At 49.8% G+C, this 60,948-nt stretch overlaps 2 protein-coding genes across 13 annotated transcripts; one reads left to right on the top strand and one right to left on the bottom strand.

The window, feature by feature from the left end:
- Positions 1–1,813: 1,813 nt before the first annotated feature.
- Positions 1,814–38,451, bottom strand: SLC25A25 (solute carrier family 25 member 25). Of its 11 annotated transcripts, none has more exons than XM_036854612.1 (12): positions 38,098–38,451; positions 12,156–12,282; positions 11,977–12,064; positions 11,257–11,292; positions 10,883–10,994; positions 9,510–9,668; positions 7,718–7,870; positions 7,270–7,377; positions 7,003–7,170; positions 6,282–6,432; positions 6,061–6,170; positions 1,814–3,122 (listed from the first exon to the last, which is right to left on the bottom strand). In XM_036854612.1, the coding sequence occupies exons 1-12, from the start codon at positions 38,350–38,352 to the stop codon at positions 2,658–2,660; spliced, it is 1,932 nt and encodes a 643-aa protein (XP_036710507.1). In that variant the 5' UTR covers positions 38,353–38,451; the 3' UTR covers positions 1,814–2,657. The 11 variants fall into 11 exon arrangements, with proteins under 11 accessions (XP_036710507.1, XP_036710509.1, XP_036710508.1 ...); XM_036854614.1 differs by lacking the exon at positions 38,098–38,451 and adding an exon at positions 21,167–21,825 and having other exon boundaries at positions 1,816–3,122; XM_036854615.1 differs by lacking the exon at positions 38,098–38,451 and adding an exon at positions 14,921–15,239 and having other exon boundaries at positions 1,820–3,122.
- Positions 38,452–39,303: 852 nt separating this feature from the next.
- Positions 39,304–44,033, top strand: NAIF1 (nuclear apoptosis inducing factor 1). 2 transcript variants are annotated; one of them, XR_005020175.1, is made up of 3 exons: positions 39,356–40,057; positions 41,709–42,234; positions 43,454–44,033. XR_005020175.1 is itself a non-coding variant. In XM_036854122.1 (2 exons), the coding sequence occupies exons 1-2, from the start codon at positions 39,547–39,549 to the stop codon at positions 42,179–42,181; spliced, it is 984 nt and encodes a 327-aa protein (XP_036710017.1). In that variant the 5' UTR covers positions 39,304–39,546; the 3' UTR covers positions 42,182–44,033. The 2 variants fall into 2 exon arrangements, 1 of the variants encoding a protein (XP_036710017.1); XM_036854122.1 differs by having other exon boundaries at positions 39,304–40,057; positions 41,709–44,033.
- The last annotated feature ends 16,915 nt before the right edge of the window (positions 44,034–60,948 follow it).

Raw genomic sequence — 60,948 nt, 5'->3', positions numbered from 1 at the left:
GGCCTCTAGAACTGTAAGGGAATAAATTTGTGTGTGTGTGTGTGTGTGTGTGTGTGTGTGTGTGTTTGGCTGTGCCACGCAGCATGCGGGATCTTAGTTCCCTGACCAGGGATCGAACCCGTGTCCCCTGCAATGGAAGCACAGAGTCTTAACCACTGGACCACCAGGGAAGTCCTGCTTTTCTGTTGCTTTAAGATGCCACGTTTGTGATGCTTTGTAGCAGCAGCCATAGGTCACTAATACAAATGGTACAGACCAGTGTAGTCAGGGAAGAGAAGCGGCTACAGGGAGCCAGGTGACCCGGGACAAGTCCCTTGCCCTGTGTCAGTTTCCTCCTCCCTAAAATGAGGGGCAGGGGTTGGGCTCTTTGGTGTAGCAGGGGGCCCCCACCCTGGCAGGCGTGGGTGGAGCCAGCTCATGGGGCTTTCACAACTGCCGTGGGGAGATAATGTTTGGTCCTCGGCCACAGGGACCGTGCTGAGCAGCGATAGCAAATGGCCCGAAAAGACTGTTCCTTTGTGCCGCTCCCCCGCCAGCCTCTGTGTTATGGGACGCTGACAGCAGGAGAGGCCTAGGCTTGCCTGGCCCCTGGGGGCTGGGGTGGGCCTCTGGCCTTCTTGTTTCCTTCCTGCACTCCTGCATCACTCCCCTCCTGCTGGCCTTCCCACCCAGCGCTGGCCAGCCTCTCCAGCCACTATAGCTGGGACTCGCTGGTCTGCTTCTGCTTCTTGGCCCTGGAGGGCAGGGACCAAGGTCCACGCCTGGGCAGAGGGGCCCGGCAGGCAGGCTGTGCCTCTTCTCACCCTTCCCCTACATTCCAACCCGCCCAGACCAGCGAGATGGGGACTGGGGGCAGCCTGGCCAGAGCTGAGGTTGAGAACAGGGCTTCAGAGTCAGCAAAACTGGTTTGAATCCCGGCTCAACATGTGCCCTCTTTTGGGGGGTGGGGGAACGCTGTGGCTTGTGGGATCTTAGTTCCCTGAACAGGGATCGAACCCGGGCCCTCAGCATTGAGAGTGGGAAGTCCTAACCACTGGACCGCCAGGGAATTCCCAACATTTGCCCTTTGTATGAACCCGGAGGAGTCCCTTCCAGCTCTGAGCTGTAAGGCAAATATTGTGCCCATCTTGCTCGTGAGGAAACTGAGGCTCAGAGAGGCATGAGATTTGCCCAAGATCACGCCGCCAGGTGCCAGGATTCAAGCACAGGCCTGCCCCACTTTTCCCCGGTTCTCTGTGGCCTCCTGGCCAGGAGAGCAGCCAGACGCCAGGTGTCACCCACCTGAGGTGAGGCAGGGAGCACCTGCCCCTCAGTGAGGGTCCCTGCGGGTGGGTCGTGGCGTGGTTCCAGGCTGCCGGGCATGCTCTGGGGGCAGCGGCCCCAGCAGAGCCCGCGGCATCTTCACCCCCAAGCATGCAGCGCGAGTGGGGTCCTCTGACCTGCCTTCGAGGCCGCGTCACCTGCTCACGGTGAGGCCCTGGGCAAGTCCCTTCCCCTCCTGGAGTCTTAGTTTCTGCCTCTGTAAAATGGGGACATGGTGGCAGCAGTACTTGTGCCCTGTGTGTGCAGAGCCCCAGCTGGCGCTCAGCGATGGTGCTCCCATGACTTAAGAGATGAGATGAGATGAGAAGGTCTGACTTCAGAAAGGAAGCACGAAGAGGATGGGCTAGATCCCACAGTGGGAGCTGCCCCCACCCCCATCCCATGCCAGAGATCCCAGGCCTCCTCACCAGGGGAAGGAGGGAGGGGGGACTGGAATGAAAAGCATTTAGGGGAAATCACTCTGTGAGTTTGGAATCCGGGATGGGGCAGGGGAGCTGCGAGATAAAACTCTTTATTAAGGACCGGCCATTTCCGTTTCCTGTCTCATTTCAACTTTCCAGCAGCCCTCCCAGGCTCGTCTGGAGGTAGGACGGAGGTCTGAAATGCGTCTCGCTGGGCTAAAATCAGGGTTGTCAGCAGGGGAGAGTTCCTTCCGGAGGCTCTCCGGGACTCGGTCCTTGCCTTTTCCAGTTTCTAGAGGCCGCAGCATTCCTTGACTCAGGCCTCCTTCCTCCATCTTCAAAGCCAGTGACCTCGGGCTGAGTCCTCGCCCGTCTCCCCGCCTCTCTCCCTGCCTCTGTCTCCCACGTGGAAGGATCTTGTGACTACATTGGGTCCCCCTGGATACTCCAGGCTACTCTCCCTATTTTAAGGTCAGCTGATTAGCAACCTTAATTCCATCTGTGACCTTAATTAGCCTTTGCCATGCCACCTAATTCACAGGTGGTGGGGATTAGGACGCGGCTGTCTTTGGGAGGGGGTATAATTCTGCTTCCCACACCATAGAATATTTGGATGGGTTTTATCCGATTAGTAACTATCCTTTAAGCATGTAGTGGGTGCCGGGCACCTTCTGGGAGCAGCAGTGAGAAAGCCAGCAAGCACCCACGCCCTCTAGTTAGCGGGGAGAAGTGCAAGGGAGAAAACCAAACGGGGTGGGAATGAGCTGGGCCGCGGGGTGCAACAGGACTGCCATTGGAAGTAGGGTGGCCAGGGACAGGCTCTGTAAGAAAGTGACATTCGATTAAAGACTGGAAGGAGGGATGAAGGAACAAAGGAAGGAGGTTGGCTTGGTGACACATCAAGAGTCACCCACCTCAGAGCACCTCCCAAAATTAACTTCTGTGCTGGAGAAGCCCCACTCCCAGCTGGAAGGAACTGAGGACCTGGGAACCTGGGACCCGGCCACCGTCCCAAGGAGAAGCCTGGATGGGGTTGGGGGGGGGGGGGAGGGGGACACGACCAACTTGACAAGACCCAATGGTTAGGAAATGGTTTATGCCTGTTACCCTGGTAACAAGCTGATGCAAGTGGCATATTAGTTTCCTACGGCTGCTGTAACAAATCACCATGAACTTGGATGGCCAAAAACAATAGAAATGAATTCTCTCACAGTTCAGGAGGCCAGAAGCCAGAAATCCAGGTGCCAGCAGGGTTGGTTCCTTCTGGAGGGTCTGAGGGAGAAATCGTTCCTGCCTCTCCCCTCGCTTCAGGTGGGTGCCTGCAATCCTTTTTCTTTTTGGCCGCACCCGAGGCTTGCGGGATCTTAGTTCCCCGACCAGGGCTTGAACCTGCGCCCCCTGCAGTGGAAGCATGGAGTCTTAACCACTGGACCACCAGGGAAGTCCCAATCCTTGGCATTTTTTGACATGTCGATGCATCACTCCAACCTCTGCCTCTGTCCTCATGTGGCCTTCTCCCTGCGTAGTGCTCTCTTGCCTATCCAGATTTCCCTCTTTTATAAAGACACCAGTCATTGGACTTAGGGCCCACCCTCACCCAGGATGACCCCATCTTGACTTGATTACATCTGCAAAAACCCTACTTCCAAATCAAGCAACATCTGAGCTTCCCAGTGAACAAGAATTTTGGGGAGACACTGTTCAACCCAGCACAAGTGGTATACGCGTTTCATGCAAGGGCACACTTCTGTGTCTCCCTACAGCCTCTGAATGCCAGAGCCCCCTGGCACGTTCCCCATACAGTCCCCCACCAGCCAGTGGCACTGAGGGCTGTCAGTGGGGGGATGGGGACTGGGGTGTCGAGTTATTTAATGAACATTTCACTGAGCACTCTGTGCACTGGGCACTGCCTTAGGTGCTAGAGGTACAACTGCAGACACATTCCCGGTTCCCAGAAAGCGAATAAAGGATGTCCAGGGGGGCCCTCCAGCATCTCTAAGTCAGAAGGATGGGCAGGAGCCAAATCTGAGGCTGGGGAGGGGCAGCCAGTGAAGTGAAGAGAGGCACAGTGGTGTCTGGAGGTGCTTCAAGCAGGAGACAGGGATCAACTCTGCTCGACATGGGCTGAATCAGGGGAGGGCTGAGGAAGGACCAGACTCACTATCTCCTGGGGCACTGGAGACCTGTCAGAGCACCCCAAATCCAATGAACATCCATTCTAAAGAGGGGGTGCCTCCAGAAGCCCAGAGTGGGTAGCTACTCTGAGGGGTAGCTTTCTCATGTTCTCTCATGAGAAAAAGGGATTTGTAGTCTAACATGTAAACAGCCCCATGCCACCCAAGCCCAGGTCAGGAAAACCATGGCTCCATCATCAGCTCTGAAACAACTTTATTAGAAGGCTGTTTTAAATGACAACTTCCAATTCTTTCTTAATTTGCTTTGTCACCAATTCCAGTTATAACTCTATTCATATATAACAATAAAGCTTGCATTGATCTTTGCATCCTATTTAAATTGTCCTCATCAGGCCGTTCCGGTGAATGGAAGTGTGGCTGTGCAGTTGCACGCTGACCAGCATTACTGAGCAGGGGTAGCGGGGGGCCCGGGACAGAGGGAGCCCGCTTCACGGGTACGGGTGGGGAGCCGGCCGCCCTCTCCTCTGGCCCCCACCCCAAACTCACAGTGATAGGCACCTCACTGCCTTGTCTTTCAAAAAGGGTGAATAAAGAAATCCCTCCCAGTCCAAGAAATGATTTGGATTTCCATCTTCAACAGGGTTGAGATTTCCCCCACTCTTCCTGCCCCCTGATCAAACCCTCAGATCCTAAGGCTTCCTATTCCTAGGTGCTGGCCCCGCCCTGACCTGCCAAAGGACTGTCTCTCCGTGATCAGGGCCCTTCTGCCTTCTTGCCTTTCTTCTGTCACCAGTTCCGAAAGGAATTTCTTTGGACAGACATGGTGCAGCAGCGAGAAGGGTCACTCCCACGGCCCCCTTCTTCCTCTTCCCACCCCACCTCACAGGTGTTGGGAAGGTGCAGTCAACCAGGAACATAAATATGAATAAAAAATGAACTTGAAAATGACAGGCTATTAATTAAACAAATCTATAAAAATAGTTAGGACATAACTCTGTTCAAATAAATACAAAATAAATAGGCTCCAAGCAGTGTGATACGTTGCATCAGTGGAATGTGAGGCTGGTCCCACTTTGCCCCAGTTGGGATTGGACACGAATCCCCGGGGCGTCAGAAACAGACTTTAACGCGGTCAGCCAAGCCATTGGCTCTCTTTGTCTTCCCCCTGGAAGAACAGAACTTGTACATTTGTCCAGCTTGTCTTTCTGAACAAAACCCTTTTTCCAACAATACATAATTAAGGCCTTGAACACCTTTTCCTCCTCTCACCAGGGCGTGCAGACTCAGGGCAGAAACTGCCCTTCCTGCTTCAACACAATGCCCACTGCCCTCATGCCAGCGGGGAGGGAGAGGGAGTTGGTTCTGAGCTGGTGCCAGTCCTGACAGAGGCCGGGGCCAGCTCAGAGCCCCATGAGCCCCCCAGCAGCAGGGAGCAGAGGCCCTCTGGGTTCCAGGACCCCTGAAGCCATGCGCCAGGGCGCCAGGCAGCCTTGCCCTCGTCATGCACACGGGCATCCAGGTGCCCGTCTGCGGGGCAGCTCAGAAGCCAGACTCCTCCCTCTTCCCTGCCAGTGGCTGCGCTGCCGGCTGGGAAGTCGGGCCGAGGTCAGGTAGAACTACCCTTCCCCACGGACTGGGCGGAGAGGAGCAGCGTGGCGGGGGGAGTGGGCTGTGGGCCCTCCTCCTACCGTTTAAAACAGCAGCAAGGAAGGAAGCAAGGTGGGCCCGGGGAGGACGCTCAGCAGGCCCGCAGGCGCCCCGCGCCAATGGTCCGGCTGCGAGGACGCGATGGAAGAACTAAGCCAGCCTCCCAGCCCAGCTATTCGGCAGGCAGCACGGGAAATGTCCTGTCCCCACGCACGCGAGCCTGTGTCCTGCTGAGCCCTGGACCCTGAGGAACACCCACAGGTCTTCCCTGGAATGGGCACGAGGGTCAGCCAGGGCCAGCAGGACAGACCCAGTGGGCCTGCCGGCTCTGCCCCCACCCCTGCAGATGCATCCCAGGGTTTTCACAGCTTGGCTTAAGTCAGCTTAGTGTTGGCACATTCACAGAATGAGATGGCTACACATCCCAGGGCTGCAGGCCCAGGATCAGCGAGTCCGCGGGCGGGCTGGCCTCCCTCCCGTCACCGCGACTGCACGCCCAGGGTGATCTTCAGGTTCTCGTACACCACATAGCTGATGCTCACGGCCGGAATCACCTTCATGAAGTTGGGGGCCAGCCCCCGGTACAGGCCGAAGGCCCCCTCGGTCCGCAGGATCTGTTTGAAGAGGCTGCTCATGGTCACCTCCGGAGCGCCCTCAATGGAGGCTGCAGGGAGAGAGGTCGCCCGTCAGGGGCCTTTCGCCGGCTCCTTCCTACATCCCAACCTGCCCCGGGAGATGGGCCCCTGGGGACTGACTGGCCTAAGACCAGCCTTACCTTGGGCCTGCATCCGGGTCCTGACCAGGGCCAGTGGGTAGCTGGCCAGCTGGCCACAGGTGCTGGACATGGTGCCACAGGCCAGGAGCACAAACACGCCGGGGTCTGCGCTGTTCACTGCATAGCGCTGCAGCCAGGCATTCTTGAGTGTCTGAAAGGGCAGAGGGGGGCGGGGATGAGCCAAAGGGCCTGCAGGCCCCAGGAAGGGAGGGCTTGTGAGGCAGTGAGAGACTGGGGGGCTGAGGGGACAGTTATCGGATCCACACAGGAGGCGTTGCCCCATCACATGGGATCCGTGAGGCCACTGTAACCTGATTCACTTGGCCTGGGCCGGCCTGGGCTGGCCTGGGGCTGGCTGGGCTCCCGGCCTGCCTGCCCTTTGTTTCTGCTGTCACTGGGGATTTCTGGATAGGATGGGGAGCAGGGATGACGCAGGGGCAGCTCCTCCCTTCCCTCCCCCGAGAGCCGGACTCCTGTGCTCCAGAGTCTGCTGGGGGCCCAGGGAGCCCCCAGGGCATCGTGCTCTGTAGATCTGCCTGCCAAGCCCCTGGGGGTACAGAACCTGGGGGCTGCCAGGGGCAGGCAGTGTGATGGGAGACCCCTGCAATGGACAGATGAGTCTGGAAGGAGACAAAGGGGGACGGAGGGGTGACACATGGCCAGGAGGGGGTTTCTGAATCTCTCCTGCTGCTCAAGGGGCCTGAGTCCTCTAGGGCCTCACCTCGTAGACGGCCAGGTCTATCCCAGCGTAGGGGATGATCCCCAGCATGTTGGGAACGTAGCCTTTGTAGAAGGCGGCCATGCCCTCTCTGGCCAGGATCTTCCTGGCGCAGTCCAGCATGCCCGAGTACTGGCCTGTTTTGCGCAGGGCCATCCGGGTCTTCAGGACCTGCAGAGCCCAACGGAAGCGACGGAAGTGTGAGCCCAGCCCACTCCGCACCCTCACCTCCACACGCACTGCCCGCCCCAGGACCAACGTGGCCCTCACCTCCATCGGGTAGATGCTGCTCTGGGCAATGGCCCCTGCCAAGGACCCTGCCACAAGCCTCTCGTGAATCCTCAGAGTCTCTTGGTCACTCCCAACGAGACGCTTGATCTGGAACAGGGAGCAAACAGACTGATACCCCCCAGAGACCAGCACACCTGCTCCTGCCCTGCCCTTCCTCCCGGAGCCTGTCAGGTTTAGCCGAGACCTGGTGTCCCTGGCACTTTTGATGCTGCCCAGAAATGGAAGGAACTGGCCCCCAGTGGAACTGGTTGGTGGCAGAGCTGGGGTCAGGCTCAGGCCTTCCCATCCCCCGCCTGGCCCTGCTGTCCCTCAGGTACAAGGACTGGTTCCAGGTTCCAGGGAATCAACAGGGCAGGGACCTCATTCCAGGGGAAGCTCAGGAAGCAGCTGCTGATGGGCGACTCTCCCTGGGGAGCTGGGTCCTCACCTGTTCATAGGCCATGAACTTGATGGCCGACTCGGGGGCAATTTTGAGGACGTTGATGCCATTGCCGCGCCAGAGTGATTTGGCCCCTCCTTCTCGAATCATCTGGGTGAAGCCACCCACGATGCACATGTTGTTGCTGCGGGAGGCGTGCACCTGGGGGGGAAGGACAAGCGGTCAGAAGGAGCTCAGCGGCCACAGGGCCACTGTTGCCTGACAAAGAGCCGAGATCGAGGTTGGCAGGCAGGCTCCGCCCTCGTGGTACTCTGAGGCCAGCTCGGTACCCTGAGAGTCTAACGTGGCTGCTCTAGGTCCCACTAGATTCTGCTGTGCACCTGCTGGTGCCAACCCCATGCTAAACACCTCCACAAGGACTACTTTAAAAAAAGTTGAGCTTTTTGGACTTCCTTGGTGGCGCAGTGGTTAAGAATCTGCCTGCCAATGCAGGGGACATGGGTTCGAGCCCTGGTCCGGGAAGATCCCACATGCCGCGGAGCAACTAAGCCCGTGAGCCACAACTACTGAGCCTGCGCTCTAGAGCCCGTGAGCCACAACTACTGAGCCCGCGTGCCACAACTACTGAAGCCCGCGCGCCTAGAGCACGGGCTCCGCAACAAGAGAAGCCGCTGCAATGAGAAGCCCGCACACCGCAACGAAGAGTAGTCCCCGCTCGTCACAACTAGAGAAAGCCTGCGCACAGCAACGAAGACCCAACGCAGCCAAAAGATAAATTAAAAAAAGAAAAAAAAATTGAGCTTTTTATTATGGAAAATTTTCAAACATATATAAAAGTATAGAGGATTACATAATGAGCTTCCATGAACCCATAACGAGCTTCAACCATCATCAAACCAGCCAACTGATGCCCCACCCCCCATTAATTTAAAGCACATCCCTGGCATTTTGTCATTTCACCCAAGGACAGCTTTTAATCTCTACAGCATTCCTGGGGATTCGGTTAAGAAAAACAAACTGATGAGGCAATTTGTTCGAACCCCTTAGTTTCCAGAGGAATAGAAGTCCTGGGGGTGAAGTCTGGGTCACCCAGCTGGGACGGTGGGACCCCGGGTCGGGTCCCAGGCCCAGAGCTCCTCTCCCCGAAACACTCGCCTCCCTGATTCAGCACCAGAAGGGAGTTCTCATTCTTCCATACATAGGCCTCAAACCGAGGCAGGCCCAGGGGGTGCTGAGGGGGTAAGGAAAGGATGACGCCTTTTCTGAGCAGGGTTCCTGGCACAAAAAGTGCCAGAACGCAAGTCAGGGGACAAGGGGGTGACTGGCCACTGTTCAAAAGACACTGGAGTCCACTGATGTGTCCTCAGGCAGCTCGATTTCACAACCTTGCTCCCGACTTGGGTTCAGCATAAGCTGAACCTGCCCTGTGGACGTGGAGTCGGGTGCCCAGCCAAGGGAATGGTGTCCAGGCCAGATGAGGATCCGCTTGCACTGCCCCCCACGTGGTGGCCTATGTAAGGTGCACCTAAGGAAACAGGTTCCTGCCACACCCCAGTCCTCACTGGGGTCATCTGCCCCCAGTATGGCCCTGTAATGTGACTCCTGGCTTAAGGGCCTCAGATAAAATTAGATCAGGCCACCTAGGCCAGGATCTAATGTGCAAAAGGCCACCTAGGCCAAGATCTAATGTCACCCTTGTCTGAGCAATAATTCCAATCTGATTTACTGGGTTAGAAAAGTATGGGCCCAAAGCAGGGCCCCAGATAAGGGAGGGGAAACCAACCCACCAAAGAAACCCAAGGTGGAAACCAGGTGGCTTGGGGCCTGTTTTCCTGCGTACCTGCATGAGCACCTTGAGTCTGTCCAGGGGGGCCGTGCAGGTTCTCGATACGGCCCCCGCCCCACCGCCAGCCACCAGGTGTCTCCACCACATCCCCGTCTGCCTCTCCTCCACCGTGAACTCGTCGGGGACCGTCAGATTCTCACCCACGTCAAAGATCTGTGAGGAAGACCAACAACGATAAATCTAGCAGGCTCCCGAAGCTTGTGGCAGAACTGCCGGCAGACAGCTAGGTCCACAGCCTTCTGCCGCCTAGAATGGACCCCCTACCCCTTCGCTATGTGGAGGCAGCAAAGCTCTGAGCTGTCTGTGGCCTTGGAGAGGCCCAGGTTAGAACTGAGAGCACAGCTGGAAGAACGCAGGTAGAAAACCACGCGGACAGCCCTTCTGGGCACTGCCAGGGGCTCCTGCAAGAACAGCTTACAAAGGCATTTCAGCTGAGGATCACCAGGCTAGCTGTACTGGAAGGTTCAAGTCAGGGATAAAAATTCTTCTGAAACCCGATGTGTAACCAGATCACGTTGGCAGAACATTATGCAAGGCTTCTGCAAACACGAGAGGGTTGTGCTGCCTGTGTAATGCCCTCTCTCCCAGGTGGCCTCCTGGCTCGGCAGGCAGAGCCAGTTCTGCTCCAACCCTGGGGCTGCAGGCCAGACCCACGGGGCAGCGGCTCCTACCCACAGAGCGTCCACCTAATTTCACCCAATGAAGATGCCAGGCGTCCCCTGAGGGCACCTCGGGAGACAGAGGAGGAGGAGCACCTGTGGCCTCCTCTTCTGGAGTCGACGGTCCAGGATGGATAAGACTGCCACCAGGGGATACTCAGCAAGGACCAGCAGAAAGGGATGCTTGTGCATGAAGGGGGCTCATGGGCAGGGGGTCAACGGGGCCACTACCGGTGAGGGTGCAGAGCTCTGTGTGTTTCTGACCGGGGGTGAAAGAGCAGTGGGGAGGTATTCGTTTGCCATAGAGAGAAATGACACAAAAAATGGGGTGGCCGGGGGGAGAAACTGAAGAGCTCTGCTACTGGATCTCTACAGAGCAGCCCTCGGGAGGCTTTGGGAGAACAAGGAGGCTTGGGGAGAGGGTGCTTACAGTGGACCTTGAAGAACAGGCAGCACATGGGGACAGGAGGGCATTGTTTCTAGGAGAGGGAGCCCCGTGTTTGGGGCATGGGCGGGCCGTTCAGGTTGGCCGGCATGAGGGAGATGGAGGGAGCATGTGGAGGGCTGGCAGAGAAGTAGACAGCCCTGCCATTGAAGGGGAGGTGGGCTGGGAACCCCCACCAGGATGGGGGCTAATGCTGGGCGAAGGGGACCCCATGAACGGACGAGGCAGAAACCGCCTTCCGGCCCCGGGAGCACGGGGCTCACCGTGGAATGCTTCCAGTACAGGATGATCTCAGGGATGTTTTCCACGGGATGCAGGAGGTGATAGTCTCGCCACTCGTTCCAGTCGATGGTCATCGTGCCATTCTTGTCCATGCTGCAAGACAAATGCGTGGGTCGCCCAACTGTAAACAGGCCCCATCTGTCAGCCGCACTTCCCACCTCCAGGGGAGCCGAGGGCAGGCGCGTGGCCACCAGGAAACCACAGAAGGCGCCTCTGCCCTGGAGGAGAAAAGGCCAGGTGGCTCCACATCCCACCTGGCACAAAAACGGGATTTAAGGGCCCACGAGAACCCCGTTCTGATCAGGCACAGAGGTCAAGGAGGGAGGTGGTCCCGAGAGTGACAACGGATACTTACTAGGTGACAGGGCCCCAGAAGTGGCCCGTTCGTATTCTGACAGACAGACAAAGGCGGATGCAGAGGAGAGAGGAGAAACAACACAAATAAGTGCTCTGAGCGGAGGTTAGTGATGCAAGCACATGCCACGGCACAGCACGAGGACGCACCCTCCACGCGGAGGGGAGCGAGGGCCAGAGGCTGCCGTCCCTGACCAGCCGGCTTCGGGCCCCTGGGACTTGGGGAGGCTCGGGAGGACAGGAAGTGGCTCTGGGGCTGTTCTGTGCGAGTTCCCAGCACAGCAACGATGCCAGTCCCCAGGACCACCCCTGGCCTGCGGGATGCCTTTCGGGGCAGCACATCTGAGCGTTGTGTTAAGAGGAAGTTCCCCACAGTGGAGGGCGGCCACGTGAGCCCTGCCCCTGCACGACCGGGCAGAGAAGGGTGTTCCTTGCTGGCCTTTCACCTACTGAAATCCCCCACTAGTCTTCTCTCTTAGCGGGTGGCTGGCGCTCAGGTACTCTGCCAGGTGATCTGTGATTCTACCACCGGGAGCTTACCAGGAACCCGGGGAGCGGCTGGTCTCTGGGAGGGGTTACTTATTCATCCCTTCCAACCACCAGAAGCCAAAGTTCGCGGAAACAGGGTCAATACAGTGAACGGCACGAGGGAGTGAGTCCAAGAAACTTTCTTTCGTCACACTTTTGTTAAACCAGACGCAGGGGCTGGCTACGCACTCACCTCTTGAGGATTTTTTCTGCCTGCTGTTCAGATATCTTGACTCCCAGGTCCCGCAGGGACTGCATGATCTCCTGCGCGTCGATCCGTCCTGGAACAAAAAAGGCCGTGAGCCGGGAGCCAGCCCTGCGGAGAGGCCCAGGACCGCTGGGCCCACCGCTGGCCCCGGGGGCAACGCTCACCATCATTCTTCTTGTCCAAACTCTTGAATACCAGCCTCAGTTTCTTCTCGTGATCTTGGAGATAATGGACAAACTCTTCAAAGTCTAGCTGCCCATCGAGGTCTTTGTCGCCAGCTTGTACAATTTTCTATAAAACAAAAGTGAGGTTTTGTCCTTCAGCTTTTCCCGTCCCTCGTGGTGTCCCGTTCCCAGGAAACAACTGCTCAACCGTGAACAGAGGTGGCCCCATGACCCGAGACACTTCCCCTCCTCCACTCCCAGGGCCACCACCACCTGGATCCCCTAGGGCCAGCCAGAATCCAGCCAAGAGCCTGCCGCGTTTCCCTCATGAGCAAAGAGGAAAAAAGAGCCCGCAAGAGGAGCCCTTGACAGAGGCCGGCAGCGGTGGGCTTGGTACTTCCACCAGGCCAGCTGCCCGGCTCCCCTGCAGCACTGTCCCTGGTGCCAGGTCTCAGCACCACATGCTCTCTGCCCACATGTGGGGTGGCCCTGGAGCTCCAGATTCCATCAGAAACTCTGCAGCTTGCTCTTTTTATCCCTAAAAGTGGCACTGGCCCAAGAACAATTGGGGGTGACCAGGGTAAAGGTACAGGGCAGAGCTGGCCCCTGCCAATGCCTGCTTGGCAGAAGTACTGCCAGAGAGAACTCTGGAGGATGGAGGAGTGGTAAGAGCAATGGGAACTGTTCTTGGGCCTGTGCTTGATGGCGCTGCCTGACTCCGATCTCAGGGGAGCCAGATGCTATAACCAACCTCAGCTGCCTTAACCAGGCACTGAAAAGCAGGGCAGCTCCACTTAGGAACAGTTCAGTGACCCAAGGAAGCTTTCAGAGACCCTTTCCTTGGCAGTGAGGTTCCAAAAATCTGCGCCTGCCCTTAGAGATGAGCTCTGTTCAGCAGCTGCAGTCCGTTTCGGATGCTCAGCAACTGGAACTTTTCCACAAAAGCACAAGCACTTGGTTTGTGCCCGGGGTCCTGCTAAATGCTTTATCTCTAGTAACCCGCTGAATCCTCGCAAACAGCCCTAGGAGGTGGGTACTATCATTTCCCCCATTTTCCAGAGAAGGAAACAGAAGCTCACGGAGGTTTAGTAATTTATCCAAGGTCGCACAGCTAGGGAAATGGTGGGCAGGATTCAAGCCAGGCCTGTTGGACTCCAGAGCCACCTCCCTATAGGGTCTGCTGCCATTCTAAAGGTTAATCTCAAGAAGGTGGGGAACATACATGAGTCACTCCAACCCAGCAACACCCCAAAACCAGGACCAAAAATCTCCTAAGGAAAATGGTTATAGTCTCCCTGTGTTGCCCAATTCTCTCAGCAAGAAATACCGTCACTATCCACAAACCAATGTGGGTTTCAAAGTCTTCTGAGCCAGTGGGTTTGGAAATTGATGGACCATTGGCTAGCTGGTCCTCTCCAGATACTGTGTCACCTAACATGATCCAAAGAACAACTCAGGGAGGGTGTGGCTGGAATGTGAGACAGAGGCTGGCACGTGTTCTATCAGCTGTCTGGAGTTACGTTAACTTCCTGCAGACATTTGTGCTCTCCACCAAAATACAGATTACATATAGGTTAGCACCCTAGATTTATGAGAGGAGCGGAAATAGAATCTGCCTGTCATTTAGAGAGGAGGCGAACACTAGGCACGAAGCTCGTTGGTATCTGGGTTGCTCTGGCACCAACGCGATCCGTGTGCCTTGTTGGGGTGGGTGCCCGTGATACAGAAAACTCAAGGACATGCTCATGCAGCTGATTTCAAAATATTCTAAGTCGTTGCTTCCACCTCAGTCCTGTCTCCTTCCTAGAATATGCAAATCACCACGCCCTGCACACCATCTGACCTTCACTGCCCTCGTGAGCACTGGGGGACAGCACAGGATCTGATTAATGGAGAAGTTGGGGTGTCCCTTTAGGAGGCAGGCGACCCCCTCAGACTCTGTAGCTGTTTCCCCATATTTAAAATAGTAATGGGGCTTCCCTGGTGGCGCAGTGGTTGAGAGTCTGCCTGCTAATGCAGGGGACACGGGTTCGAGCCCTGGTCTGGGAAGATCCCACATGCCGCGGAGCAACTGGGCCCGTGAGCCACAACTACTGAGCCTGCGCATCTGGAGCCTGTGCTCCGCAACAAGAGAGGCCACGACAGTGAGAGGCCCGCGCACCGCGATGAAGAGTGGCCCCCGCTTGCCGCAACTGGAGAAAGCCTTAGCACAGAAACGAAGACTCAACATAGCAATCAATCAATCAATCAATCAATCAATAAATCTTTAAAACAGTAATGATTTCTGCTGCCTCCTGCTCCAAAGAGACGCCTAGGAAGGTCCCCTCACCCCTGCCCGTTGGTTTGTTTCACCCAGGGCACAGCCCTGTCACCTCCAGCCTCCGCAGCCACGGTTCCAACTCCTGGGCCTCCAGTGAGGGGCCTCTCCCCTCCCCTCCTGCCCCCCAGCTCACAGAAAGCAGCTAGACTGTGCCCCCACTTCCTGGCCCTGCACTGCTTAGAACCCCGCCCTCCGCAAGAAAATTCCTTTCCATCTCCCACAAGTGCCTTCCCTATAATTCCAGCCTTCCTTGGAAGTCACATGAGAGCCAGTCACTCCCGTGACGTACGTAGCCCTTTAGCCGCCTATAGTTATGCGACAGCTGGGGAAAAAACTGGCACGCTTAGAAATGGGGGGGACCTTTGAGGTATGCGGACCCTCTACCAGCTCATCCATTCACTCAACCAACACTGATGAAACGCCCGCTGCCTTCCGCGGTACAGACCTGCTTCCACTGGCGGTAGGTGGAGAACTCCTGGGAGGGGATAAAGACACTGAGTTTGAAGATGGACTTCAGCTCGGCGGGAAGCCCCTTGGACTCGAAGTACTGGAACTCGGTCTGGGCCTCCCCGATGAGGGGCACGTACAGGCACAGGCAGAGCATGCTGGCGGGAGCTGTGTCAGGCGGCGTGGATCCCGGGGAATGCTGCCCGGCCCGGCACACTTGCACAAGGTACGCTGGGACGCAGCTGTCATTGGCTGCCTCCGCCCTGTCCTTTCACTTAATTGAAAAAAGTCTGCTCACTGTACCTCCCGCCCACAGCCAATGAGCACAGAGCCTGGCAAGGAGGCGTGCGTTGCCCGAGTGCAGAGGGATAAAGATCAGGACTGACGTCACCTGCTCCCCAGTTAACCCTTCGGAGACGGGCAGAGCATTCTGCCCTGCCCTGGGATCTGCCCCAGAAACCTTCACCCTCTGGCTGCCAATCCCTCCAAACAAATAGCCTTTGGCCTGTTTTTCCACAAGGTCCCCAAACGCGTCACACGATACAGTGGTTTCTCTCCTTGGTAAATCATTCCCAGCAGAAAAATAAGTGGAGGTAGAGAATGAATCAATGCTCACCTGAAACGGCCCCGTTTCGCTGTGAGGGTAGAAGTCAGTGGTGGGCGGGGGGCGGGGAGTAGTCCTGGAAGTAGCCCCTTGGGGGGTGGGGAGGGGTCTTTCACTTGCAGGGGAGCTGCCCCTCAGCCGGCTGCCTGGGCCACACGGCCTTCCAGGCACAGCTCTGGCTGGCTCTAGTGACCTTCCCCAGGCCACCCTGCACATGAGCACCCCCTCCCCTGTAGGCTTTGCCTGGGGACCCCACAAGCACCGAGAGGCTGAAATGATGGGGGCAGGAAGAGGACATTCTAGGCCACAGGTCACTGTGCCGGGGCACTCCGGAGCAGCACCAATCTGGGGTCAGCCTGGGCCTCACTTAAGATCCACGGACGTGGTCTTCAGAGCCCACATTCATTCAGGACACTCTAAAGTTCAGTGCATCGGAGCTTTCTGGCCTACAACTGTGCTGCTCATTACTTTTATTTTATTTTATTTTGCCACGCCACGCAGCATGTGGGATCTTAGTTCCCCGACCAGGGATCGAACCCGCGCCCACTGCACTGGAAGCGTGGAGTCTTAACCACTGGACTGCCAGGGAAGTCCTCAATTTTAAATAAACTAAAATTCAATGAAAGTAAAAATTCATTTCCTTGGTCGCATGGCCACACGTTATTTCCATCATCACAGAAAGTTCTACTGAGCAACACTGCCCTAGAATGTCCCTTTTAGGTGAGGATGAGAGGAAACTTCAGGTCTTGGAGATTCAGGATCTGATCTTTATTTAAGGGCCATCCTGCCATCTCCACCTCATTCCTTCCCAAGGAAGGTGTCAGATTCGTGCTGCAGAGGAAGAGCCCACGTCACAGAGATGATAAAGGAATCCGTCTCGCCGTGTTCCATCTACAGTGCACCACTTCCTAATATAGACGAAACCTCACGACCAGGATGGATTAAAAACAGATGGATATCATTTGGGGATCCACCAAAGTAAAAGGAACTTCTTAAATTCACTAAAAAGCTTTTGGTTAAGAACTTGAAAAAGGTTCTGAAAATAAGATGCTGATGCTTATATACATCATTATGAAACAGATTTTAATAACTTATATGATATTTCAGCCCTTCTAAAAGAGATCTGATGGTGAGTCTGTAAAAACAGGTCTTGGGCTGTTTCATCCATCCACTAGGGAGGATCCGATGAGGTATCCAGAGGCAGCTCAGGATTATTCAGGCAAATTCCTGCCCAGCCTCCACCTAAATCCATGATACTCAGCTGTCTCTTAAGCTACCCAATCCAGAATGTCCTGCTTTAGGGCTATTTTTACGTACATCTTATCTCTACTGCTGGGGTCCTGAAGGCAGGGCCTTTGTACCTCACGGAGGTGCTTGACATAAGCAGTTTCTGAATGAATGAATGAATCGTGCTTGGCAGGCCTCTGAGACCCCAAAAAACAAATATGACCACTCTTTATGAAGACCGTAGGTTTGGTTTCCCAAGTGCCAGCAAATAGAGTCCTCAGGGTATTTTGTCCACCTCAACTCAACAAGATACTGTATTATTATTTTTATTTTAAAGGAAGTTCACATTTATAAATAAAAGAGCTGAATTTTAAATGCTGATCTTCCTTTTTAAAATTATTCATGATTGCTTCTGAAACGAAAATAAATTACACAGATCTGTTGAAGTGTCTCATTTCAATGACAACTGCAGTCCTTCCAATACAAAATGGCAAATATTTTGACTGAATAAATAAGTTGTTCAATTGGAGATGTTCCTTTCCTACTAAACTATGTTTTTCAAATAATGTTGGTAAACATAATTGTACCATTGAGGGGTTTTTTTTGGTACCATTGAGTTGTATGATGTATTTACAAGACAAATCTGAGAAGAGATCTGAAAACAATACCAAATGAAAGTGAAATCAACACTCAATATATAAGGAACAATTATTAAAGCATTATCAAACAAGGGCAACTATCTTCTAGAATAAACAGAATGGAATGTCCTTGAGTATAACAGAGCTCATTACTCTACAGACCAATGGTATCACAGGGCCAGGAAATGTTCTCTGAAGAGTTCTGCACATGCTTGTCAAGACGTTATTTTACAATGCTTACATTAATTCTATTCCAATGTTAATCTTAAAAAAGGGCTCCAACGTATTTCTATTTTGCAACTGTGTTTGAGTCCAACAGAATGTCTTCATTGGACAAACGTAAACTGGCGTTTGCTTATTTATTTAAACCACCCATCTTCCTGAGTTGCATAGGTCACGCAGAACTCTGTTGTCACACAGAAACCTTTACTTCTCAGTTGAGCCAATCTCCAGGCACCTGGTGTCCAAGGCAAATGCTCTCTCCCTGGAATTACAGACACTGGGCCCCAGAGGGGCCCTGGGGTCATCTCTGAATCTCTGAGATGAAGAAACAGACCAGGAGAGGCCACCTGGTTTGCCCGGGCCCCAGAGCCAGCTGGCGGAGGCTCACCCAGAGCCTGGCTCCTGTTACAATGGCCACTTAAAACAGCATCCAAGCCTGACACCGCCATAAAGAGATTTTAGAATTCAGCTTCCAAAGAACACTTGTCAGCCTGACCCTGAGAATTACAGTGAGCAGTACCTCACATGGGAAGGCAGCAGTTGCGGGGGAGTAATTTTAGCCTTAGCTAAAAAAAACCACAAAAAACTGTATGTGTTACAGCTCTGAACACATACGTGAGAAATACAAATAAGGAAGAAGAATATGGTAGGGCTCAGGACTTCCCTGGCGGTCCAGCGGATAGGACTCCGCGCTTCCGCTGCAGGGGGCACAGGTTCTATCCCTGGCTGGGGAACTGAGATCCCGCATGCCACGTGGTGTGGCCAAAAAAAAAAAAAAATTCATAAAGCAGGGCTTGTGCTCCGTTCCTGATGTTTCACACCAGCTCCCGGTGCTTTTGGATCCCCGAGTAAAGTGCTCTCTCCCCCTCCTGCCATCGACACGTCTTCTCTGCTATCTTTACCTGTTCTAATTTTGTGACCCAGATCTACTTTTGTTTCCTTTCTTCCAATGTCCATTCCTGTAACAACTAGTACTCAGAAACAATGGCAGCCACTCCAGATGCCTTAGAATTCAGTGGCATTCGATTTCCCTTAATCTGCTAAGTAGCAGTTCCTCTCACAAGCATCTTCTCACCCTCAGATCTGCACATGCCCCCACCCCACCAGCTTTCCTTGTTCTACCACTGTTTCATGCCAAAGATTCCCATAAGTGCCGGAATACCATGAGTAAGAACAGGGCAGGTAGAGTACCTCTGGGAGTGTGGCATTAGCTCATACAGTATTTCCACCGCCCCCCCCCCCCCCCCCCGCCAATGACTCAGACCAAGCGAAAAATATTAATATATTGCCAGCAACCAAGCTATTCTAGCCCCACCCACCCGTAAGGCCCTCGAGCCTCATTTGCTGCTGTAGCGGTAGTGTCATTTGATGATCGGGTTGCCATGACAGCCCAGTGGAGCCGGTTTCCAATGAAACCTGCCTGCACTTGGCAATTAGACACACAATGAGCAAAATTCTCTGAGCTTCTGAGAAGACGGCCCCTCAGGATTTGAAAGCTTGAATGCCGCTCAGGGCACCTCCCACTCCAGACTAATGGCTTTCTTCTCCAACTGCAGATCGACTGTAAGACAAAGATAAAGGGGGAAACTGGAACAGTTCCGACAATAAAAGCTTGCGGGAACCTGACTCACCAGCAGACATATTTAAGAGAGAAGTGAGAGTCGAACAAAGTAGCGCCACTGGGAAACTGAGAAGGCTGAGAACCAAATTGAACGTCTCTACGAGGTTTCCATGAGGCTGTGGCAGCGTCTGCCGGAGAGAAATGGCGAGCCAGGTCCCACCGGCCCGCGATCCCAACCTCCAACCCCTACCTTCCAGAGCAGCTGCGCTGGAAAAGGACGCACGCTGCTGAAACACTCTTCCAGTTCTTAGTCTGTCTGCCTTTAAAGGGTCCACACCGCCCAGATGTGCTTTCTTGCTTGTTTCAAACCAAACCAGCTGACGCACCTCCCTCTTGGGGCTCCCCACACCCCCAGGCAGCTGATCCATCTCCCTTCTGGGGAGAAGTGTCAGTGAGAGGTGTGGTTCTCAGGTTCAGCCTGCCTTGCTCCCGATTCTGTAGGCCAGGAGAGAAGCCGTTCAGAACAGTCCTGATGCCAGGCCAGCCCAGGGGGAGGGCTGGCAAGAGGTGCCAGTCGGTGTGAGTCTGGGAAGTGGAGCAGTTAATTATTAAAGTCAAAAGAGGGTGAATTTAAGAGGAGCCAGCCAGCCCCTTAAGCCCTTGGCCATAAGGCAAGCAGGTCTGGAGATAAAAGTTCCTCACAATAGATAACGCCACGGCCATTTCCGAGCTCCTGTGAAATGATCAAAAGGTAGAAAGCGACACCTGTCACATCTCAGGCACAGTACAGATGCCGAGACCCCTGTCGCCCCGGATGAGCCCATCACAGACTAAGGATTCTCCTCAATGCTTAACCTGAAACCACTGCAAAAGTTGTTGCATCAGAAGTCCCTCCCACTTAGCAAAGGAAAAATGAACATCTATTTCTTAAATGCAGTAGTTCAATTCAGCAGAACCTTTTGTGGACTCTACAGTGTGCCACACACAGGGCACAATCTCCTTCCTTTTTCCAGTTGATTTTTATCCTGAGAAAGGAGAAAAGATTCAAAATAACCAAGCCTCAGGAGGTGAACAAGGTTCTTCTACCACAGGCAGGAGAAATCACAGCCAAATAGCCTTTCTGTTCTAGTCCTGAGAACTCGACTGGTCCCATTAAAAACGGCTTTCTTAAGGGAAGGTGAGGGCAGTACATGGCAAAGTTCCAGGTAGACTGAAATGAAATCTCACCTCTACCCCTTCTTAACTGTTTAATCCCTGGCAAACTACTTAACCTTTCTGCACCTCAGTTTCCTCATCTGCGAAATGGGGGTGCTACCACTTACCCTGGTTCTTGTGAGCTTCAGATGACATAACCCACGCTCAGGGCACGAGATGGACAGAAGGCCCCGGCGCTCAGCAGACCCGCAGACCCGTGAGGAGCACCGGCCTCCGTGCACTGAGACTCCAGCCTCCACTCTGCCTCATCGCTCCCTTTCTCCCAGAAAGAAAGGCAAGATGGGTCCCCTGCCTACCAAGGCAGAGGGTCTGACCTTTGGGATGCAGGGCAGGCTGGTCCTCCCCAGCTCCCGGCAGCTGGCTTCACCTTTGAAGGTTTGCTCTGTTGCCCGCTGAGCTCTGTCCTCCCTGTGCTGTTTAAACAGGCTAAGACCTAAGACACGGTGTTGTTGTAACTGTTTGTCCCCTGCCTTTCAAATGGCTTTCTGGGGCCAAAGAGACAAATCCTAAGGTAAATCTTCCATTGCATTCAACCTTCCTTCTTCAAATGGCCGCACTGAAGTGGTCACAATAGGGTAATAAAGCTTTTGCAGTGGCCACAGAAAGATTCTGGACTGGAGTTGGGCTTCTTCATTGTCTAACACTTCTCCCCAGGCCCCCGGTACCAAACGGATTCATTCATAAGTCCTCTCTTCCTCCCCCACACTCCAGCTTTTTCCAGGAAAATGATCCTAGGCTAGCCCCTAACCTAGGAGGTCCTCTCGACGTTGCCATTACCTTTGGAAACTGCTCTGCGGGTCCGACCACCAGCAAGATGGTGGGTCTCTTTTCCGTGGCCTCAGCCCTTCCGTCCTGTTTCCCCAAAAAGCTTGGCATCTGGGCTCCCCGCGCCGGAGCCGGGGTGCCTCTGACTTCATTCCCGCTCCCCTCTCTGGAGCCTTGGCACCTGGCCCTGGGGAAGAAGCTAGACAGAAAATGCCACAGCATCTGCAACATCACGGCTTCCTCCCCACGTCGCCGACGGTGACCGTTCACTTTTGAGGAGGGATGTGACCACAATACCAAGGGTCTCTGGCTACACAGCTGCTTGGAAGACTAGCCTGGGGAGTTGTAAGGCTGGCAGCTCTGTATGCAGTGGCTGTTTCCTGCCTTCTCAAATTTGCTAGCACTGCTGTCGTGCCTGGCCTGAGAAGCAGCTCACTCTGAAAGCCCCGCCGGGTTGCTGACAACGAGAGAGCAGCTGGAGCTTCTTCAATAAAAACTCACTTTTGCAGGTGGACGGTGATCAAATGCTTGGCTTTTTGAAAAAAGGAAAAAGCGATAGCCCAACAGACCTCTCCCGGAGGCAGAAGCAACTTCGAGCTCCCAATTATTCCGCTGTCCTCGCTCAACTAATGATCATCACGCAAGTGAGGAGCCGAGCATCCAGCCTGCATTCTCACTGCAGCAGGGCGCGGCCAATCACCTCTGCCGACACTACCGAGTTCATTATCCCCACCAGCAACATCCCTCCAATCACAGCCGGCCGATTCCCTGCATGCAGCCGGCAGTTCTGCAGGGAGGTGCCCGCGGTAACCTCCAGAGGAGCTTCCAGTCTCACAGAATCCACCTTGAGCTGGCTGGTCCTCAAGAGTCCAACTTCCTTCTCTCCACCTGGCTGTTTCCGGGATGACATTCCCCATCAAGTTTAGCACAATCAAGAGATCCTGGCAACACTTCCTAAGACATCTAGCAACACTTTCCCTTGTTCCATTATCCCATTCTCTGCAACTGTGTGTAACACAATGCACACCATATCACAGCCACTTCTCTGTGTCTCGCTCTACAAGATGAACTTCCTGAGGACAGGGACCAAGTCACAGATCCTTCTACCCCTAGTACCCAGAACCAGGCACAGATGAAGTCTGTGGACTGAAATGAGTAAATGATCATGAATAAAAGGGAATTAATCTTTGGTCATTTGTTTCTTTTTTTTTTTTTTAAAGGAATTCCTTTATTTTTATTATTTATTTATTTATTTATTTTTGGCTGTGTTGGGTCTTCGTTTCTGTGCAAGGGCTTTCTCTAGTTGCGGCAAGCGGGGGCCACTCTTCATCGCAGTGCGTGGGCCTCTCACTATCGCGGCTTCTCTTGTTGCGGAGCATAAGCTCCAGACGCGCAGGCTCAGTAGTTGTGACTCACGGGCCTAGTTGCTCCGCGGCATGTGGGATCTTCCCAGACCAGGGCTCGAACCCGTGTTCCCTGCATTGGCAGGCAGATTCTCAACCACTGCGCCACCAGGGAAGCCCCCTGGTCATTTGTTTCTTAACTTACTGGAAGACAAATGCAGTGCCGGGTCATCCCTCACAAAGGTAACCCTTTGATATGGTGTTCACAACCATTATTTTAAAAACAAACACAGCATGAAAAAAGTTTAATAGACTGTGTTGGGGAGAGTATGGAGAAACATATACCCTCATACGCTGCTATGAGAGTGTAAATCAGTATAATCTCTCTGGAGAGCAATTTAGTCACAGCTACCAACATATCAAAAGCACAAACGCTCTGACACAGCAATTCCGCTTTTAGTGATTTATCCTGCAGATATATTTGCACATGTGGGAAATCACATATACATATGTGATATATATGGGATACGTACGTGTGATAAAATATAAGGATATTTTTTGCAGCCTGATTTACAATAGCACAGGTTTGGAAACAATGTAAAGTTCTTTAGAAGGGGAGTAGGTCATAAATTAATGCACAACCACAATGGAGCCCTAGGCCGCTGTCAAAAAGAGTAAGGCAGCTCTACACCTACTATTATGGAATGACTTGAAAATATCTTGTTAGATGAAAAGAGCAAGGTGCAGAAGAAAGGGGATAGTTTGCTGCCATCTATTTCTAAGCTTGTGTACGTGAAGAATCTCTCTGGAAAGACAAACTAAAATTGAAGAGACGGTTTGGGGTGGGGTGGGGGTGGGGAACTTGGGGGTTTGAAGGAAGAAAGATAGATGGGAGGTTTATTTTCATTGAATATCCTCTTATATCTGGTGAAACCAAATCATGAGCACGTATGACCGGGCACACATGTGTGCATACATACAACCGTTATTTAAAAAGAAAACACGGGCTTCCCTGGTGGCGCAGTGGTTGAGAGTCTGCCTGCCAATGCAGGGGACACGGGTTCGAGCCCTGGTCTGGGAAGATCCCACATGCCGCGGAGCAACTGGGCCCGTGAGCCACAACTACTGAGCCTGAGCGTCTGGAGCCTCTGCTCCGCAACAAGAGAGGCCGCGATAGTGAGAGGCCCGCGCACCGCGATGAAGAGTGGCCCCCACTCGCCGCAACTGGAGAAAGCCCTCGCGCAGAAACGAAGACCCAACACAGCCAAAAATAAAAATAATAAATAAATAATAAATTAAAAAAAAATTAAAAAAAAAAAAAGAAAACACGACAAGGGAAAGCAAGACAGCATGCTTGTTTGAAAGCTGAGGAGCCTGCGTCAGTTGCCCTCTCACTGGATATACAGAACAACTTTACCTGGAAGCAGTTTCGTGTGTTAAGTGTCTAGTCTTTGGAGCCAGACCCCAGGTTCAATCCTGGCCATCACTTACTGGCTGTGTGATCTTGGTCAAGTTACTTTACCTCTCTGTGCTTTAATAGCCTCATGTGCAAAATGGGGATAGTAACAGAACCGTATCATTACTTCACAGAGTCGGTTAAAGACTACATGAAATAATGTACAAAGCTCTTAGAACAGTACATATTAGCTATTTTATCTAGAAAATGATTGTGAGGGACTTCCCCGGTGATCCAGTGGTTAAAACTCCACGCTTCCACTGCAAGGGGCATGGGTTTGATGCCTGGTGGGGAAACCAAGATCCCACATGCTGTGCAGTGCAGCAAAAAAAAAAAAGAAAGAAAAAGAAAAGAAAATGATTGTGAGTTCAGGGTCTTCCCTGGTGGCATGGTGGTTAAGAACCCACCTGCCAATGTAGGGGACATGGGTTCAAGCCCTGGTCCAGGAAGATCCCACATGCCATGGAGCAACTAAGCCAGTGTGCCACAACTACTGAGCCTGCGCTCTAGAGCCCGTGAGCCACAACTACTGAGCCTGTGTGCCACAACTACTGAAGCCTGGGCGCCTAAAGCCCATGCTCCACAACAAGAGAAGCCAATGCAATGAGAAGCCCGCACACTGCAACGAAGAGTAGCCCCTGCTTGTAGCAACTAGAGAAAGCCCACGTGCAGCAACAAAGACCCAATGCAGCCATGAAAGAATGAATGAATGAATAAATAAATAAATAGAAAATGATTGTGAGTTCATAGAAATAAATAGTTTTAATACTAAAGAAGAGCCAGTCCAGAGCAAAAATCCCTATATAAATACGTAATCCTTTAGTGAAAATTAATCTTTTTTTAGGCACTGAAAATCTGGTGAGTTGGGGCAGATGGTGATGTTTTAGGCCCCCATCTACAAACGTGAGATAAATCCCTTATTGAGTAGGTTACTGGCTTTTCATTTAATGGACTACTCTGTACCACGGAACTGAGTTATGAACTCAGGGGGGGTTCTAGCCAAGATGGAGTAACAGCAACCAATTTACCTTCCTGCCTGTAACAACTTAAATTTCTGAAAAAACAAATTAAATTTCTGAAACCCAGTGAAAAAAGGAAAATCTTAAAAGCACCTTAAGAAAAAGACCCATTACTTACAGAAGAACAAAAACAAGAATGACAGGGGGCTTTCTATCAGAACCTGTTAATCCAGAATTTTATACTTAGAAAAATACCTTCCAAAAGGAAGGCAAAATATATGAGAATGGTTTTCAAGACACTGGACATTAGGCAACGAAGGGCAGTGATTCCTGAGATTTCTAAACATATGAGCCCCTCAACTGCCCAGGCTTCCTGCCTGGAGTTTCCAGGCTATGGTGCAGAGAGTGGGTACCCAGCAGAGCCCAGTAGTCTCCCTATGTTGAAGAGAAGGAGCTGGGAGGCCAGGACAGCTAGAGTTTGCAGGACAGAGTACCAGAGAAGACGGAGCTACACAGAGAGCAAGCTCTGGAGCTCTGCTGAGGGCCCCCAAAAATCAGAGCAAGTGAGTATGAGGAAAACTGCCTGTTGGTGGGGAAGGAACCAGCCAAAGGCATCACAGGGCTAAGAATAGTTCCTGTTCCCACCAGCTGGAGTGGAAAACCTCATAATATAGGAAGGTTCCTCAGAGGGTTTTGCCTCAGTAGTGGGGCAAAACTGGCCCTAGACTAAATGCTGTTCTTGCCTGACTAACAAAGCTTTAAAAAGCAGGCACGGAAAGGGTCAAACTGTTTCCGAATAACCGCATCCCAGAATAAAGCTCAAGAATATTTATAGGAATACAAACATATCCAAGATAAAAATCCCATAAAAAATTAACAGCCTAATGCAAAGAAGCAGGAAAAGATGACCCATGATGAGAAGAGAAATCAGTCCATTGAAACTGATCCAGAAATCACATGTATGATAGAATTAGTACACAAGGATATTACTAGTCATAACTGTATCCTACATGCTCAAGAAAGATCAAGAACGTTAAATAGAGACATTGCAGATACTCTAGAAGAAAACTACAATGTCTGAGACGAAAAACACACTGGATGGTTTTAATAGCAGATTAGACAATGCAGAAGAAAAGATTAATGAACTCGAAGACACAGCAATAGAAACTTCCCAAAATGAAACACAGAGAGAAAAAATAAAACAATACAAAAAAATGAAAAATGCATTAGTGAGCCGTGGGAGAACTACTAATAGACTAATATACACCCAACTGAAGTTCATGGAGGTGGGGACAGAAAAAATATTTAAAGAAATAATGGCCAGATTTTTTCCAAATTTATTAAAACCTACAGATCCAAGAAGCTCAGCAAACCCCAAGCATAAAAAACATCAAAACAAAACAAAAAACTATACTCAGGCACATCACAGTTAAATTTCTGAAAACCAGTGATATAAAGGAAAATCTTAAAAACGCCTTGAGAAAAAGACCCATTACTAACAGAAGAACAAAAACAAGAATGACAGGGGGCTTTCCATCAGAAATTGTTAATCCAGAATTCTATACCTAGAAAAATACCTTCCAAAAGGAAGGCAAAATAAACACTTTTCAGACATACAAAAGCTGAAAGAATTTACCACCAGCAGATCTGCATTAAAAGAAATGTTAAAGGAGTCCTTCAGACAGAAGAAAAATGATAACCAGATGAAGAATGGAATGAAAGGAATGAAGAGCACTAGAAATGGTAATTGTGTGGGTAGATAGAAAGAACTTTTTTCTTATTATTTAAATCTCTTTCACAGATAAGTGACAGTTGGGACTTCCCGGGTGGTGCAGTGGTTAAGAATCCGCCTGCCAATGCAGGGGACATGAGTTTGATCCCTGGTCTGGGAAGGTCCCACGTGCCATGGAGCAACTAAGCCCGTGAGCCACAACTACTGAGCCTGCACTCTAGAGCCTGTAAGCCACAACTACTGAGCCCACGTGCCACAACTACTGAAGCCTGCATGCCTAGAGCCCGTGCTCTGCAACGAGAGAAGCTACCGCAATGAGAAGCCCGTGCACCGCAATGAAGAGTAGCCCCCACTCGCTGCAACTAGAGAAAGCCCGCGCGCAGCAACGAAGACCCAACACAGCCAAAAATAAATAAATAAATAAATAAATAAATTTTAAAAAGAGATGTGACAGTTTAAAGCAAAAATAAAACAATGTATTGTGGGTTTATAACATACGTAGAAGTAAAAATGTATGAGAACCATTGCACAAAGGCTGGGAGGAAAGAAATGAAAGCATACTGTTTAAGATTCTTAAACTATTTATAAAGTGGTATAATATCAGTTGAGGTAGGCTGTGATAAGTTAAAGATGTATACTATAATTCCGAAAGCTACCATTAAAGAGAGAGAGAGTTATAGCTAGTAGCTAACAAAGAGACAAAATGGAATGATAAATAATATTCAAGTGACCCAAAAGAAGGCAGAAAGAGAAAGGGAACACAGAACAGATGGCGCACATAGAAAACAAACAGTGAGAAGGCAGATTTACACCCAACCAAATCAATAACAACAGATGTATAAATGGTTTAAACATCTCAATTCAAAGGTAGAGATTGTCAGGTTGGATAAGAAAAGCAAGATCTAGCTATACGTTGTCTATAAGAAACACACTTTAAATATAAAGATACAAGTGGGTTAAAAGTAAAAGAATGGACATAACAATCCTAAATGTTTTTGGACCACATTACAGAGCTTCAAAATACTGGAAGCAAAACCCAACAGAACTGCAAGGAAAAGGAGACAAATCCACAATTATAGTCAGATCTTAACACCCTCATCTCAGTAAATGGTGGAACAAGTAGGCAGAAAATCAGTGAGGACATGGAAGACTGGAACGACACTAGCTATCTACCAACTTGACCTAACTGGTCTTTATAAAACACCTCACCGAACAAGACTAGAAAGCACATTCTTTTCAAGTACACACAGAACATGTTCTGGCCCATAAAACAAGCCTCATTAAATTTAAAAGGATTCAACTTGTACATTTGTCAAAAAATGTTTTTTGACCACAGTGGAAATTAACCTAGAAATCAATGACAGAAAGGTATCTGGGAAATTCCTAAATATTTAGAGATGAAATAACACAATTCTAAATCATCCATGTGTCAAAGAAGAAATCAAAAGAGAAATTAGAAAGTATTTTGAATGGTGTGAAACCACAACACAGCAAAACTTGTGGGATGCAACCAGAGCAGGACTTAGAAGGGAACACCTACATCAGAAAAGAGAGGTATCAAACCAATGACCTCAGTTTCCACCACAGGAAACCAGAAAAGAACAAATTAAACCCAAACTCAGCAGAAGAAAAGAAATAATAACTAGACGAGGAAGAGACCAGGCCTTATTTATCCTAAAATCTCCCTTGACCAGCACTTAAGACAGCGATCAATGAAAATCTGTTCAATTTGCATACTTTGCCAATATTTTTATTTTAAAGCACCTTTGATTTCCTTGTGGGTTAACGCAGTACATCTCTTTCCTTACACCACAGCATTGCCTAAACCACCAATATCTGGTAGAGATCATTAGTTTCTTTTGCTATTACTATAATACAACTCCACCTCACTTAACTTTCTTGGGTATGAGGGACCACCCATATCCAGAGACAGGGCTGGCAAGTATAACCCTCCAGTATCTGTAGATTTATAAACATCCACAGAACCTGGTTAAGCTGAGGGTAATCACCTGCAGAAGCAACCCACTCTTCCAAGAATCTAGAAAATAGAGACTTGGGGATAAAACTGTGTCACAGGATGCCCCGTACTTTTCAGAGAAAACAAATTCTAATGGAATGAACCCCCAGCGGAACCCATTCCAAATTATCCTGATGAATTGCCCAGGGTATAAAAGCCCCTGGGACATCACACAGAAGGACAACTGGAGATTCCCAAGGGCATCTTATAACAGGGCAGAGAGCTCTCCCCATGTCCGTTGTTTACAAGTTTCACTACCTACTACCCATCTATCTATCTTAGAATTACAATTAGCATTCAGAAGAGATGGTGTCAAAGGGAAGACCACTAAGACTTTCTTTTTTAACTGAAAAATGAAGTCAGATTTTATTTGACAGAGAGCCAAATGGATTTGATTTGAAAATGAAGACTGGCTTGGCCAATAGGTTATATGGAAGGCATTTTCCATAAATTGCATGAGTCAAATCTGCAAAACTCTAAGGTTTTGATCAAAACCAAAACCATCAAACTAAAACATTTAAGGCAGATACACAGTATGCCAGAAATTATATCCTCTGAAGCTATTAAACTTATGACAAAAATTTTTAGATGTCAACTTAACGTGCAACGGGGTACACTGTTTTTTAAAATCCTTTTCGGGGACTTCCCTGATGGTTCAGTGGTTGAGAAACTGCCTTCCAACGCAGGGGACACGTGTCCGATCCCTGGTCGGGGAACTAAGATCCCACATGCCGTGGGGCAACTAAGCCCACACGCCGCAACAAAGATCCTGTGTGCCACAATGAACACCCGAAGCAGCCAAATAAATAAATAAATAAATATTTAAGAAAAAAAAAGAATGAAAGAAAAAAATAAAATCCTTTTCGGATGGTACAGGAGCAAAAGAGTTTGAAGGATCTCTTTATACGTTGGTAGTAACGATTTGTTATTTCAAAGGCACCACTGTGGCAGCTGACTATCCTTCTCTGAAATGAGTCAACTGGAGAATTTAAACACTTAGATCCTGGGTGCTGTCCTGTGCCGTCCCATGGCAGCAGGGGTTTCAGGATGTCAGGCAGGACTATTAAACAGCCTCGTGCCCTCGACTCAGCCCACAATTAGACAATGAAGAGGAGCCAGGCACCAGCCTCATTTGGCACTGAAGACGACAAAACTGCAGTAATGAAAAAGGTGAAATCCCCTAATCTATTTCCATTTTAGGAAGTAAACCCAGAAAATCTAGCTTTGGCCAAAACTCCCTAAAGGGGACTCCTGTGACTGTGGAAAAGAGAAGTGCCCCACAGAGAAAACAGTCTCTTGGACGCTTATTTATTCCTGGTGAAAAGCCAGTCTCCATTGAGGTCCCAAGTTCAAGGTCAATGCCCGCTAACAAAGATGTCTTTTTCTTTTCTCTAAAAGAAAGTTAGGGGCTTCCCTGGTGGCGCAGGGGTTAAGAATCCGCCTGCCAATGCAGGGAACAGAGGTTCGAGCCCTGGCCTGGGAAGATCCCACATGCCGCGGAGCAACTAAGCCTGTGCGCCACAGCTACTGAGCCTGTGCTCTAGAGCCCGCGAGCCACAACTACTGAAGCCTGTGTGCCACAACTACTGAAGCCCGTGCACCTAAAGCCCGTGCTCTGCAACAAGAGAAGCCACTGCAATGAGAAGCCCACGCACCGCAACGAAGAGTAGCCCCCACTCGCCACAGCTAGAGAAAGCCCGCGTGCAGCAACGAAGACCAAAGGCAGCCAAAAATAATAAATAAATTAAATAAATAAATTTTTAAAAAATAAAAGAAAGTTAGGGGTGTACAAAATTAACCTGATTTTAAGTATAGGATTTTGAGATGTAGCACGTAAATTAAAGATCTGTAGAAACAAGAGACTGCGTAGAAACACAGCATAATTTCTCTTCTTTTTCTGCTCTTATAGGAGCCTGATTCTCCTTTCAGGTTAGATAGATGCCAAGGGGGGCAGGGGGAGAATATGGTATCAAGGCCGGCATGTAAACACCCAATCACCTTAAATGATCAGAATTTCCCAACCAACCCAAAATTGACCAGTGGGAGCCAAACCACTGGTACATGTTCAGCCTACTTGTGGCAGCCACGCTTTCCTTATTCGCTCTTTCTCTGCTTCCACGTGAAAAGGCAAACTAGCAGATTTATTATTAAAGCAACACTAAATGTTTGTGGTTTCTTAAAGCTGATTTCAGGATCGCACTCTAAAACTGAGATCATCTGAATGAGTGAGAATGGAGCTGTCACCAGCTGCTTACTCTGTCCTGGGGGAGGACCTCAGAGAGAAGAGCCCAGACACAGGCATGAAGCCCACCGGATGGACAGCTGCCTTCAGCAAATATACATCAGAGCTGCTCAGGGTGTGAAGGGCAGCTGGGAGAATTCCGTGTAAGAATGACTGGTTTATATTGTCAGCACTTAGAAACAATTCAGAAAAGGCATTTTTTTAGCTGTAGAACTATTTACTAGATCCTATTTTTACTGCTTATATAGGTTAAAGAAGAGACTCTAGCAAAAAAAAATAAATCCAAGACATAAAGGAAAAAAGGAAAAAAGTTAACCACGTCCATAAATGCATCACTAAAGGCTTTTATAAGAATGTAATCTCTCCCTGTACTGCTTCTGTAAGACCCTGGACAAGTCATTTAACCAGAAGCAACGGTGGGGAAAGGCCAACAGGATGGTGAAGGTGGGCACAGTAGCGGGTTGGTTTTAACCAACAGGACTCTTCAACTGTGTCATACCAAAGACAAGGATTCAACACTTTGTGCTTATTCTGGGTGATCTAAACCATTCTCTGCCCTTTTTTCCCCCTTTTTTTCCATCACTGGCATTTCAAATTTTTTTTTATTTTTTTTTTGGCGAGTTTTCTCACACAATGGAGGTGGTTTTCCCTGTGTTTGGTAAGAAGAGTCACATCAGACTCCAGCCCAGGAGGAGGGAGGGCTGGAGGAAAGGAGGCACGAGGCCAGGGGTAGATGGAATGTGGAAAGCTTCACAAAGCAGCAGCAGAAACAGGGACAGCCACCGGCTCCAGTTTCCCCTGGACCCTGGGAAAATAAGCCATGACTCACCTCCTTTTCAAGCTTCCGAGCCAAGAGTTTAAAGCAGATAAGAAGCTCCTTCTGTCCTACCTTTGTTATTCATTTATTTTAAAGGAAGGCGTACTTTAAGACAACAAATTCTTTTTTTAGGTATTGTGTTGAGTCTTTTATAGCCCAGAGCATACCTATCATTTCAGGCCCTGTTTCCTGAGCACCATCGGGGGTCTTAAAACGCTCAGCTGGTGTCATGGCACAGATACTTCCTTGTCACAAACTGTGAAAATAAAGGTCTCAAAGTTTTTATATTATTATTATTATTTACTTTTATTTTTTATTTTTTTTGGCTGTGTTGGGGCTTCGTTGCTGTGCGCGGCCTTTTCTTTTTTTTGCGGTGAGCAGGGGCTACTCTTCATTGAAGTGCACGGACTTCTCATTGTCGTGGCTTCTCTTGTTGTGCAGCACAGGCTCTAGGCACACAGGCTTCAGTAGTTGTGGCGCACGGGCTTAGTTGTTCCACGGCATGTGGGATCTTCCCGGGCCAGTGATCGAATCCGTGTCCCCTGCGTTGGCAGGTGGACTCTTAACCACTGCGCCACCAGGGAAGCCCAGGCCTCAAACTTTTAAGGATTAGTTAAGTACCTCCAGCCACGGAAGGAAGGAGGCAGTGTATGTTGAGCTAAATTGGGCAGAGTCCAAATCCTGGGTTCTGCCACTACCTTTGCTTTCAACGAGCCTCAGGCCCACTTCTACACACTAACGAGGTGAGTGACATAATCTCCAAAGGTTTTAATTAAGCTCTACTTGAAGCTTCCATTTTCACAACCTCAAAGTGAACTCCATATTTGAGAAAAGACCATCTATGGCTCATGAAACGGGCAACAGGCTGACAAGAGCAGTGCTCAAGGGGGCCCATTTCCATCCAGGGAAACATTTGGGCCAAAGACATCATTGGGTGTAAAGTGACATGACCACTTCTTAGAAATCTCCTGCCACTGGGGTTTCCTTTTCTTTTCTTTTTTTTTTTCTGTTTTAATCTTCCTAAAAGCTATAGGGCCCAGGCTTTCCGCAGCCCTGTCAGCTGACAGGAGACTGTGCTCTCCCTGGGTGCTACACACCGTTTATTACTGACACACCCTTTATTACCCACATCCCCCAGACCTTCTCCTTCTTTCTAGTCCACTTTTCACCTTAGCAACCTAAGAAAAAAATGTAGAGGATATGACCAACTGTGGGCATCTTATTTTCAGACTCGATGGGGGAAAAAATCACTTTGTATTGAACCGTGTCCCAGGTTCTTTATGTACTTCTTCTAATTCAATCCCACAAAAACCCACTGAAGTAGGTATTCCTACCACCAGGATAAGGAGGCTGATAAGACTTGGAGAGGTTGGGTAACTTGCTCAAGGTCACACAGCTCGCAAGCAGCACAGACAAATACTTGAACCCAGGTTTATACCACAAAGCCTGTACTGGGTTATTTAAAGAAGTCTTACTGAGATATAACTTGCATACCATACAAATCACCCATTTGAGTGTACAATTTGATGGCTTTTAGTATATTCATAGATACGTGCAACCACTACCATGGTCAATTTTAGACCATTTTCATCACCTCAAAAAGAACCCTTGGGCTTCCCTGGTGGCACAGTGGTTAAGAATCCGCCTGCCAATGCAGGGGACACGGGTTCGAGCCCTGGTCCGGGAAGATCCCACATGCCGCGGAGCAACTAAGCCTGTGCGCCACAACTACTGAAGCCCGCGTGCCTAGAGCCTGTGCTCCGCAACAAGAGAAGCCACCACGATGAGAAGCCCACGCACCGCAATGAAGGGCAGCCCCCCGCTCACCGCAACTAGAGAAAGCCCGCGTGCAGCAACGAAGACCCAACACGGCCGAAAATAAATAAATAAAATAAATAAATTAAAAAAAAAAAGAACCCCCCCCCAAAAAAAGAAACCCCAGACCAATTATTAGTTATCCCCTTCCTAGCTCTCCGTTCCCCTCTGCTCCCAGGCCAAGGCAACCATTAATCTACTTTCTGTCTCTACAGCTTTCCCTATTCTGGACTTTCATAGAAAATGGATCATGTAATATATATGGTCTTTTGTGACTGGCTTCCTTCACTTCGTGTAATGTTCCCAGGGAAAATCTGTAGTCTTAACTCCAGGGCACACTGCCTCAGGGAAGGGACCATGGAGTGTGGACAGCATACCATGGAAGAAGTGCATGGTGAAATCTACTGCTTTGGCAGCAGCAGAGATCACAGGAGGATAGCTGTTTTCAGATAAGACAGCTGTTCTCAAGGACCCTTGGATCACGTTTCTGGGCTGTTCCTGAAGGTACCCTTGGGGCAAATGGGTAGCAGATGCAAGCAGACGGACTTCAGTCTGATCTAAGAAAGAACTCACAAGGGCCCCCGACTAGGTCCACAAAGGAATGGGCTGGGTGACCCTCTGTGAAGGATGCCACAGGAAGAATGCCTCCCACACTGGGTGGGAGGCTGGCCTATGATGGTCAGTGACCCGTCCGAGACTAAATTCTTCGGTTCTGCCAAATTCACACTGGTAGAAGAAATGGTTAACAAATGAAAAGTCTGCTCAGATTTAGTTTAATGAGACTAGTCCTCTCTGAGTACAGTTTTGTTCACTGAACTCATCCCGCGGCTGTGTACTCAGCTGGACTAGAAATGAATACCAGCAAAATATTTGTTCTTCTCATTCCCCCGTGGTTTCTGTGCGGCTTCAACAATTGATGGCTCTTTGAACATCAAAGGAATTCATCCACTGAAGGTCCAGACCAGGCCCACTCTGGTATATTCTTATTTATTACTCAGTCTTAGGATCAGGGTACTTGGCTCCACCTTCCAGATATCAACTAATTTTTTTAAAAATATTTATTTATTAGTTATTTTGGTTGCGCCGGGTCTTAGTTGCAGCACGCGGGATCCTCGTTGCGGCATGTGGGATTCTTAGTTGTGGCATGCAGACTTCTTAGTTGCAGTATGCGGGATCTTTCAGTTGCGGCATGCGTGCAGGATCTAGTTCCCTAACCAGGGATCGAACCCGGGCCCCCTGCATTGCGAGTGTGGAGTCTTACCCACTGGACCACCAGGGAAGTCCAGATATCAACTAATTTTTTAAAAATATCCTCTAGTTGACTTGATGATAATTCCTCCAAGCCAGGAATTTTACAATACAACACAATCAGTTTAATATGTGAACTCCATCCAGTCTGCAAAGAGCATTTTTCTTTTTCTAATGTGTCATTCTATTATACCAAATTACGCCTGCCCCTTTTCTATGGAAAAGGCTCTTTTTCTGTAGACTGTCTTACCTAAGTCCAGCTACTTATGCAAATACCTGCCCCACAAATGGCCAAACACTGAAAAGGTATAGAGTTCAACAGTACTGTCTGATTAAGCAATACCAACTTGATATTAATGACCTTCCATTCGATTATTTCAGGTCAACAGAGACTGCCTCCTATACACTGCTCTGGTCAAGGAGAGAAGTAGGGCAGGGCAGATCCTCATTTTTGACAGGATAATCTCTGGATAATCCTGAAACCTATTTTGGGAATAACTGATGTGGTTCTAAAAGGATTGCTCCTCAAGTTCTCCCCAAAGCCCAGTTTGTGAGGCTCAAACTAGATGGCGCATATGCAACCTCAACCCCTCCATCTTCTAGAATCCTCACCGGCATCAAACACCAGCCCCTTAGGAGAGCCCCACAAGCCTCAGCTGAAGGAACAACTGCTGACATGTAACACAGCTTGTGTTCTTTCCCTAATTGGCTGCCTGAGTTCTAACCTATGTTTTAAATTTGTTTTCAGACAGAGATTTTGTTTGGTCACATGAAAATGCCTTAAATAGGCAATGCTATAATTAGCTCTAGCTGAAGTCTCATCTCCTAAAGTTGCTACTGTTGTCATCATCTTTTTTCTGTCTCTAATAAACTCTTCCCTTCTTTTGTCCCAGGACAGGCTTCTTGCTCACATGCCCTTTACAAAGAAAATTTCTCTGGCTGGCTGCCATTGGTTTCTCTGCCCACTGCCATTTTAAGTAAATTTTTCTCGACTGTCCCAATTTCTTCTGAAACAAAGGCAGATGCCAAAAATCGCTGGTTCTTTTCTAAAGAAAACTTGACCCAGTGGTGGTTAGCTGGTGGGAGGCTTTGCGTAGTCACAAGGCCTTGGTTCACCCATCACCCACTGATAAGCCCTCACAGCTGATTCCTGTGCAAACCCTAGCTCCTCAGACTGGTCCTGTGGGTTACATGAAGCAGCTACCGAAGTTTGATGTTGTGTTTTTCAATGCCTATTCCCATGGCAGATAACCCATTTTGAACTGAAGGGCCCCCAAATTCTCTTTTGCCTTTGCTACTTCTGCAAAACTGCAGCACTACTTTTTCTGCATGTAGCTAATACTGATACTATGGCAACAGGAAGTGGTATGGGGTTCGTGAGGCAGGGTGTCTTCCTGTTGCCCAGCTATTCACAAAAAGGCAGGTTCTCTCTCTAATACTTAAACCATTCGCCACAGACTAGCCTGTGCTCCACCACAGGTAATAAACAAATAAAATGGATCATTCCCAATCTCTCAAAGCTGTATAATTTCACATTCATAAGCTGAAAGTAGAAGTAGTCCATACTAAAGCCATACACCGAAAGGATAAAAAAGAATTGTTTCAGATGACAGAACTTAGTCACAGAGTTAAAGATTTTAGAGCCAATGTGACCCTGACGGGCTAGGCTCCCTTTGGTTAATCTAAAAGGTTTCCTTTCAATACTGGAAAGAAAAATGATCACTTTCTCCTTATTTGCCCTTAGAAATTTACTGCCAAAAAAATGGATTAGGATCAATATCAGATGTGCCATGAACTGAAAAAACACTGTGACTCCAGGTGAGGCACAAAGCATGGTATAAACACTGAATACACTCCCGTAGCCAAGAGCCCTCGATGCGCCTGGTGGCATATGCCAGGTGGGTAGGTTCATAAAAGCAGAAAGGCTCTCGTAGGCCCACACCTCCCTAAGCCCATAAGACACAGACCCTCTGAGTTTAGCCATCCTATCTTTCCAAGTGACTTATTCATCAGTTATGGATTGGAAAATATCCAGCTCACAACACCATTTTGTGTAAAACTCACTTGAAAAGATTTTTAAAAAAACTTGTCTCTAAGCCTGTTGGACTTAACTCAATGATTCTACCTTGCACAGTGTTAACCTTGGTCTTCCTAGGCTTATCCTAAGTAGGTTAAATAGCTTGGATGTTGAGCCAAGATATTCTGGACATGAGTTAAAAATTTTATGTACACCTACCCAACAAACTAATTGGTTTACTCACTGCCGTTTTACCAAAATTTTTTTTCACACTTAGCTATGAGATTCTGTAATTGTGGTATGTACAAATGGACCAAAGGAACTAACTTAGAAGAGAAACAATTTACTTAAAATACTCAGTAGTCTTCCTACAGGTTATAAATCAGGCTAAGCCACAATAAATAAAATACTTGGAAAAGGTCAGCTACAGCTACAAAGTCAGATAGGAAAACATACCATGAGAGACAGAAAGGGAAGAAACAGCCTCTGCTTGAGGTTTTTATACACAAAGGACAGCACATCTCTGTCCCCTCTTCCCCCTTGGCCAGGTGCCCACTCCAGGACAAGGGGAACAAAATCCCCTCCTAGGTGGGCCACACTTTCACTTTTACGAAGAATTTTCCCCTAGATTCTTTCATTCTAATCTGCAGCCCTGTAAGAGATCACGATCCCATTTTCTGGATAGGCATGTCAATGGGGATGAGTCTAACCCATGAGAACTGTCAGTTCTCACCACCCACATGTCATGATCTGCCTGAAACCTCAGTTCCCATTTCTTCCAACTCCCACATGCTTCTGAGAGGAACCAGATCAGGGCCCACCACTGGCATGGAAACGAGAGGGGAGGGAGGGGTGCTCCTGGAGGAGGATGGATGAAACCATTAATGATGGGTAGAGGGGAGCATCAAAGCTTAGTCCTGAGGTCAGAAGGTGACATAAGCCGGACTCTTGAGACTTGGCCTTCTACTTTGGGGAAAGCCCCAGCAAAAAGGGGCTTTTCTATCATCAGAATGCCCAGAAGGTGCCCACCTGTACCCAGGGAGAGCCTTTCCCCCTGGCCCAAGCGCCCACAGAGGCCAAGAAGGAGCTCTACTCCCCACAGGGCATAAATGGGGTGTCCGTCTGTCACTCAGGAGGTCCCAGACAGTCCGAGAGGCCGTCCACCAAGCCTGCCAAGCTCCAAGGTACTGTCAAAGAAGCCGGTCGTGCAGACCAGGCCTGTCACCTGGACCTCCCGGAGGTGCGGGGGCGCGAAGGGGTCCCCTCCCCGCCCATGCGGACGGTGCGTGTTGCCCACCTGGAGCTCGCCCTCTGTGCGGTGCAGTCCCAGGCGCCGAAGTCCCACGGCCAGGTCGTTGACACACAGGCCGCCGTCGCGGTTGACGTCGAGAGTCTGGAAAAGGCTCCAAAGGCGCAGCCGGTGGTCCGGGCCCCCGCAGACGGCGCCGCCGCAAGGGTCCACGGACGCCGGCGATGAGGCGGACGACGAGGCGGTGGCGGCGGCGTCCGGCGGCGGGGAAGCCACGCAGCGGCACAACACACTGCTCACCATCGGGCGTGAGGCAGGGGTGACGGGCCGGCGGGGAGAGCACGGAAGACACGCCGGTGTCCTCAGTCCACTAGCGCGGGCTCCGAGGTGCCGGCAAGCTGGCGGGACGGTCAGCTTCCGGGAGCCCCGCCCCGCCGCGCGCCGCCTGGATGGCCGCGCCCCCAGGCACGACGCCGACCAGTCACAGACCCGGAGAGCCACCCGGAGGGGCGGAACCTTCCACCGAGGACTGCCCACGCAGCCCTTAACTACCCGAATCAATGGAGAGGGCGGGGCGATCCCGGCTCAGCCTGCGGCCATTCAAACTGAGGGAGGCGGGGATTGGCTGAGCCGGGCCGGAGAGAGGAAATTACGGTGCGATAGGCAGAAGTCATGTGATTGGCAGGCGGAAGGCCCCGCGTCCTATTTCCATTGAGAAACGCTGTTTAGACGGCGAAATCGTAAGGATGGGAGGGGCCGTCGTGTAAGGAGAGATCGCAATCTCCGGTGGGAAGTAGGATTTGCGTGAGGAGCAACTGTGAGCTGCGGTTGCAAGGCAGAGTTTGCGCCATTGGGTGGAACTGAAAATTAAATGGCTAACGGCTCAAGACCGAAAGCACTAGGAATCCTCAGGAAGCCGGGTTTTGGTAATCTAACTCTCTAAAACCACCAATAAAATAGCTGAATTTAACGGCGTAAAAGTCGTAATACTGATGATTGAACGACAGGACGACTTTCCAATGGAAGTGAGTAAAGGCTAGGTTGGGTGGAGCGCTCTGTAGCGACAGACACACCTTTAGACCAATGATCAGGCCAATTCCAGTAAGTAGGCATGCTCTTTATCTGAGCGACAGATCGAAAGAACCAGTGATCGACGTGATATCTGAGCCGCGACCAACTGGGAGGGCGGGTCCCCCTGGAGAAGGGCTGGGAGGCGGGAAGAGGGGAAGTGGGCGGATCTCCGCACATCCCGGCGGAAGAGGCAGATTCAGGAAGCCATTACGCAGCTGGCTGGCAGCAGCTGGGCCGGTCGGGGCTGGGCCCTACGCACTTTGCGTAGCAAGGGGGGTTACCAAAGGCCTGGTACTTGGCCTTGGACAAGGCCGGCCTATCCCCTGTGGGGGGGGTGGGTGAGGAGCAAGGCTGAGGAAGGCGAGAAGGGGAATTGGGGCAGTTAGGGAATTATAGTTTCTTTAAAAAGCAAGGTGGGGAGAGGCCATGGCCGTCCCAGCCAAGAAAAGGAAGATGAACTTTTCTGAGCGAGAGGTGGAGATCATCGTGGAGGAGTTGGAACTGAAGAAGCACCTGCTGGTGAACCACTTCAACGCTGGGGTCCCTCTGGCTGCCAAGAGTGCGGCATGGCATGGCATCCTGAGAAGGGTCAATGCCGTGGCCACCTGCCGCAGGGAGCTGCCTGAGGTCAAGAAGAAGTGGTCTGACCTCAAGACCGAGGTCCGTCGCAAGGTTGCCCAGGTCCGGGCGGCTGTGGAGGGTGGCGAGGCCCCAGGGCCCACTGAGGAAGACGGAGCTGGTGGGCCTGGGACAGGTGGTGGCAGTGGCGCTGGTGGCCCAGCTGTAGCCCCTGTACTGCTCACCCCCATGCAACAGCGCATCTGCAACCTGCTGGGTGAGGCCACCATCATCAGCCTGCCCAGTACCACAGAGATCCACCCCGTGGCCCTTGGACCCACGGCTACTGCAGCCGCAGCCACGGTCACCCTGACACAGAGTGAGTGACCTCTCCCACCCAGTCTGACGTGCCTAAATGGGAAGGGCCAGCAAGAGCTGGGGCAGCCCAGGGAAGGTTGGCTGCCAAGGGTCAAAGGTCAGATGGGAGTCTTGGAAGACCATGAGGCCTTCCAAGAGATCCCCAGACAGAAGTGATCCTGTTCTCTCTGGGACTTCCTCAGCACGCAGTCTGGACTTCTGACGGGCTGGCTTGCTCTCCACTGTTTTGCCACCATTCATGTCCATGACTGAACTTTGTGGTCCTTGAAGACAGAGACCATGTTTATATCTCCACAGGACTTAACACAGGGCCTAGCACCTAGTAGGCAGTCAGGACATATTTGTTGAATGAATAGGTAGGTGGACATCGATTCTGGACAAAGACATTCTGGTTTTCAGTGTGGTGAACATTCATCAGGCACTGCTGAGGAACCTCATGGTTCCAGGTGTTAATCTACCCTTCTGTTCGCTCATCAACCATTAGGGCAATTCTGTGCCAAACCCTGGGCTCGGCACTGGGATTGCCAAGGTGTTTAAGAGATAGGCCGGTTATATTCTAGTAGGACAGATAAGACGAATATATGAATAACTGCCCTGTCAGTTGGGAGAACCTAAGGACTCAGAAGAGAAAGGGGGCTTCCTGGTGGGGTTGGGGGCACACAGTGGATGTTGACATTAAAGGGTGGAGAAGACTGACCTTTTCCACATGCTTGGAGGCCCAAACAGTCCAGCTAGAATGGCTTCAAAGGTTCTCGGCTATGAATGACAACGAAACTGGTTGGTTGGACTTTTTAGTTCAGATAAAGGTTTGCAGCAATGACTGTTAAGTGCTCTCTGTGATGGGCTGGGAACTGTTTCGATCAGTGATTCTCAATGGGGCTTGGGGGCATTGGGTGTGTGAGTGTGAGTGCCATAACCCCACAGTGTCATATTTCTCAAGGATATGGAGGTGGGAAAGGGGATCAAACACTGGGCTAAATCAGTTGCTATTCTGTAAGAGGAAGGACCTTTAGGTATTCCATTGACCAAGGTGGTCAAGGAGACAGGGAGGCATTTATTGGGCACTTTAGCTACTGCCTTTCCACTCCCACCTCCTTTTCTGCTTGGCCGTAAAAGACATGGAAGTCAAGAAAGCACTGAAGGAGGCTGGACCAGTGGGGCACTTTGGGGAGCATGTGGCCCTGCCTTTATTAGCCAGAAGCAGCTCAGTGGGGTGATTATGAACACATTGGACTCTGGTATTGGGGGGAGACCTGCATTTCTTCCTGGACCTGATGAATCAGCTGACCTTAGGCAAGTCATTCCATGTTTCTGAGTCTACCTCCTTCTCTCTGAAAATGAATGTGACAGTATCTACCTCTTGGTGTCATTATGAGGATTCATGGAGCTAATGAGTGCAAAGGGTTAGCACATAGTAGGTGCTCTACAGTTTTTGCTAGTCTTACTATTAGCATCTTTGCTTTTGCCAGATCTGGGGCTGGCCCTTTGGTTATTAAGTAAATTAAGATTCTAAACCCCTTAGATTCTAGATTTATATATGAAAGGCTGTAAAGCCAGGCGAGGGCTTAATGGCCTCCTCCCCACCCCACATGGCCAGCCTCACTCTTGCTAGAAGGTGACCTGCCACTGCCTTTGCTCTTTCTTCCCCACAGTCCCCGCAGAGACTGCCTATCACACGCTGGAGGAGGGAGTGGTAGAGTACTGCACGGCCGAGGCCCCCCCACCCCTGCCCGCGGAGGCCCCCGTGGAGATGATGGCCCAGCATGCCGACACCTCAGTCAAGCCGCAGGCGCTCAAGAGCCGCATAGCCCTCAACTCAGCCAAGCTGATCCAGGAGCAGCGGGTCACCAACCTGCATGTGAAGGAGATTGCCCAGCACCTGGAGCAGCAGAATGACTTGCTACAGATGATCCGCCGCTCCCAGGAGGTGCAGGCCTGTGCCCAAGAGCGCCAGGCTCAGGCCATGGAGGGCACCCAGGCGGCCCTGAGTGTCCTCATCCAGGTCCTCCGGCCCATGATCAAAGATTTCCGCCGCTACCTGCAGAGCAACATGCCCAACCCCACCACTGCCTCCGACCCTGGACAGGTGGCCCAGAATGGGCAGCCAGACAGCATCATCCAGTGAGGGCAGGGGTCGAGCCAGCCTTCCGCTGTGAATGGATGACACCACGTGGTCTTGTAAGTGGCTTGTGTGGTTGGCCTCAGTCTAGGCCTGGCCATGTGGACGGCTCCCAGTTTGATAGACATTTAGGGGTCCACTGTTTCTGAGAAATGAAGGAGACTGGGAAGAAGAATTTGTTGGGTTCCTGGGACCCAAACTCTCTTCCCCCTACCCCTTGAGCTGTCCTGCTAAGAACCTGAAGATTGGATAGGTGGGGGTCAGGTGCTGGTAATGGGACCCATGTTGTCATGAGCCAGAGCTTGTGACATGACCCATACTTGGACTAGGACATCTGTCGGCCCTCACTGGGGACCATCTCACAGCTTGGGGGTCTGTGCGGAAATACCCGCCCCCCGCCCAGGTGCCATCCTTTGGAGTAAGATAACATCAGTGGTGCTGGCAGTAGCACAAAAATATCTTCTTCCTCCCCTTGGGAGGCAGAGTGACAGCTGGGCCTGAGGAGGAAACCCCACCCTTTTCTCCTTCTCACTGTGCCTCAGTTCTCAGGGGACTCTAGTTAGTGCCGTGCTGTCCCCCCAACCCCACTGCACCCGGGCACCGCAGGGGCCCTGTTAGTGCCCTGGGCTGCCCCTGCAGGACACCCAGGCTGCAGCCCGTCGGGCTCAGGAGTTCTGTGTGTGGTGGGGACAGCTTGGCCGCCATCTGGTCTTCCACTGCGTCCCCGGGCAGCCCTTTGGTGGTTTGTCCCAACAGCTTTTGACTCAGGTCAAGCATCAGGCTTTGGGTGCTGTAAATTTTACTTACTGCCCCACTGCAGTGGGTCTGAGGCGACCTGTTGGCTTCTTCCAGAAGGCTTGCTGCAAGCCAGTTGTATTTATTCTGTCCATGAACCCCTCTGGGAAGGCTTCCGAGGGCAGCTCTGGCCACGCCCTGCCTCCTTTCCTCTCTACTGACTGTGCATTTCCAAAACTCAGTGCAGAAAACAGCCTGCTCAGCGTCACACCCTGGACTCCCTTCTCACAGTATTCAGCGCCTTGTGTTCTTGTGAGACTCCCACTGACTGGTTAGGTGACTCTGAAGGCCTGATTGGCCCTGAATGTATGCAGTGGGAGAATTGAAACTGACCTAAGAAGTGGGACCTTGGACTTCTGTGCTCGGGGAAGAGCAGACCGACCTCGGAGTGCCGAAGGAGGTGGTGTTCCCTGTTCTGTCTTGATGCTTCCTCCCCATTTGTAAGGACTTTACCCAGATGGCATTTGTCTGTTTCATTTTCAGAATCGCCATCAATTACCAAGACCCTTGCATCTTTCCCGATCATTTCCCAAGTTTGCCATTTTGCTGCCGAGGCCTTGGCCACACGTGACCGATGGTTACAACTCAAGGCTCCAGATCTCAGCTAAACAACAAAGGTGCTGCCCTTCTGGGCACGTTAAGAATCGCTCGGCTCCACTGTTGCAATTACGGGAAGATGCCCCCAAAGATGGTTGGGAGGTGACTGCTTTACCACCATCCTCTCTGCGGCAGACATGTGCAGTGCCAGCTACAGAGCAGTGGAGAGGAATCAGGCTGGTGAGGGAGTTGGGTGGCAGAAGGAAAGGTCTTCTCAGTGTGGCTGGAGAGCAGCAGCCCCTGGCAGCCCGGGTGCCCTCCCTCCATGGAGCCTGATGGCCTCATCAGGGTAGCTTCGGGGACTTCCTGAGGGTTTGCAGCTTGGTTTGGTTTTTCTCTGGGGTTGGCAATCTGAGCCAGTATTGTGTCTGTTCCAACTGGGTATAAAGAGGAAGCTTGGATCGCTTCAACTGACTGGTTCTTTCCAGATCATAATTTTAAATTAAAGAAATATCACTTTTTTTGATATACATGTCTGTGTCTTCACTGGTTATATATAGAAGAGATAGGGGCTGGCAGAGAGCAGAGGCTCACAGGTCAAATCCGGCCCCCTCACCTGTCTTTGTAAATAAAGTTTTACTGGAACACAGCCATACCCCTTCTTCTGCTTAATGTCTGGCTGTTTTTCTGCTACAATAGCAGAGTTAAGTAGTTGTGACAGAGCATCTGGCCCACAAGCCAAAAGTATTTACTCTCTGGCCCTTTCCGGAAAAGGCTGCCTATCCCTGGTTTAGGGCAGTGTCTCAAACTCTGGATGAGAATTACATGGGGTGTTTTTAATATAACCAATCCCTGGCCTCATCTAAAACCTAGACGAGACTCCTGGAGGGAGAGCTCTAAGAATATGCATGGTAAACAAGTTCTCTGGGTGATTCTGGTATTTTCTGAAGGTTAAGATCTTTGGCTCAGAGACTGGAAGACAAACTCAGCTGGAATCAGGATAATGCCCCAGGGAGGGCTGGTTCTCAGGAGTTTCTGTTCAACAGTTGAGCAGTCCTGCTAAGCAGAGATTCTCACTTGAGGTTGGCCTTCATTCTGGAGGGAGCCCAGCCTTTCTGGACACAGTTATCACTCTCTCCAATATTTAGTGATAATAAAAACTGACAGTTACCGAGCCCAGGCGTTATAAGCATTACCTTATTGACTTTTTGCAACTGCCCCATGAATTAGGTACTAATGCTGTTCTCAGTTGACAGATAAGGCCACTGAGGATCAGAGAGGTTGAACAATTTGCCTAAAGTCGCACAGCTATCTTATACCCTGGGGTGGCCCATCTCTTTAACCACTGTTCTTTTTTTTTAATTTATTTTTTAATTTTTATTTTTGGCTGCGTTGGGTCTTTGTTGCTGTGCCCAGGGTTTCTCTAGTTGCGGCGAGCGGGGGCTACTCTTTGTTGCGGTGTGCGGGCTTCTCATTGCGGTGGCTTCTCTTGTTGCGGAGCACAGGCTCTAGGCACGTGGGCTTCACTAGCTGTGGCACGCGGGCTCAGTAGTTGTGGCGCACGGGCTTAGCTCCTCCACAGCATGTGGGATCTTTCTGGGCCAGGGCTCGAACCCATGTCGCCTGCATTGGCAGGCGTATTCTTAACCACCATGCCACCAGGGAAGCCCCTAACCGCTGTTCTTAACTTTTACTACTCTGACCCTGCTGCCAGTGAGATGTGAAATCACTTAGAGATGATTTGAGCCTGATCTTGAGTTTCTAGGTCAGATGAGAAGGCCCAAGAGGCAGCTTGTGTTATTGTTCTTCCTGGCACTTGAAAGGGAACACAGTGACTTCTACTTTTTGTAGGCTTTGCACTTATTCATATAATAGGGAAAAGCGTGGTTTAACAGAATTAAACCCACTGCACCTCAGTGGTGCTGGTGGAGAATGGTCACTTATACGGGGCTGATTTATTTGGAATCCTACCTGAAGTGTGGAGTTTTGTGTAAGTGAAATCCTCCAAGCCACTGAAGCTTGCTACTTCAAGTATTGAAACCTTTTACTTTTTTTTTTTTTCCCCACGCCGCGTGACATGTGGAATCTTAGTTCCCCAACCAGGGATGAACCCACACCCCATTCAGCGGAAGCGTGGCGTCTTAACCATTGGACCACCAGGAAAGTCCCAAAACTTTTTACATTTTTTTAAAAAATTTATTTATTATTTATTTATTATTTATTTTTGACTGTGTTGGGTCTTCGTTTCTGTGCGAGGGCTTTCGCTAGTTGTGGCAAGCGGGGGCCACTCTTCATCGCGGTGCGCAGGCCTCTCACTATCGCGGCCTCTCTTGTTGCGGAGCACAGGCTCAGTAGTTGTGGCTCACGGGCCTAGTTGCTCCACGGCATGTGGGATTTTCCCAGACCAGGGCTCAAACCTGTGTCCCCTGCATTGGCAGGCAGATTCTCAACCACTGCGCCACCAGGGAAGCCCACTTTTTACATTTTTGATGGAAGTCTCTCAAAAAGATTCCCTTTGTGAGCTGTATTTTATCCAGCTGTTGCTTATTCAATAGAGTTTGTACAGCAGGTCTGGAGAGGCAGTGCTTCTGCGTGGAGAGCCCCTGTGATCAGGCAGGTTTGGGCCCGAGATCAGCTCCACCCCTTATTCACTGCATCTCTGAAGTTTTCTGGGCCTCGGTTTTCTCAGTTCTAAAATGGGGATGATGAGGACTTCCCTGGTGGTCCAGTGGTTAAGACTCTGCACTTCCACTGCAGGGGGCGCAGGTTCAGTCCCTAGTCGGGGAACTAAGATCCTGCATGCAGCGCAGCCCAGCCAAAAAAAAAAAAATAAACTTAAAAAAAAAATACATTGGAGATGATGAATAATAGTCCCTACTTGACAAGGGTGTTATGAGGTGTTATAATTTATTGAGCACTGACTATGTCCAGATACTGTTCTAAGTACTGTGTGTACTAACTCATTTCATGAGATCATGTACGTAAAACACTTAGCATGAGCCGAGGAGGACATAGCATGTGCCCAATAAATACCGGCTGCTGCCGTTGTTATTACAGTATCTGGTACTCCAAAGAGCTAACTAGTGCATCTTTCTTTCTTTCTTTCTTCCTTCCTTCCTTCCTTTCTTTCTCTTTCTTTCCTCCTTCCTTCCTTCCTTTCTTTCTTTCTCTCTTTCTTCCTTCCTTCCTTCCTTCCTTCCTTCCTTCCTTCCTTCCTTTCTTTCTTCCTTCCTTCCTTCCTTTCTTTCTTTCCTTCTTTCTCTTTCTTTCCTCCTTCCTTCCTTCCTTCCTTCCTTCCCTCTCTCTCTTTCTTTCTTTTTCTTTGGCTGCACTGTGCGGCATGTGGGATCTTAGTTCCCTGACCAGGGATCGAACCTTTGCCTCCTGCAGTGGAAGCTCAGAGCCCTAACCACTGGACCACCAGGGAAATCCCTAGTGCGTCTTTTCTTGACATCACAATGGGAGCTCTGTCAAAAGTGGCTCGGACAGATTACAAAAGATGCACAGGGAGCAGAGAGTAGGAAGGATTGACGGTAGAGTGGGGCATGGGAACCAAGGCCAGTGCGGGGGAAGGGCTGCACACAGGAGCCTCTGGCTACAAGGACTCTGAAAGAGGTGGGTTGAACAAGTTGTCAGAGCTGAGATGCAGGAATTCCCTGGCGGTCCAGTGGTTAGGACTCGGTGCTTTCTCAGCCAAGGGCCCGGCTTCAATCCCTGGTCGGGGAGCTAAGATCCCGCAAGCCGTGCAGCGCAGCCAAAAACAAAAAAAAGAGCTGGGATGCCGTGTGTCACAGTAGGCAACAAGCCCAAATGAGAGTAACAGTCAAGTTTTTAATCACTTACTGTGATGATATAAGCAAGAGGGGAAAGTGCCAGCTCTCCCAGTGTTGCATTTTTCCCCATGGGACAGTGCTGGGCAGGGTCAGATGTGTTGCAGATGAGGAATCATTCCACTGTTGAGGGAAGCCCCTGCTTTATGGACTTGTGTGTGTGTTGGGGGAATGAGAGCAGGAAGGGCCAGGAATGAAAAAGTACGGAGTCAGAGCAAAGTGTCTCCCCCTCCTCCTGATATGAAGGTCTTGGCCGAGGCAACTGAGGCCTCAGAATGGAAGCTCCTGGGCTAGGAATGTACCTTTGCATAAGAGCACAAGAGGCCTTCCACATAAAGCCTTTGAAATGGCCTGTGATTGGGCCTGAAAGATCACACATGGGTTTTTGGCCAGGAGCTAGACTCCTCACAAGTGTGTCCCAGGTCTTTGGAGTCAGCCTGCTTCTTACTGGCTGTGTGCCCTGGCATGAGGTCATTTACTTTCTCTAAGCCTTGGCTTCCTTATCTAAAAATCCTTCTCTAACGAGGTTGATATGAGAAGTTAACAAGTTAATGCTCAAAGAACACTTAGCACAGTGCCTGGCACGTAGTAGGTGCTAAATAATGGTAACTGCGTCAGTGAGCTATTGCTGTGTAACAAATCACCCTAAAACTTAGAGGCTTAAAACAATAACATTTATTTGCCCATGATTTTGCAGGATGAGCAGGACCCAGAGAGAAGAGCTTGTCACTGTCTCTCAGTGTCGGCTGGGGCAGTTCTACTGGGCCTGGGGGCCCATCCACTTTCAAGATGGCTCCCTCACATGTCTTGTAAGCTGATGCTATATGAGGGCTGGGCGCTCTGCTGAATCTGTCATCTGGGGCCAGGGGCGGGGTACGCACCTCAGTTCTCCTCTACCTGGGCCTCTCCATGCAGCTGCTTGGGCTCCCTCACAGCATGGTGGTTGGGGGTTCCGAGAACGAAGAAGTGGAAACTGCTGGTCCTCTTAAAGGTTAGGCTTAAAAAAAAAAAAAAAAAAAAGTTAGGCTTAGATCTGGCACAGCATCACTTTGTAATATTCTCTTGGTCATGCAATCCTAGGCTGGCCCAGATTCGAGGGGATGAAGGAATAGACTCCATCTCTCTTTTTTTTAAAAAAAATATTTATTTATTTATTTATTTATTTATTTGGCTGGGCCAGGTCTTAGTTGCGGCATGTGGGATCTTCATTGCGGCATGCGGGATCTTTTTAGTTGCAGCATGCAAGGTCTAGTTTCCTGACCAGGGATCGAACCCAGGCCCTCTGCATTGGGAGCATGGAGTCTTAGCCACTGGACCACCAGGGAAGTACCTAGACTCCACCTCTTGATGGAGGTGTGGCTACTGATACAGGGAGAGGAGGACCTGATGGTGGCCATCGTTGGAAATAAGCTAACATGCTGCTTTTATTATAAATTGGTGTCAGAACTCCAGACCCATGAAAGATAACCTCTCCTCCTCGTTGAGGACTCCTTGCAGTCCACCAATCAGGAGGCAAGGGAGCTCCCCAAGTTTTGCAAGGGAATCTCTTGAAGTTATTCCATTTCCTGTAGCTTTGAGTCAAGACATTAGAAGGAGAAAATAGAAGGAGAAAAACGTTGGCAACACCTGGGTCACTTTGATTCTTTTTACTCTGGAAATCTTTATACGTTAGAAAGGAGTCCGGGGCCAAGGTGGGGACCATCTGTGCAGACCCACTTGGAAATCTCACTGAAAAGACTTCCTGACTCCGGGAGAAATTCTAGACAATCAGTTAGGGCCTTGGAGGGTGGCAAGGTGGCTGTTGAGAGGAACAGGCAGGGACAAACTCACTCTCTTGGTTAGAGAAGATGAGCTAAACTTGGTGTGGTATTTACAAAGGGGTACATGGTTCTCAGAATGGCCTGTCCAGCGACAGAAGCCTAGAGGCTGAGCTGGAATGTACTGGTTCTCTGCTGACTCAGGACGGTCACCCTCTCTGCCCGCCTCATCCTGGGCAGCCCTCAGGGCTCAGCCTGGATGTCACTAGCTAAAGAGACCCTTCCCCACCCCACCCCAAGCCCAGGTAGGCTCCCCACTGCTGTGCACTCCCATAGCCCCTGCCGTCGGCTCCCTAACTCTCATCCCACGTGGACTTGCTTGTTTTCCAACTGACCCCTCACTGGGAGCCTCTTGGCTTCAGCGACCTTGTCCACTTTGTTACCAGCTATAGCCCAGCTCTGCGAATGGCACCGCCCTTCCCCTAGTTTCCCGGGCAGGAAGCCCAGGTGACATCCTTGGCTCCTCCTACTGCCTCACTCCTCACATCCACTATCTGTTAAGAGTCCTCCGGACATTCCTTAAATCTGTCCAATCTGTCTCTCTCTTCCCTAATCCAACCCTGCCTTCTCTCTCACCTGGGTTACCCACAGCAGCCTCTTCACTGGCCTCCCTGCCTCCCGGCCTTGCTGAGGATGGTCTTTTGAAGCAAATCTAACCAGGCTTCTCCCTGTTCTATCCCTTCAATGACTTTCCTTAACTCTCGAATTGAAGTATAAGCTCTTGAACGTAACCTACAGACATGGTCTGATGCTGCTTCCTACCTTGTACTCCTTTCCAGCCACACTGAAAGTTTACTTCCTTGTCATTTATATCTCAATAAAACTGGGGGGTGTGGTCGGGGGCAGAGACAAAAGAAAATTTACTTCCTTAAAAAGGCTGGGCTCTTTCTACCCTCCAAACCTTTGTCTTTGCTGTTCCTCTTGCTCAGAACAACTTTCTTGCCCATCCCTTTCCTAATTCCTATTCATCCTTCACATCCAGCTTTGGGCGTCAGGGAGCATTATTCGGTCACACCCCGTGTTTCCTCCGTCACACTGTGCTGTAATCGCACTTTTATTTTTTAATTTAATTCTATGGTTTTTATTTTAAATTAATTTTTATTGGAATATAGTTGATTCACAATGTTGTGTTAGTTTCTGCTGTACAGCAAAGTGAATCAGTTATACATATACATATATCCACTCTTTTTTAGATTCTTTTCCCGTATAGGTCATTACAGAGTATTGAGTAGAGTTCCCTGTGCGGTAGGTTCTTATTAGTTACCTGTTTTATGTATAGTAGTGTGTATATGTCAATCCCAATCTCCCAATTTATCCCTCCCCCCTTTTTTAATTTTAATTTTAATTTTTTTGCACTTTTAAATGTTTGGGTCCTGCTATAGGAGGGTTTCTCAAGCTCAACACAATTGTCATGTTGGGCTGGATCATTCCGTGTTGTGGGAGGCTGTCTTATGTGCTGTAAGGTATTTAGCGGCATCCTGACCTCTGTACACTGGATACCAGTAGCATGTCCCCCCCTCCAGTCAGGACAATCAGAAATGTATCCAGGGCTTCCCTGGTGGCGCAGCGGTTGAGAATCTGCCTGCCAATGCAGGGGACACGGGTTCGAGCCCTGTTCCGGGAAGATCCCACATGCCGCGGAGCGACTAGGCCCGTGTGCCACAGTTACTGAGCCTGCGCGTCTGGAGCCTGTGCTCCGCAGCAAGAGAGGCCGCGATAGTGAGAGGCCCGCGCACCGCGATGAAGAGTGGCCCCCACCTGCTACAACTAGAGAAAGCCCTCGCACAGAAACTAAGACCCAACACAGCCATAAATAAATAAATAAATAAAAATTAAAATTAAAAAAAAGAATTTAAAAAAAAAAAAAGGAATGAAAAATATTAAAAAAAAAAAGAAATGTATCCAGACATTGCCAAGTGTCCCATGGTGGGGAGAGCAAAATCACCCCCAGTTAAAAACAGCTGTCCTGGGAATTTCCCGGCAGTCCATTGGTTAGGACTTGGCACTTTCACTGCCGTGGCCTGTGTTCAATCCCTGGTTGGGGAACTAAGATCCTGCAAGCTGCCCGGAACAACCAAAAAATGAAAATAAAAAAGAACAACTGTTCTACGGCAATAACATCTGTCTTATTCATAGTTTCTTGTCAAGTACATGGCACAGTCCCTGGATATCTATTTAATCCACATTTTCTTAAAGTAATTTTATTTATTTATTTATCTATCTATCTATTTATTTATGTTTTGGCTGCATTGGGTCTTCATTGCTGCGTGCAGGCTTTCTCTCTAGTTGTGGAGAGCGGGGACTACTCTTCGTTGCGATGCATGGGCTTCTCACTGCGGTGGCTTCACCTGTTGCGGAGCACAGGCTCTAGAGTGCAGGCTCAGTAGTTGTGGCACACGGGCTTAGTTGCTCCTCACCAAGAGGGATCTTCCTGGACCAGGGCTCAAACCCACGTCCCCTGCATTAGCAGGCAGATTCTTAACTACTGAGGCACCAGGGAAGTCCCTAATCCACTTTTTATTGCGGTGTTGGTTGAATTAAATGTCAACAGCATTCCCATAAGATGTTTTGCATTTCCCCACTTGATAGATGCAGAGACTAAAGCCAGGACTCACCTGGTGGCACATCGTTTGTAAAAGGCAGAGCTGGGAGTCTATCCCAGGTGTGTCTGGCTACACAGCCTCCTCCTTATGAGTCAGCCTCTCGTGAGAGGCTGAGCATGAGTCAGCCTTCTGGAGCTGTGGCCTGGACCCTGGACCTGTGACAGATGTGTCAGGAACCCCACCCTGAGTGGCCCTGCCTCACCTGAGTGTTGTGACTTTGGGCAGGTCACACCTCCCCGCTGGGCTGTGGGGTTTCCCCTCCGGTGCAGCCCCCTTCTGCTGGGAGCTGATGAGAGGATTAAATGAGATAAATGGAGTAGGTGAGTGATGCAGGGGCTGTCTGTGCACGGGAGCTCCACACAGGGCCTGGCCTGTAAAAGGTGATGGATGTGAAGAGAGGAAGAGGCAGGAAGGGGCCTTCCTGAGGACCCCTGACAGCACATTCTCCAAGGATTCTGCTGGTCCTGAGGCCTACAGCCTACAGCCACTCAGATAAGAATCCCTTGGCTCAGACAACAGGTTCCTGCCTGCATCTGCAGGAGGTTAGCTAGATAGAGGCTGTACTCTAGGCTTCAGGCAATCTTGACAGGCAGGAATGTGGGCCCGACCTGCCAGGTAGTCCCTTTTTACAAAAGCAGCCAGAAATCTGGGCTTTTATGAGAAATCTCCCAGTTTAAATATTTCAACTACTAAATATTTGTAAACCCTGTGCAAGGCAAATGAAACACACCTGTGGGCTAAAGTCAAGCCATGGATGTCAGGTTGCAAGCTGTACGTCACCCTTTGGGGGCCGGTCTGTACCCCTCAAGAGGAGCCAGAGGAAGGCAGAGGTTGGTAGGGAGGAGGTCTGGGCACCAGATCCCTCTTTCTCTTGCGCCTCAGTCTCCTCATCCATATGATGGGTGTGGGCCATCCTAGCTGGAATGGTTCCTAGGAAGGTGGTCCCTCCTGGATACCCCTCCTTTGCCCAGGCTGGGCCTGACTCAGTGGGAGGATCTGGCCTGGGCTCTTTACTTGGCTCCGAGCTGAGTCAGTCACGAGACATGTGGCAGTGATAGTCACGTGCCACCTGCCTGTCAGGAACCAAGAACAAACGGGGACTGGCCACTGCAGGGAACGCCCACCAGGGCTGAGGCTGGCAGAAGCACTGTTTCCAGCCAGGCCTCCAACAGGGTCCTGTCCAGGTGCGAGTTTGGGCCAAAAGGCCTCCATGATCTCCTATGGCTGTTTTTAGTGCCTGCTCAACACCCAGGGCTCCTCCTGGCTGTGGCACTCTGGTTTTTCTTTGAGGAACCATCCCTCCTCCAGTCTCAGTCCATTCAGTTTGAGGGAGAGGTCCCAATTCTGGCTGCAGTGGTAAGGATGTGGTGCAGGACTGGTCCATGAGAGGAACAGCATTCTTCTGTCCACAGTGATTGGTTAAGGGTGAGCATGTGACCCAATTGGACCTATGGGAGTCTGCCCTGGGACTTTTGCTCTTTCCATTCCTGTTTCCAAGCTGGTGGGATGAAAACCCGAGGCTCTGGGAAGGTCACCTAACCTAAGCCCACCTAATAATGAAGCCAACCAAGGAAAGGCTAAGCAGCTGAAATCTAAGAAAGATTTCAGCTGGGGTTTGAGTACTTGAATCCAGCAATTTGTTTTTTCTTTTTTCTTTTTTAATAGACCCTTATTGGAGTATAATTGCTTCGCAATACTGTGTTAGTTTCTGTTGCACAACAAAGCGAATCAGCCATATGCATACACATGTCCCCACATCCCTTCCCTCTTGAGCCTCCCTCCCATCTGCCCTATCCCACCCCTTTAGGTCATCTCAAAGCACTGAGCTGATCTCCCTGTGCTGTGCTGCTGCTTCCCACCAGCCAACTATTTTACATTCGGTAGTGTATATATGTTGATGCTACTCTCACTTCGTCCCAGCTTCTCCCTCCCACCCCATGTCCTCAAGTCCATTTTCTATGTCTACCTCTTTATTCCTGCCCTGCAACTAGGTTCATCAGTACCTTTTCTTTTCTTTCTTTCTTTTTTTTTAGATTCCATATATATGCATTAGCATATGGTATTTGATTTTCTCTTTCTGACTTACTTCACTCTGTATGACAGACTCTAGGTCCATCCACCTCACTACAAATAACTCAATTTCGTTTCTTTTTATGGCTGAGTAATATTCCATTGTATATATGTGTCACATCTTCTTTACATTCATCTGTTGATGGATATTTAGGTTGGTTCCACGTCCTGGCTATTGTAAATAGTGCTGCAATGAACATTGTGGTACATGTCTCTTTTTGAATTGTGGTTTTCTCAGGGTATATGCCCAGTAGTGGGATTGCTGGGTCATATGGTAGTTCTATTTTTAGTTTTTTAAGGAACTTCCATACTGTTTTCCATAGTGGTTGTATCAAGAATCCAGCAATTTCTGAAGCTAGATCTACCCTCCTGGATGTACCAGCTACAGCACCTGCAAATCTCCAGTCATTTTAAGTAGGTGTTTGTCATTAGCATCTGAAAGAGTCCTAATGCTTTTGCCAACCCTAAGGGTCTATGATTCAGATTCCAGGTCAAAGTATCTTCAGAGTACTGGCCTAGACTAGTTGTTTCTCATGCTATAACCTGAGAAGATTTACCTTTAGGATCATCTGGGCTGTTAATGCACATTTCTGAGCCCCACCTCAGACCAACCGAAACAGATACTGGCGGTGTTGGAGTGGGAGTAGGCATGTGGATTTTCAGCAAGCTCCCACTTGACTCTGACTAAACCTCAAGGTGGAGAACACTGGTGGCCTCTGTCCCTCCTTTTTCCACCCTCCTCCCTCCACATTTGAATCACATGATTCCACACATCTGGCCACAGCTGATTGGATGAGGAGAGGATACCTGGTCCAAACTGGGCCAATTGGCTTTCTTTCCCCCAAATTTGGAATTGGGATCCAGAAACCTGCTCAGTTTTTGCGGCTGTTTGAACTTACTTCCACCTCACACTCCAAGAAGTAGAAAAGGTTGCTCAGGGAATTCCCTGGCGGTCCAGTGGTTAGGGCCGTGTGCTTCCATTGTAGGGGGCATGGTTCAATCCCTGAGGGGGGAACTGAGATCCTGCATGCCTCGTGGCGCGGCCAAAAAATTAAAAAAAAAAAAAATTGTTGCTCAGAGGAAGGAGAGGAAGGAGAGAACACGGGAGGGGAGGCGGGGCTGAGAGAGTTCAATGTAAGTGACCACAGTACCATAAGTTTCCCCGCCCTGACACCCCTGCGCAAGTCCCCCTTCCCACTGCCTGCGGAACCCCGTATTTTTACAGCCCCTTCCACTTTCTGCAGTAACTAACTCAGGTGATTTCTGCTACTTGTAACCAAGAGACCTTTACCTAAGCTGTAGTTCATTTCTCAAGATCTCAGTTTCCTTATCTGTAAAATGACTAGCGCCATAATACATAATACCTTTCCTGGGTATGCGGCGGGTCCTCAGAGAGGAGCCTCTGCTTAAACCACTCCTTCCATCAGGAGAGGTCTTGGTGACATGGGATATAGGTGGCAGAAGGATTTCACTGCAACAGTGCTTCTCAAAGTTTGATGTGCATTGAAATTGCCTGGAATCTGTTTAAAATGCAGATTCCTGGACCCTACACTTCCTGGATCCTGCAGATTCTTGGTGCTCCTTTAAAATCATCCTTCCCTCCCTGCTCCCTCTCCCCAAACAATCATGGGTCTCCTTTCTGTCACTATAGATGAGTTTGCATTTTCCAGAATTTTACCTAAATGAAATCATGCAGCGTGTACTGTTCTTTTGACTGGTTTTTTTCACTAAGCCTAATTATTTTGAGAAGCACCCATGCTGATGTGTTTATCAATGCAGTAGTTCACTTTTTTTTTAATTAATTAATTAATTAATTTTTTGGGGGGGCTGTGTTGGGTCTTCGTTTCTGTGTGAGGGCTTTCTCTAGTTGTGGCAAGCGGGGGCCACTCTTCATTGCGGTGCGCGGGCCTCTCACTATCGCGGCCTCTCTTGTTGCGGAGCACAGGCTCCAGACGCACAGGCTCAGTAGTTGTGGCTCACGGGCCTAGTTGCTCTGCGGCATGTGGGATCCTCCCAGACCAGGGCTCGAACCCGTGTCCCCTGCATTGGCAGGCAGATTCTCAACCACTGCGCCACCAGGGAAGCCCAGTAGTTCACTTTTTATTGCTAAGTAGGATACACTATAATTTCTCGGTTTTTAAATATTTATTTATTTTATTTATTTCTGTCTGCGTTGGGTCTTTGTTGCTGCGTGCGGGCTTTCTCTAGTTGCGGTGAGCGGGGGCTACTCTTCGTTGCGGTGCACGGTGCTTCTCCTTGCAGTGGCTTCTCTTGTTGTGGAGAACAGGCTCTAGGCGCACAGGCTTCAGTAGTTGTGGTGCAGCACAGGCTTAGTTGCTCTGCTGCATGTGGGATCTTCTCGGACCAGGTCTCGAACCCGTGACCCCTGCATTGGCAGGCGGATTCCTAACCACTGCGCCACCAGGGAAACCCTGTAATTTGCTTATCTATCCAATCACATATTGATGGATATTTCAGTTGTTCCAATATTTAGCTATGAGAGATCAAGCTGCTGTGAACCTTGTGCTGTCCTTGTGTACAAGTCTTTGTGGGTACCAGTGCTTACATTCCCTTGAATAAATACTAGGAGTGGAACGGCTGGATTATATGGCTGGTGTATGGTTAACATTTTAAGAAACTGCCAAACTGTTTTTCAAAGTGGTTGCACCATTTTACATTCCCACCAACGGTGTATGAGAGCTCTGGTGGCTCCACATTCTTGCCAACATTTGGTGAGGTTTTAATTTTAACCATTCTAGTAGGTGGGAAGTAGTATCTCATTGTGGTTTTAATTTGCATTTCCTTAAGACTAATGGTGTTGTTATTTTCCATCTGTAGATCTTCTTTGATGAGGTGACTATTCCATTTAAATTCTCCTCTTATTAATAAGTGTTGAGAGTTCTTTATCTAGATACAAGTCCTTTGTCAGCTATATTTTTGCAAATATTTTCTCCCAGTCTGTGCATGCCTTTTCATTTTTGTAACAAATGCCTTAGATTACTTTCATACACATTGAGTCTGAGAACCTCTCTTCAATGACAAACATTGCAAATTCAAACAGCAGTAAGAGGTGCTGGCCCATCCAACTGGCAAAAATAAAAAAGAGGGTCCTCAGGCATTGGTGAAGGGGAGTCGCGGGAACACTCCTGATAACTCTGTTAGAAGGAGTGGAAATTGGTGCAAAATCCTAAGAGGACTATTTGCTGATAGTTCATCAAAATCTTTAAATATGGGTTCCTATGACTCAGCGAGTTCTGTTCTAGGATTTTTTTTCCTGAAAAAGTAAATAAACAATAGCAGTAAGTTGTCTGTCCCAGGATCTTTGGTCCTGGGGTTGTGCTGGCAGGAGGGGGCTGCAGACTTGCCTGGCTGGCCTCCCCGGGATCTTGACACTCTGCCCTGTGTGCTCAGAGCCCTGGGTGGAAGGCTCAGGGGGACTGGGAGGTCAGTGAGGCTGAAATTTGACGGGTCCCCAGCAGGGTGGCCGGGGGAAAGTGCAGTATAGGTCTCGCCCGACTGCATCAGGAGTCTGGGTCCACCCTGAGCCTGGCCTGGCCTCGGAGGTTCAAACCAGCCACCACCAGTACAGACTAGGAACAGGGGACACTTGGCTGACACAGCTACCTGGGACCTAAGAAAGGACAGCGCTTTGCTCCAAATACCAGTAGTTTCTCTGGGACACAGGGAGGTGGGGTCTTGGTCAAGGCAGGCCAGGACTTGCTGGAGCCGGGCGGGAGAAGGGAGCTGGGAGCCTGGAGACCAGGGCTCTAGAATAGCGCCTGTCTCCTGCTCTGCCACTTGGCCCAGTCTTTTCCCCTTCTGAGCCCCCAGTCTCCTCTGCTGGATAGGGAAGAGGTGGACCAAGTAGTCAGTCCCCTCTGGCCCCTCCAGCGAGGACTGAAAGCATGGGTGCTGGAACCTTCCAGACTTGAGTTCCATTTCTGTCTCCATCATTTTCTGTGACTTGGCATGTTATTTAGCCTCTTCATACCTCAGTTTCTTTTTCTCTTTTTTAAAATTTTTTGTTGAAATACAGTTGATTTACAATGTTGTGTTAGTTTCAGGTGTGCAGCACAGTGATTCAGTTATACATCTATCTATCTATCTATTCTTTTTTGGATTATTTTCCACTATAGGTCATTACAAGATATTGGGTAGAGTTCCCTGTGCTATACAGTAGGTCCTTGTTGGTTATATATTTTATATATAGCAGTGTGTATATTTTAATCCCAAACTCCTAATTTATCCCACCCCCCCACTTTTCCCGTTTGGTAACCATAAGTTTCTTTTCTATGTCTGTGAGTCATTTCTGTTTTGTAAATAAGTTCATTTGTATCATGTTTTTAGATTCACATATAAGTGCTATCATATGATGTTTGTCTTTCTCTGTCCGACTTACTTCACTGAGTGTGATCATCTCTAGGTCCATCCATGCTGCTGCAAAGGACATTATTTCATTCACGTACCTCAGTTTCTGTCCCAAATTAAAACCCTGCAATGGCTCCTCACTTTGCTTTGGAAAAAGGCCCTCATGATCTGCCCCTTCCCTCCTCTCCAGCTCCACCTGCCACTCTCCCGGCGCCCCCCCCCCCCACCTCATTCATCACACTCTGGTCACACTGGAGCCCCTAAACTCCTCCCCCCTGACCCCAGGGCCTTTACATATGCTCTTACCTCTGCCTTGCCTGTCTTCAGCCTCTCTCCCCTGCTTGGTCCCACTCATTCATCAGAGCTCAGAGGCCACTTCCTCGGGGTCAGCCTTCCCTGAGCCCAGACACAGTCACTCCTGGTGCTGATTTCTGTCATCGCACAGCTGTGGTCATTAAACAATGATGTCTGTGATTGTTTGATGCCTGTCTCCCTGTGGCCCTGGGAGCTCCCTGAGAGCAGGGAGGATACAGTCTTGTTTGGGACCATGTCTCCTGCCCTTTCCACAGGCTAGGCAGAGAGTAGGCACCCCAGTAATTCTGTTGAACAAGTAGTGCTAATGCCCTATATCATCCATTCTAAGATGTGTTTTCACCCCACATTTTAACATCTCTGAAATCAGGAAATATTTTATAACTGCAGTGACCAGGTAGCAACTGAGACATAGTCTCCAATACCTGCACGGGTGCATCAAAACGTGCAGCTTGGAAGGACATCCACGAGACAAGAGTGGCACACTCTGAAGAAAAGCTGCATCACCCATGCTCTTGACGATACAGGACAATATTGCCTGGGACAACACAGACCTCTGACTCCCAACAAAAAAGTGACATAGAAAAGTCAGATTCTAAATCAACTATACTTCAACAAAAATAAATAAATAAATAACATAAAATCTAAAAAAAAATTCAGATCCTGCATGTGCAAAAGTTTCAGGAATATCTTCACTAAATTATTTTGATCATAGCTTCCTTTTTATGTATACCCAATAGTGATATATGATTAAAATGTCTGTTTAAAAGAATGCATTCAATAAGTATAAAAATAAAATTTCTAAGTGATAAGGAAGTGTGTCATATTTTACTTAGTGCTAGAGACCCGTGTAGGGCACAGAGCTCTGGGAGGCCATAGGGAAGCGCTCTATCCACGGGCACCTTCCCAGTCCAGAGTTTCGGGAATCGGGGCTGGGAGCCTTGTGACATGTCGTTCTCCGTGTTTCCTGTAGGTGGCACTAGACAGCCACTGTCAGGCGCAGCCCTGGGCACAGCCTAGGAAGTCCCATGCTGGAGGGTGGGGACGGGTGAGGCTGGAGGGAGGGGACAGGTGAGGCTGGAGGGAGGGGACAGGTGAGGCTGGAGGGAGGGGACAGGTGAGGCTGGAGGGAGGCCTCAGGAGTGTCCTATCCTGGAGGGGAGCAGGCTCTTCCGCCACCCCAGGGAGAAGCCATGGCCAGTTCTACCAGCCCGTCTAGCCCAGAGGCAGATCTGGGTGTGGAGAGAACTTAGGAACAGAAGTCCGCAGCCCTGCCTCGCCTGGGCAAGCTGTGTGATTCTGGCTCCCTGTCCCTTTATGGCCCCAGTCTTGCTCCCACGCAGTGAGGGCGTGAGAGCCTGCCACATCTGACCCCTAACAGTAAAGGTCTGAGGTGGCTGAAAGTCCTCCACCAGCTGCCCAGAAGGCCACTGGCTTACCTGCAGAGCCCCAAGCCCTGTGGCACCCCTCTCCTTGTCTGACCTTGCCACCTGCCCCTGAGGTCAAGATGTTTCCCTTACTCCCTGGATTGGGAAACAGACACCCAAGGAGATTAAATGACTTTCCCAAGGCTACAGAACTGTGAGTGGTTGGAGCCATGTGTGAAAAGTAGATCTGTTTGCTCCGTCTACCATATCTGTCTGACCTCTTGCAATGGAAGGGAATGCAGAACAGGGTGGGAGAGAACTTCCCATCGAAGAAAATGAGCTAAGAGAAGTTCCTTGGTAAGATGGTGGATTAATTGTACATGCCTAATTTGTCTCCCTCCTAAAACTACAGTAAAGAGATTTTTTTTTTTTAAGCCATTGATTTTTTAAAGAAAAGACACGAAAAACACAAATTATAAAAGAAAAACTCAGACTTCCCTGGTGGTCCAGTGGCTAAGACTCCGCACTCCCAATGCAGGGGGCCTGGGTTCGATCCCTGGTCAGGGAACTAGATCCTGCATGCAGCAACTAAGAGTTCGCATGCCACAACTGAAAGATCCTGCACGCGGCAACGAAGATCCCACATGCCACAACTAAGACCCAGCGCAGCCAAATAAATAAATAAACTTGATAAATTAGACTTCTAAAATTTAAAAACTTTGCCCTTCAAAAGTTGTCATTAAGAGAATAAAGAGGCAAGCCATAGACTGAGAGAAAAATATTTGCAATACATACCTCTGACAAAGGACTTGTACCCAGAATATACAAAACAATGTCTACAACTCAATAATAAGACAATCAGCTCAACTGAAAAATGGGCAAAATATTTGAAAAGTTACTTCACAAAAGAAGATACATGAATAGCCAATAAACATATAAAAAGATAACTCAACATCATTAGTCATAAGGGAAGTACAAACTGAAACCTGTTTGCCCACTGGAATGGCTACATTTAAAAAGGCCAATAATCCCAAGTGCTGATGAGGGAGCGACTGGAAGTCTCATATCCTGCTG

The sequence above is a fragment of the Balaenoptera musculus genome, chromosome 6 (assembly GCF_009873245.2).
Source record: "Balaenoptera musculus isolate JJ_BM4_2016_0621 chromosome 6, mBalMus1.pri.v3, whole genome shotgun sequence".
Taxonomy (NCBI): Eukaryota; Metazoa; Chordata; class Mammalia; order Artiodactyla; family Balaenopteridae; genus Balaenoptera; species Balaenoptera musculus.
The sequence above is the reverse complement of the archived record's forward strand: the minus strand, read 5'-3'. Positions and strand labels throughout refer to the sequence as shown.

What these genes read in the sequence shown, in the direction of transcription:
- NAIF1 (XM_036854122.1), top strand. Translation starts at nt 39,547, where the DNA reads ATGGCCGTCCCAGCCAAGAAAAGGAAGATGAACTTTTCTGAGCGAGAG. An exon ending in CACGGTCACCCTGACACAGA is followed by an intron (nt 40,058 to 41,708) that starts GTGAGTGACCTC and finishes TCTTCCCCACAG; the next exon opens with TCCCCGCAGAGACTGCCTAT.
- SLC25A25 (XM_036854612.1), bottom strand. Translation starts at nt 38,352, where the DNA reads ATGGTGAGCAGTGTGTTGTGCCGCTGCGTGGCTTCCCCGCCGCCGGAC. An exon ending in AGTTCATGGCCTATGAACAG is followed by an intron (nt 7,378 to 7,717) that starts GTGAGGACCCAG and finishes TCCCTGTTCCAG; the next exon opens with ATCAAGCGTCTCGTTGGGAG. An exon ending in GCAGCATCTACCCGATGGAG is followed by an intron (nt 7,171 to 7,269) that starts GTGAGGGCCACG and finishes TGGGCTCTGCAG; the next exon opens with GTCCTGAAGACCCGGATGGC.